The sequence below is a fragment of the Triticum urartu genome, chromosome 7A (assembly GCF_056163025.1).
Source record: "Triticum urartu cultivar PI428250 chromosome 7A, HENAU_Tu73, whole genome shotgun sequence".
In the NCBI taxonomy this organism is placed as follows: domain Eukaryota; kingdom Viridiplantae; phylum Streptophyta; class Magnoliopsida; order Poales; family Poaceae; genus Triticum; species Triticum urartu.
The window spans coordinates 158488548-158558688 of NC_141879.1; the positions used below are offsets into that span (position 1 = coordinate 158488548).

The 70141-nt window shown below is 46.2% G+C and overlaps 5 protein-coding genes across 14 annotated transcripts; 2 read left to right on the forward strand and 3 right to left on the reverse strand.

Annotated features, from left to right (window-relative positions):
* Window positions 1-17694: 17694 nt before the first annotated feature.
* LOC125522156 (protein PHLOEM UNLOADING MODULATOR-like) lies at window positions 17695-23158 on the reverse strand. 2 transcript variants are annotated; one of them, XM_087533363.1, is made up of 5 exons: window positions 21875-23158; window positions 19123-19517; window positions 18838-19031; window positions 18659-18751; window positions 17695-18343 (listed from the first exon to the last, which is right to left on the reverse strand). In XM_087533363.1, exons 1-5 carry the CDS (start codon window positions 22204-22206, stop codon window positions 17948-17950), a joined length of 1410 nt encoding a protein of 469 aa, XP_087389489.1. In that variant the 5' UTR covers window positions 22207-23158; the 3' UTR covers window positions 17695-17947. The 2 variants fall into 2 exon arrangements, with proteins under 2 accessions (XP_087389489.1, XP_087389488.1); XM_087533362.1 differs by lacking the exon at window positions 18659-18751.
* Window positions 23159-23291: 133 nt separating this feature from the next.
* LOC125523163 (shikimate kinase 2, chloroplastic) lies at window positions 23292-26255 on the reverse strand. The gene is made up of 9 exons (XM_048688217.2): window positions 25951-26255; window positions 25060-25106; window positions 24916-24970; window positions 24666-24826; window positions 24458-24540; window positions 24214-24343; window positions 23913-23991; window positions 23732-23796; window positions 23292-23586 (listed from the first exon to the last, which is right to left on the reverse strand). Exons 1-9 carry the CDS (start codon window positions 26138-26140, stop codon window positions 23518-23520), a joined length of 879 nt encoding a protein of 292 aa, XP_048544174.2. The 5' UTR covers window positions 26141-26255; the 3' UTR covers window positions 23292-23517.
* A 4363-nt stretch (window positions 26256-30618) lies between these two features.
* Window positions 30619-43076, forward strand: LOC125521136 (uncharacterized). 9 transcript variants are annotated; one of them, XR_015612325.1, is made up of 6 exons: window positions 30619-30926; window positions 38925-39079; window positions 39614-39762; window positions 41732-41813; window positions 42399-42503; window positions 42587-43076. XR_015612325.1 is itself a non-coding variant. In XM_048686179.2 (6 exons), exons 1-6 carry the CDS (start codon window positions 30729-30731, stop codon window positions 42624-42626), a joined length of 666 nt encoding a protein of 221 aa, XP_048542136.2. In that variant the 5' UTR covers window positions 30619-30728; the 3' UTR covers window positions 42627-43076. The 9 variants fall into 9 exon arrangements, 3 of the variants coding, with proteins under 3 accessions (XP_048542136.2, XP_048542138.2, XP_048542140.2); XM_048686179.2 differs by having other exon boundaries at window positions 38942-39079; window positions 42445-42503; XM_048686181.2 differs by having other exon boundaries at window positions 38942-39079; window positions 39617-39762; window positions 42445-42503.
* A 2225-nt stretch (window positions 43077-45301) lies between these two features.
* LOC125521135 (uncharacterized) lies at window positions 45302-59699 on the reverse strand. The gene is made up of 24 exons (XM_048686177.2): window positions 59014-59699; window positions 58787-58911; window positions 58609-58703; window positions 58340-58534; window positions 57854-57941; window positions 56875-56926; window positions 56252-56317; window positions 55478-55632; window positions 55322-55392; window positions 54924-55115; window positions 54790-54831; window positions 53515-53622; window positions 53269-53358; window positions 53049-53124; window positions 51688-51784; window positions 51537-51606; window positions 51256-51432; window positions 47483-47605; window positions 46843-46926; window positions 46536-46720; window positions 46302-46440; window positions 46135-46194; window positions 45960-46031; window positions 45302-45867 (listed from the first exon to the last, which is right to left on the reverse strand). The coding sequence occupies exons 1-24, from the start codon at window positions 59451-59453 to the stop codon at window positions 45754-45756; spliced, it is 2916 nt and encodes a 971-aa protein (XP_048542134.2). The 5' UTR covers window positions 59454-59699; the 3' UTR covers window positions 45302-45753.
* Window positions 59566-63830, forward strand: LOC147958733 (uncharacterized). Its single transcript, XM_087532268.1, has 3 exons — window positions 59566-59692; window positions 62544-63693; window positions 63806-63830. Exons 1-3 carry the CDS (start codon window positions 59566-59568, stop codon window positions 63828-63830), a joined length of 1302 nt encoding a protein of 433 aa, XP_087388394.1.
* The last annotated feature ends 6311 nt before the right edge of the window (window positions 63831-70141 follow it).

Below are 70141 nucleotides of genomic sequence, written 5' to 3' on the forward strand. Positions count from 1 at the left end.
TCATCTTTATTGGTTCTTGTTTGGTTCTTCTCTTTGTGAGTTTTGGAGCTTATGATCATCTTGATGACAAGCTCGAGTTCATCGAAAACGGAGTTCACTCGCATCTTCTATGATGTTTTCGACGTTGGAGGTTATGTCGGTTCTTCTCTGTTGGAGGTTTCACTCCTCTATTTGTTAGGCATACCTCATCATCTTGTTTCCAACAAGCTTGAGCTTGCTCGATTCAGAGCTCATTTGCAGAAGTTATGGCAGTTCTGGTTTTCCTTGGAGTATACTTGTTTTCATGGAAGTGGCATATGTTTGGTGCCAGCGGTACTACCGCGGGGCCAGAGCGGCAGTACCGCGTATCGCCACAAGCGGTAGTACCACTGTCTCACAATGGTACTACCGCCCATGGCCATAAGCGGTAGTACGACTCTGACTCCATGCTGGTACCGCCTCGACTCAAGACGTGGTTTTCTCATGTCGGGTTCAGCAGCAATAGTAGAGGCAGTAGGAGCGGTTGTGCCGCTCGTGTGTAGTAGTACCGTTGGGCCAAGCGGCAGTACCGCCGCTTCCAACGGTAGTACCGCTGGCCCCAGCGGTAGTGCCGCTCATACGGCTCTGCCTCGCCCTCTGCTTTGCTCCGCTCTCTATGTTCTACCGCCCGGGCGGTAGTACCGCTCGTGCGCGGACTGAGCACATAACGGTTGGATTCGGGAGCTCCTATAAAGGGGGTCTTCTTCCCCATTAAGCCTTATCTCTCGAGATCGTGTTCTTCCCCCATTGTTGACCTTCTTCGAGCTTGCTAACTCTCAATCCCTCCATGGATTCTTGCTAATTTTGGGGGGAAAGGAGAGAGGAGATCTAGATCCACATTTCCATCAATCACTTTCTCCTCTATGTGAGGGGAACCCCTTGGATCTAGATCTTGGAGTTCTTGGTGTTCTCCTTTTTGTTCTTCCTCTCATTTTCCTCCATAGCATTAGTTGCTTTGGTGGGATTTGGGGGAGAAGGACTTGGGCACTCCATGTGCCCTTGCCATTGCATTTGGTGCATCGGTTTGAGTTCTCCACGGTGATACGTGGAAGTTACAAGTTGAGAAGCTTATTACTCTTGGGTGCTTGGTACCCTTGAGCTTGTTCCTCTTGGGTGCTTGGGCGCCCTAGACGGTTGGTGGTGTTCGGAGCTCAATCATTGTGGTGTAAAGCTCCGAGCAAGCGTCGGGATCTCCAATTAGGTTGTGGAGATCGCCCCGAGCAATTTGACGGGTTCCGATGACCGCCCCCAAGGGTTGCCAAAGTGTACGGGTTCGGTGACCGCCACCAAGGGTTGCCATTTGTACGGGTTCGGTGACCGCCCTCAAGGGTCCCTTAGTGGAATCACGGCATCTTGCATTGTGCGAGGGCGTGAGGAGATTACGGTGGCCCTAGTGGCTTCTTGGGGAGCATTGTGCCTCCACACCGCTCCAAACGGATATTAGCATCCGCAAGGGTGTGAACTTCGGGATACATCATCGTCTCTGCGTGCCTCGGTTATCTCTTACCCGAGCCCTTTACTTATGCACTTTACTTTGTGATAGCCATATTGTTTCCTGTCATATATCTTGCTATCACCTAGTAGTTAAATATTGCTTAGCATAAGTGTTGGTGCACATAGGTGAGCCTAGTTGTTGTAGGTTTGGTGCTTGACAAATTAACCGCTGGGTTTATTCCGCATTTGTTCAATCCTAAACCGTAATTATTTTAAAGCGCCTATTCACCCCCCCCCTCTAGGCGACATCCACGATCTTTCACACCTGTGTGCGAAGCACGTCGGTAGAACCAGTCTCGCGTAAGCATACGCGCAATGTCGGTCTAAGCCGCTTCATCCAACAATACTGCTAAATCAAGAATCAACTAGTGACGGCAAGCAATATGTATATACTCACGCCCACAACTCCTTTGTGTTCTACTCGTGCATATAACATCTACGCACAGCACTGGCTCGGATGCCATTGTTGGGGAACGCAGTAATTTCAAAAAAATTCCTACGCACACGCAAGATCCATCTAGGTGATGCATAGCAATGAGAGGGGAGAGTTTTGTCCATGTACCCTCATAGACCATAAGCGGAAGCATTATGAAAATGCGGTTGATGTAGTCGTATGTCTTCACGATCCGACCGATCCTAGCACCGAAGGTACGGCACCTCCGCGATCTGCACACGTTCAACTCGGTGACGTCCCACGAACTCTAGATCCAGCTGAGGTCGAGGGAGAGTTTCGTCAGCACGATGGCGTGATGACGGAGTTACCGACGCAGGGCTTCTTCTAAGCTCTACAACGATATGACCGAGGTGGAAATCTGTGGAGGGGGCACCGCACACGGCTAAACAATCAACTTGTTTGTCTATGGGGTGCCCCCTCCCCCCCTATATAAAGGAGTGGAGGAGGGGAGAGTCGGCCCTCTCATGGCGCGTACAAGGGGGGAGTCCTACTCCCGGTGGGAGTAGGATTCCCCCTTTCCCTAGTTGGAGTAGGAGAAGAGGGAAGGAGGATAGAGGAAGAAGGAAAAGGGGCGCCCCCCCCCCTTCCCTAGTCCAATTCGGACCCAAGGGGGAGGGGGCGCGCAGCCTGCCCTAGCCGCCCCTCTCTCTCTCCACTAAGGCCCATTAAGGCCCAATAACTCCCCGGGGGGTTCCGGTAACCCGCCCCCCCCCCCGGTACTCCGGTAAATGCCCGAACTCATCTGCAACCCTTCCGATGTCCAAACATAGCCTTCCAATATATCGATCTTTATGTCTCGACCATTTCGAGACTCCTCATCATGTCTGCGATCACATCCGGGACTCCTAACTACCTTCGGTGCATCGAAACACATAAACTCATAATACCGATCGTCATCGAACGTTAAGCGTGCGGACCCTACGGGTTTGAGAACTATGTAGACATGACCGAGACTCACTTCCAGTCAATAACTAATAGTGGAACCTAGATGCTCATATTGGTTCCTACATATTCTACGAAGATCTTTATTGGTCAAACCGCATAACAACATACATTGTTCCCTTCGTCATCAGTATGTTACTTGCCCGAGATTCGATCATCGGTATCTCAATACCTAGTTCAATCTCGTTACCGGCAAGTCCCTTTACTCGTTCCGTAATGCATCATCCCGCAACTAACTCATTAGTCACATTGCTTTCAAGGCTTATAGTGATGAGCACTATCGAGAGAGCCCAGAGATACCTCTCCGACAATCGGAGTGACAAATCCTAATCTCGATCTATGCCAACTCAACAAACACCATCGGAGACACCTGTAGAGCATCTTTATAATCACCTAGTTATGTTGTGACGTTTGATAGCACACTAAGTGTTCCTTCGATATTCGGGAGTTGCATAATCTCATAGTCATAGGAATACGTATAAGTTATGAAGAAAGCAATAGCAACAAACTAAACGATCATCGTGCTAAGCTAACGGATGGGTCAAGTCAATCACATCATTCTCTAATGATGTGATCTCGTTAATCAAATGACAACTCATGTCTATGGTTAGGAAACTTAACCATCTTTGATTAACGAGCTAGTCAAGTAGAGGCATACTAGTGACACTCAGTTTGTCTATGTATTCACACATGTACTAAGTTTCCGGTTAATACAATTCTAGCATGAATAATAAACATTTATCATGATATGAGGAAATATAAATAACAACTTTATTATTGCCTCTAGGGCATATTTCCTTCATTGTTCCCATAAGTTGTTTGCTCACAAAATCCCTATGCATAGGAACTGGGTTATGCTTAAATGTGTTAGTCATATTCTTCATGATGCTCTCTTTATGTGTCAATTCTTATCTTTTATGTGAGCATCATTGAAATTATCATGCCTAGCTAGAAAGGCATTAAAGAAAAGCGCTTGTTGGGAGACAACCCAACACCTTTACCTAATGTTTTTGTGTTCACATGACTATGCTACTGTAGTAATCATGTTTTATTGCTTTTGTTTCAATAAAGAGCCAAGTAAGACCTTTGGGATGATCTATGGTGATAGTTGATTTGATCTTGCTGAAAAACAGAAACTTTTGCGCTCGGGAAAACAATTCTATTTTTTAGCAGAAGCATGATAAAATACTGATTACTTTTTCAGAACATTAATGAACAAATTGCTCATGTTGTCCTAATTTTTCAGAATTTTTGAAGTTATATAAGTATTCGAGAGCTATAGATTACTACAGAGTGTCCTGTTTTTGACAGATTCTGCTTTCGATGCATAGTTTGCTTGTTTTCTAGTTTCTATGGCTTATATTGCTTAATATAAATTGTAGAAATGATAGGGTACAGTAGGCATCATGTGAGAAAAATTGTGAATCTTGTCTTGACAGTACCTAAGTGGTGATTTGCTTTCTTATACTAACGGAGCTTATGAGTTTTCTGTTAAGTTTTGTGTTGTGAAGTTTTCATGTTTTGGGTAAAGATTCGACGGACTACGGAATAAGGAGTGGCAAGAGCCTAAGCTTGGGGATGCCCAAGGCATCCCAAGGTAATATTCAAGGACAACCAAGCATCTAAGCTTGGGGATGCCCCGGATGGCATCCCCTCTTTCGTCTTTATTTATTGGTAACTTTACTTGAGGCTATATTTTTATTCACCACATGATATGAGTTTTGCTTGGAGCGTCATTTTTTTTATTAGGATTTTTTTGCTGTTATTTAGAGTAATGTTTTTCGTCTTTTAGTTCAATAAAAAGGTCAAGTCTAGCCTTTACCATGCTTATTTTTCAAGTCTATATGTTGATGTTTTAAAAACAGAAAGTTTGCTGTTATGTTTTGAATATTTGTGAATAGTTAGAACATGATAAAATCTTGAATCTTTTACACAATGATTAACAACAAATTATCTAAAGTGTGGTAATTTTTCAGAATTTTTGGAGTTAAAGAAGTATGATTCTTCTTGCATTCTTTACAGACTATCCTGTTTAGACAGATTGCTGATATGATTGCATTGTTTGCATATGTTTGCTTATTTAATGATTCTATTTGATGATATGAGTATTAAATATGCAGATTCATTTAGTATGCAATGTCAAGTTATAATTTTAGTGATTTTCTATAGTAGAGAATGATAAGGATTAGCATGGATTTATACTAACTTATCTCACGAGTTCTTGTTGAGTTTGGTGTGGATGAAGTTTTTAAGATTTAGGGAAACCGCGATATGCATGAAAGGAATTAAGGAGACATAAAAGCTCAAGATTGGGGATGCCCAAGGCATCCCTAATTAATAATTCAAGAAGTCTCAAGCATCTAAGCTTGGGGATGCCCCGGTAGGCATCCCACCTTTCTTCTTCAACAACTATCAGTCAGTTTTGGTTGAGCCTAAGTTTTTGCTTCTTTACATGATATGTGCTATCCTTGCAATGTCATTTTATTTTGTTTTGATTTCTGTTTGACTAAAGTACTTAAGATATGAAATTTTATTTATGAGGATTCTTCACATAGTTACATGATTATTCAACTACTCATTGATCTTCACTTATATCTTTCGGAGTAGTTTGTCATTTGCTCTAGTGCTTCACTTGTATCTTTTTAGAGAACGACGGTGGTTTTATTTTGAAGAAATTTTTGAACTCATGCTTCACTTATATTATTTTGAGAGTCTTAAACAACATGGTAATTTGCTTAGGTTATGAATTTAGTCCTAATATGATAGGCATCCAAGAGGGATATAATAAAAACTTTCATATAAAGTGCATTGAATACTATGAGAAGTTTGATTCTTTATGATTGTTTTGAGATATGAAGATGGTGATATTAGAGTCATGCTAGTGGAGTAGTTGTGAATTTGAGAGATACTTGTGTTAAAGTTTGTGATTCCCGTAGCATGCACGTATGGTGAACCGTTATGTGATGAAGTTGGAGCATGATTTATTTATTGATTGTCTTCCTTATGAGTGGCGGTCGGGGACGAGCGATGGTCCTTTCCTACCAATCTATCATCCTAGGGGCATGCGCGTAGTACTTTGTTTCGATGACTAATAGATTTTTGCAATAAGTATGTGAGTTCTTTATGACTAATGTTGAGTCCATGGATTATACGCACTCTCACCCTTCCACCATTGCTAGCCTCTCTTGTGCCGCGCAACTTTCGCCGGTACCATACACCCACCATTACCTTCCTCAAAACAGCCACCATACCTACCTATTATGGCATTTCCATAGCCATTCCGAGATATATTGCCATGCAACTCTCCACCGTTCTGTTTATTATGACACACTCCATCATTCTCATATTGCTTTGCATGATCATGTAGTTGACATCGTATTTGTGGCAAAGCCACCATTCATAATTCTTTCATACATGTCACTCTTGATTCATTGCAAATCCCGGTACACCGCCGGAGGCATTCATATAGAGTCATATTTTTTTCTAAGTATCGAGTTGTAATTCTTGAGTTGTAAGTAAATAAAAGTGTGATGATCTTCATTATTAGAGGATTGTCCCATGTGAGGAAATAAAAAAATAAAAAAAGAGAAAGGCCAAAAAAAGAGAAGGCCCAAAAAGCAAAAAAAAATGAGAGAAAAAGAGAGAAGGGGCAATGCTACTATCCTTTTACCACCCTTGTGCTCCAAAGTAGCACCATGATCTTCATGATAGAGAGTCTCCTATGTTGTCGCTTTCATATACTAGTGGGAAACTTTCATTATAGAACCTGACTTGTATATTCCAATGATGGGCTTCCTCAAAATGCCCTAGGTCTTCGTGAGCAAGCGAGTTGGATGCACACCCACTTAGTTTCTTTTTGAGCTTTCATACACTTATAGCTCTAGTGCATCTGTTGCATGGCAATCCCTACTCACTCACATTGATATCTATTGATGGGCATCTCCATAGCCATCGATACGCCTAGTTGATGTGAGACTATCTTCTCCTTTTTGTCTTCTCCACAACCACCGTTCTATTCCACCTATAGTGCTATGTACATGGCTCACACTCATGTATTGCGTCAAGATTAAAAAAGTTTGAGAACATCAAAAGTATGAAACAATTGCTTGACTTGTCATCAGGGTTGTGCATGATTCAAATATTTTGTGTGATGAAGATAGAGCATAGACAGACTATATGATTTTATAGGGATAACTTTCTTTGGCCATGTTATTTTGAGAAGACATAATTGCTTTGTTAGTGTGCTTGAAGTATTATTATTTTTATGTCAATATTAAACTTTTGTTTTGAATCTTATGGATCTGAATATTCTTGCCACAATAAAGAGAATTACATGGATAAATATGTTAGGAAGCATTCCACATCAAAAATTCTGTTTTTATCATTTACCTACTCGAGGGCGAGCAGGAATTAAGCTTGGGGATGCTTGATACGTCTCCAACGTATCTATAATTTTTGATTGTTCCATGCTATTATATTATCAATCTTGGGTGTTTTATATGCATTTATATGATTTTTGGCACTAACCTATTAACCTAGAGCCCTGTGTCAGTTTCTGTTTTTTTCCTTGTTTTTGAGTACTACAGAAAAGGAATACCAAACGGAGTCCAATTGACGTGCCAATTTTTGATGATTTTTTATGGACCAAAAGAAACCACCGGAGTAAAAGAGTTGGGACAGAAGAGTCCCGAGCCATCCACGAGGGTGGAGGGCGCGCCCTACCCCCTGGGCGCGTCCCCCTATCTCGTGGTCAACTCGGATACCCCCCTGACGTGAGACCGACGCCAAAATTTCCTATAAATACAGAAACCTCCAGAAAATAACCTAAATCGGGAGTTCCGCCACCGCAAGCCTCTGTAGCCACCAAAAACCAATCGGGACCCTGTTCCGGCACCCTGCCGGAGGGGGATCCATCATCGGTGGCCATCTTCATCATCCCGACGCTCTCCATGACGAGGAGGGAGTAGTTCACCCTCGGGGCTGAGGGTATGTACCGGTAGCTATGTGTTTGATCTCTCTCTCTCTCTCTCTCTCTGGTGTTCTTGATTTGGCACGATCTTGATGTACCGCGAGCTTTGCTATTATAGTTGGATCTTATGATGTTTCTCCCCCTCTATCTCCTTGTGATGAATTGAGTTTTCCCTTTGAAGTTATCTTATCGGATTGAGTCTTTAAGGATTTGAGAACACTTGATGTATGTCTTGCATGTGCTTGTCTGTGGTGACAATGGGATATTCATGTGATCCACTTGATGTATGTTTTGGTGATCAACTTGCGAGTTATGTGACCTTTTGAACTTATGCATAGGGGTTGGTACATGTTTTCGCCTTGACTCCTCGGTAGAAAGGCACTCTTTGAAGTTCTTTGTGTTGGTTGAATAGATGAATCCGAGATTGTGTGGTGCATATCGTATAATCATACTCGCGGATACTTGAGGTGATATTAGAGTATCTAGGTGACATTAGGGTTTTGGTTGATTTGTGTCTTAAGGTGTTATTTTACTACGAACTCTGGGGCTGTTTGTGACACTTATAGGAATAGCCCAATGGATTGATCGGAAAGAATAACTTTGACGTGGTTTCGTACCCTACAATAATCTCTTCGTTTGTTCTCCGCTATTAGTGACTTTGGAGTGACTCTTTGTTGCATGTTGAGGGATAGTTATATGATCTAATTATGTTATCCTTGTTGAGAGAATTTGCACTAGTGAAAGTATGAGCCCTAAGCCTTGTTTCGAAGCATCGCAATATAGTTTGTGCTCACTTTTATCATTAGTTACCTTGCTTTTTTATATTTTCAGATTACAAAAACCTATATCTACCATCCATATTGCACTTGTATCACCATCTCTTCGCCTAACTAGTGCACCTATACAATTTACCATTGTATTGGGTGTGTTGGGGACACAAGAGACTCTTTGCTATTTGGTTGCAGGGTTGTTTGAGAGAGACCATCTTCATCCTACGCCTCCCATGGATTGATAAACCTTAGGTCATCCACTTGAGGGAAATTTGCTACAGTCCTACAAACCTCTACACTTGGAGGCCCAACAACTCCCACTCCTCCAAGTCCGCCACCGCATCAGCAGACTCCTGCTCCTCCAAGTCCGCCACCGCGTCAGCCCACTCCTCCTCCTCCAAGTCCGGCACCGCATCAGCCGACTCCTCCTCCTCCAAGTCTGGCACCACGTCAGCCGACTCCTCCTCGTCCAAGTCCTCCACCGCGTCAGCCGACTCCTCCTCCTCCAAGTTCGGCACCGTGTCAACCGACTCCTCCTCCTCCAAGTCAGGCACCACGTCAGTCAACTCCTCCTCCAAGTCAGGCACCGCCTCAGCGGGCTCTGCTGCCTCTGTAGGGTAATGTAGTATTTCAAAAAAATTCCTACGATCACCCAAGATCTATCTAGGAGAAGCATAGCAACGAGTGGGGAGAGTGTGTCTACGTACCCTCGTAGACCGAAAGTGGAAGTGTTTAGTAACGCGGTTGATGTAGCGGAACGTCTTCGCGATCCAACCGATCTAGTACCGAATGCACGGCACCTCCGCGATCTGCACACGTTCAGGTCGGTGACGTCCCTATAACTCTAGATCTAGCTGAGGCTGAGGGAGAGTTTCGTCAGCACGACGGCGTGTTGACGGTGATGATGAAGTTACCGACGCAGGGCTTCACTTAAGCACTACAACAATATGACCGAGGTGGAAAACTGTGGAGGGGGCACCACACGCGGCTAAAGATCAACTTGTGTGTCTATGGGGTGCCCCTGGCCATGTATATAAAGGAGGGAGGAAGAGGAGGCGGGCCTAGGAGGGGCGCGCCTATAGGGGGAGTTCAACTAGGATTCCTAATCCTAGTTGGAGTCCCCTTCCTTTTCCAAGAGGAGAGAAAGGGAAGGAGTAGGAGAGGGAGAAGGAAAGAGAGGGGGCGCTGCCCCCTCTCTAGTCCAATTCGGCCACCCCTTGAGGGCCTTGCCAATGGGGGTGCGCGGTCACCCCTTGAGGCCCTTCTCTCCTTTCCCGTATGGGCCATTAAGGCCCACTACTTCCCCTGGCGAATTCCCGTAACTCTCCGGTACTCCGAAAAATACCTGAATCACTCGGAACCTTTATGATGTCTGAATATAGCCTTCCAATATATCGATCTTTACGTCTCGACCATTTCGAGACTCCTCATCATGTCCATGATCTCATCCTGGACTCCGAACAACCTTCGGTACATCAAATCACATAACTCATAACACAAACCGTCATCGAACGTTAAGCATGCGGACCCTAAGGGTTCGAGAACTATGTAGACATGACCGAGACACATCTCCGGTCAATAACCAATAGTGGAACCTGGATGCTCATATTGGCTCCTACATATTCTACGAAGATCTTTATCGGTCAAACCACATAACAACATACGTTGTTCCCTTTGTCATTGGTATGTTACTTGCCCGAGATTCGATCGTCGGTATCATCATACCTAGTTCAATCTCGTTACCGGCAAGTCTCTTTACTCGTTTCGTAATGCATCATCCCGCAACTAACTCATTAGTCACATTGCTTGCAAGGCTTATAGTGATGTGCATTACCGAGAGGGCCCGGAGATACCTCTCCGACAATTGGAGTGATAAATCCTAATCTCGATCTATGCCAACTCAACAAACACCATCGGAGACACCTGTAGAGCATCTTTATAATCACCCAGTTACGTTGTGACGTTTGATAGCACACTAAGTGTTCCTCCGATATTCAGGAGTTGCATAATCTCATAGTCATAGGAACATGTATAAGTCATGAAGAAAGCAATAGCAATAAACTAAACGATCATAGTGCTAAGCTAACGGATGGGTCTTGTCCATCACATCATTCTCTAATGATGTGATCCCGTTCATTAAATGACAACACATGTCTATGGCTAGGAAACTTAACCATCTTTGATTAACGAGCTAGTCTAGTAGAGGCATACTAGGGACACTCTGTTTGTCTATGTATTCACACATGTACTAAGTTTCCGGTTAATACAATTCTAGCATGAATAATAAAAAATTATCATGATATAAGTAAATATAAATAACAACTTTATTATTGCCTATAGGGCATATTTCCTTCAGCCTCAGCAACAGCGAAAGAGAGGCGCCGCAGCTACGTCGGCTAGCGGTATAACAGGGGGCAAGAAATACAAATTTGGTCCAAGCCTCAAGCCTCTTCCAAAGTTTCCTTACCACATGACTGACGAGGAAACCGACGCCCAATTGAAGGCCCATTTTGGACTGAAACCGCCCCCGCTGCCAGAGGAGAAAGTACCTAAGAAAGTGGTAAAACACTTTATTGATAATGCTCAACCGGCTGTGAAGCATAGGGACTTAGACTATGAGCGCGTAAACAAGAAGTCCTATCGTGCACAAAACTCGAAGCTTCGAGCTCGAGCTCGAGCCAAGGAGCTGTTAAAAAAGGGGGGAAATTGTTCCCCAGCTGGGAGAACAGGCGATGCCATCGATCCCCTCGGCCCGCTCATTGTACAAACACATGCGAGTACCGGCGCTGATCAGCTGGTAATAACCGATGATCATCGCAGGCGGGCTAAAGAGGCAGGTGTCACTGTAAAACAACTCCTGGGCATCGAGGCCTTCGAAACGTTTAAACAGGGGGAACTAAAACGAAAATCTGTCTGCGGCGAACCTCTGGTCAAGCCCGAGGAGATCCTGCGTCTACCAACGAGAATGTATGAATTGCATCAATGGTACTTGAGAGAAGCAAAGACTACCGATTGAGAGTCCTTCATGGTGGGAATCAAGGAAGAGCACTACTACCATGCAAAAGATTTGTGGGTTGAGTTTCAAGAAATGTTTCAGTTATTCAATCAAGACGCACTTGACAAATTTATCGTCAGTTGCTATTGTATGTAAGTGGTTTGTTTTTGTAATTTAAGTCTCTAGCTACCAGTAGTGCTCGTTCATTACCTGTAATTATCCTCACTATATTCTTTTCTGTGGTATTATGCAGAATGAAGATGTATGAAATGAAAAGAGTTGGACCTATGGCATTGGGTTCATTGACCCAAATACCATTAATCAAGAGACATAGTCACGTGAATATGATCGACCATATACATAGAAAAGTTTGCTAGAGTTCTTGAAGCACCTAAATACCCAACCAGAAATACTATTTCCTCACAACTTCGAGTGAGTGACATCGTCTTGTCTACAAATTCCGTTTTTGCTTACTAGATGTTAATAAGTGTAGTTGATGAGTATGCACATGCCCGCTTAATTATACATGCAAACGTGTGCGCATGCAGTTTTCGCTGGATCTTGTTAATCATTGAAGTTGACGAGGAAAAAGTTTAAGTACTAGACTCACTATATAAAGATACTAATGAATACACAATCGTGAAGTGGGTGGTCAACAGGTAATTTCAATCATTATCGCACTATGTTGGCCTCTTTAGTTCATTTCCTGATACCAACTAATTAATAACTCCTTTATTCATTTTCGTTGCCGGCGGGCAGGGCTTGGCAAAAGTTCATCAAAGATGTTCTAGGCCCATGGAAACAACAGCTGAAATGGATGTGACCCAAGGTAATTAAGTAGTACTAGCCTCTTTAATTCTAATTTCAATACCATTATCATGCTTGATTAATTATTATCTGATTGAATTTTATTCTCGTAAAGACCATGAGGCAGGCACCGGGGAATGATTTATGCGCATACTACGTTTGCGAGAACATTCGCATTATAACATCCGAAAGGACCAAAGATGCTAGACAAACTTGGGTACGTGTTTGCCAGAACACTATTCATAATTTTTATATCATTACCTAATATATATATATACACATGACAACTAATGCATTCATATTGATCTCCTTCTTTAAAGATGTCGGAGATGCGGGATCAACTCCTACCAACGGATCGCGTACGAGTAATCCAAGAGGAAATAGCGGGATTTTGCTCGACCAGGTCATAGATCACAAAAGGAGAATACCATTACAAATTGTAATGCCTCCATGTAATGATCTGCAAATTGTAGGAGAAATTGTACCAAATTGTATATATATATGTGTGTGTGTGTGTGTGTGTGTGAATGGTCGTGCGAGAAATCCGATGATATATATATATATGATCGGTTCTACGAGAAATTCTATTTATATATATGCATAACGTGTACAATATGTAGTAGCGTAAAATATGTTTGAAATGAAAAAAATTAATGGAAAACACAAAATTAAAAGGAAAATAAAGCATAGACCCATAAACCCCATAACCTTACCAACCGGGACTAAAGGCCCCCAGCCCCCGGGCGCTAGATCGTGCCACGTGGTGAGCCTTTGGTCCCAGTTTGTGACAAACCGGCACTAAAGGGGGGAGGCTTTAGTTCCCACCCTTTAGTGCCGGTTGCAGAACCGACACTAAAGGTCCTTACGAACCGGAACAATAGCTTGATTCTGCACTAGTGAGAACATTCAATATGCTTTTTAGTTGTTGAATATCGCTTTCCTGGTATGAACTTTCCAAAATTTTACGCTAACGCCAAGAGAGCTTTTTCTGATCTTGGTCTTGGTTATAAGACGATTCATGTTTGTAAGCATGGACCCATAGAGGTATGTGTTCTCGTAGAGACAATTATTCATGTCTGGTGAGTTTATGTTAGTGTGTCATGTTGCTTTTGTTGGTTTGATTTTTTGTAGAGTTGGAATCTTTCCTCGACATTATGGTGAAGATTTTGTGGTTCGATGACCTGCACTTCTAGGGTATCATCCCCAATCTAAGTCCATTAATCGCTCATGGCTTCTCATCTTTTCGGATTTCTGCCTCAAGGGGGTTTCAGAATCTTTTACCAGTAATCAAGTTTGTGAGCATGAATGAGTAGCGGTATCATAGTTCCGGTCCAATTGCAGTCCTTGACTGTCTTGGTGGTTTTTTCGGCTTGCAAAGGTAGGTACCATGAAGATGTTTTCAAGAGACTTCCTTGTAATTACGAGTTAGATTGTAACACCTTGGATTTTGAATCAAATGTTGTACCTATAACGGTTTTGACTATGAATAAAGTTGCATGTGTTTAGAAAAATAGTCGCCCGAATCCATCCTAGACACGCATTTCGCGTGCAAGATTAGACAAAAAAGAGCAAGAACCATCTACATAATTGTTATAATCACATTGTTTTTATACCCTACCAATGAACTGTGTAAATATCATATCATTGAAAGGCTTCGTTAGTCCAACTAGGATTTGAGACCACATATATGATTGAACTACTATGTGCTCTCACAAGATTCACACAAACACGAATACAAGGAACTAGTATACAAGTATGTAGGTCTATCTGCAGCTCGATCAAATCAGACTTTGCTTCTTACTACTGATAGCTATTTTTGTGTTGGTTGTTGCATTTTGCCGGCATGCAAGCCTGATGCATAGCTAGCTAATTTTGCATGACATTATACAACATCCACATAACTAATCATGATCTCATTATTTTATCTCAATGTATTATATTTGCAGGAGGATATGAAACAATTTCGACGGAAATTAGCTATCATATTAGTCGAATCAAACCCGAATAAGCTAAAAGGAAGTCCAATATACTACCAATCTGACGATGAATCTAATTCTGAAGTTGAGTTCTTGTATAATTCACCCGACGGAGTCAAAGACAAACTACCTACCTCAATACCCATCATGCTCACATATCCACATAATTACTTGTTGGGTTGTGCACTACATCATATCGATCGATGATGCGATTGTTTGTAATAAGCAACATTTAGAAGTATATAATGCAGCAGTATACATTATTATGATTCTTACCATCCATTTTTCAGGAATGAATGGATACAAAGCTCGACACCTCATCCAATGGGTTGAAGTATCAAAAAATAAAGTTAATAGTGTATGGACAATGATTGTTTCAACATGGCCGTGTGCATACTGGCATGTGATGAGGCATTATTATTCATAGATCCTCTTGAACACTTCATTGATCTACAATTTTTTTTGGAAGTTATCAGAATTAGTCATTCAAAATTATTTGTATCAACATGTTTCTAAATACTTTTTCTTACTCTGTTCATGATGTTAAATTCGGCTTGAAGCCAAATATTCAGATGTTGGCAACATTGTTTGGTAACTGCGTGAGGTAGACAACAAAACCTCATCGTGCAACTTGGTAACTAACATCTCTTGCCCGTTCTTGTCATGATTTATAATTTCTAATATCTCTTGATATATCTAGATGGCAAAGAAAGTATGTTAAACTGTGTTAAACTGTGTAAAACAGTCCAACAACATTGGCTACGGTAATGAGTTGGGCTTGTGCGTAGTCCAGCCCATTAGGCCCATTTGGCTCCTTTTCTTCCTCTCGGTACAAGGCCGCCGCCGCCGCAACCTCCCAATCCAGATCTAGCGCGATGAAGAGGCGTGAGATGAGGCCGGCCAGACAGACGGAGTTGTTGGGTCCGGTGACGAAGAAGAGCAGGCCCGATGAGAAGGAGGAGGTGGTAGAGGATGCTAGATCCAAGGAGGAGCTGCGGACGAGGAATAAGAAGACTTGTCCAATTTGTTACTGTTCGCTCAGGCTATTCAGAGTCGAAAATAGGATTCATCGCTTGTTTCTCTCATGCAAGCCCAACTGGAGGAAGGCGATGGGGGCGGCCGCCGCGTCGAGGATGCTGATGAAGAAGAGGCCGACAAGCTCCAAAGTCAGCGAGGTTAGCGAGGTGAAGGCGGCGAGCCCCAAGCCTAGCGAGGCGAAGGAGGTGTTGGCGGACGCCGAACTGATTGAGAAAGGCAGCAAGAACATGGCGTGGGGCGGAGAGAGAATGAGGAAGATTGTGGCCGACGCCGAATCGAAAAAGGAGGGCAGCGGTTACTTTACGTGGGGTGAAGAGGCAACGAGGAAGTGGAGCGGAGAGAGGGTTGCGAGGACAGAGACGTGGAAGTTCAGCGCGAATTACCTGGTGTTCATGAGGAACACTCTCCCTCCCCTGCCCGTCGAAGACTTTTCCACTAGCAATCCCTTCCTCCGCATGAACCAAGAAATAGCGGCCGCCCAATACAAGGCTAGGCATGAATTCTGCGACTACGTCTTCAGCCGGCACGATGTCAGAAAAGGGTACTCGGAGTTCCAAGTGGAGGTCACGTACGACGGGGAAGTAATGGTCCCGGCCAAGTTCCGCGACAACAACAAAGACAACGTTGCCTAGAACCGGTTTCTGTTCATCAGGAAGCATGGATGGTTGCCGTGGTAATGAGATAGGGCCAGTTTCATAACAGCAATACAAGTTAACTTGTGTGTGAGGGAGATTGAGCTTCAAAGTTGTACTGCGTACTGGTGACAATATTAATGCTAACGATCTCCCCTTGATATTGTCAATGTCAATCTCAGGTACGGATCGTCTTCGCTCTAGCATATCTTGGATGGGACCCTTATATTGCATTATCACATATGCAGAGTTTCTTGTGGACACAAGAAATATATTGTCTTATAGACACATCTATTACATGACCGTATTTTCTGGCGACGTAACTAACTTGAGAATTCGAATTCATGGACCCAACAAACAGCAGAAGTATACTGTACTTTGGACATAACTAATACAAGATTTTCATCACACGCGTATTTTATGAGAACATCTAGCACAATAACTCACATAACCACGTACTCGTGGACGCAACTTAGAGAAGAACATAGAACTTTTGCCACCGGTGACAAACTTTTTTAGAACGAAGCTGGTGACACAACTTGCTGCCAACATTAACTCCTCGTTGGGAATGCGACTTACCAAGCAGACATGCAGCATTTTCTTGCTCAATCAGAACAAGCTTGGTTCATCTTCAGCACATTTTTTTTTCGCACGACATTCCTTTGGGAAATTCCCATAGTCATCACAATTATAGCAATGGGCCATTGCCTTATTGAACTTACAATTTTTTCTTCTACTGGAGCCATTGCCGTCTCCTTCCTCTTGAACTGGACTCCCACTCAGCCGGGGTCAACAGCAAGTGCTTGAGTGTTTTTTTTTTTTTGAGCATCCAGCAAGTGCTCAAGTAGCTCCTCATGTGGCGTCGGGCCGAGTAATATATACAAGGAGCTCGAGACCATTCGGCGCTTAACGGGCCACTTGCTATTATTTTCGCTAGCGAGCGCCCACAAAAAGGGATCGCTGTGTTTGATGGGCCTGCCCATCTTGCTTCACTTTGCACGGTTTTAGGAAGCTTCCAGCAGCTTCCGAACATTTTTTAAAGTGTGAACCTTTTTTAAGTGTTGTAAAAATATAGAAGGAACTGTGATACTTTTCTAAATTCCCGCAAAAAATTACATTTTCATGAAAGTTTTTTTTAAAAGAGTCATGAACATATTTTGAAACATGTGGACTTTTTAAATGTCATGAACCTTTTTTACAAATTACAAGTACATTTTTTAATATATTTTCATGATCTTTTTTAAATGGCATGAACATGTTTTTAAACATGTTATAAATATTAAATGTTTAAATCCAAAAATATATATTAAATATCACAAACATTTTTTTTGGACAAACATTAATTTTAAAGCTGCGCAAACAAACTTTTACATTCCACGAACATCTTCTAATGTGTCGTGAACATTTTTAAAAACTAAGTAAGGTATTTTTAAAAATATGCTTCAAAAAAATCTTCACATGTTTAAAATAAAGTTTTCATCTATCTCTAAAATATATCGTGTCTTTTCTCTAAAAAATAGAGAAAGAAAAGAGCCCAAAGCACATAAAGAAAAAACAGATGCACACAACAGGAACGCATGATACATTACAGAGCCACATTCTCGTATTCAGTTCATGCTCTGCACCTTGTTAATTCTTGTCACATCAAAAATAAGTACTGAAAGGCAAGAAATAATCATTCCTTTATCAGCAAAACCTGCATGCTTTTATCAACAAGTAGGTTCCCTGCTCTAAAACTACCTGTTAGTATCAATTCCCAAGTTCTCAGCCCATATAAGCATCGACAAGTTCAGGAGCACTGACTAAAATATACTTCTGGCAAAAAATAAATGGAAGTCAGGATGCCAATCAATCATCCATTGCTAGTAAGTGAGAATGCAAGGAGAACAAACAGGAGGGTGAATGTAATCATAAAAGCAGCAAAGGATAAGATGACACCCTGTGAGAAGGTCCTCTTTGACTGTCCAGCCATCTCAACTTCATTTAGCAGCCCCCTTATTTCGTCGATGTCCGAGTCCTTTGCAGCATGAAATAATCTGTTGTGAACCTCATCGAGTTTGGCGAGTCTTCTAGCTTGATCTGAATCCCTGATGGACCAGATGAATCCAGTGACCCGCCACAAGAGGATTCCAACGTAAATTGCTACAATGCAGTCGGCACTATAATGGTAACGCTCCCGTATCTCCCTCTGGGCACTGTGCAGGACTAGAAACCATATCCCACCTGATATCCATCCCCCGTACGCTTCCTGCGAGGTGCCACATGGACATATATAGTATTAAGCTGGACATCTGTCCCTTTAGAACAAATGGATATTTGTACAGGGATTAATTGACAACACAAAAATTAAGCATAAAAACTGTCCGAATGTAGCGTGGCGTTCATATTGAAGAGAGGAAGATAGATAACACCAAGCTGAAGTCTTCACCACAACAAAGTTTTTACACTACAGGAAAGACAATGAATGGTATAAATGCAACAATGGCATACGAAAGACCAACGGGAACTGGTCGATGGCCTCTTTTACATGGACTTAACTGCAAGACCCATATTGAGAAATCACCTCTAAGGCTAATGCAGAACCACATATTAGCAAGGGTGCGCGTATCACACTTCCTTGGTTGTGACATAAGAATGTTTGAACATAGGGGTGATCCTGGTGAGTCAATTTCATATCATTTGTAGCATGACATGCAAAGATTAAAAAGAAGTCAGTTCTGTGAAGATGACAACACAACATACCGTCCATGCCATAGCAGTCAGGACAGCAACAAACATGTGCCCACTATATATAAGATCATTGCAACCACCACCGGCTTTATTCACCAAATGATACCATGAAGGGCCCTCTCCGGCAGATGGCCTCAATATGTCTATTAGGAAGCTCATATGTGCCCAATCAGGTCTATAGTGATCAGTATAATTTTGAACACTGGCTGCAATAAAAAAATGATCCTAAACAGTTACTAGAAGTCAACCAAATTAAAGCAGCTACACCAGGAAGTTTCATAAGTTAAATGCTCTAACCATATGGCATATCCACTAGTATGATCCTGCGGATTGCACGCGGATCAGAAGCATACGGAACATAATACTTCTGTGCCCAAGCATGAGGATGGTCAGGTATTTTATATCGAGCAGCAGCACACCAAGGCCTTGCAGATGGAAGAATCGTAGAAACAAATGTTATGGTCCGAAGAAAACGCCCGACCGCCATAGCGAACATATACCTTGTGCCTATTCCAAGGCCAGGACCTTTGATGCAGTCAAAAAATGCCGAGAATCCCAACATGATAAACAACATCAAGTAACTATGTAGAGTGATGATGTGGGCTCTCAATAGATAAACCACAGTTTGAGGAAGCCTCTCGTTTAGTGCTAGAAGAAGCCACTGACCAGTGTCGGGAAGAGGAGCAGTAGATCTGTTAATGTTATTGAACATGTCTTAGTTCAGGTCTTTGAAGGCTGCAGAGTATGTGCATGTCCCTAAAAGCGCAGTATGCAGTATGATGTATTGCACTTGCACTAAACACTCGAATACATGAAAAATGAACCTTTTGAAGAGTGTACCAAGAGTGTTGATGTTGCCAAGGACCAAGGTAGCATCCCTATATCTTATAGGCAATAAAAGTAAGAGAAAAGTATATTTTTTGTCCCTCAACTTTGGGCAGAGTCTAGATTTGGTCCCTCAACTTCAAAACCGGACAAGTTGCACCCTTAATTCTTCAAACCAGTCAAGTTTCGTCCCTTGATCTGAAAGAAGCGATATCCATGCTGAGTCAACATGGTTTTGACCAGTAGATGTCCTTCGTCCTTCGTCCTTCTCATCCTATCTCTTGTAGGCATTTTGACGAGCACTTGCAGCGAGCCTGCACTTCCACCACCTCGTTGGCTGCACTTGCAGCCCTTCCGTCGGAGCCCAGCCACAGCGCCTCCGCAGCAGCACGGTGTGTTGGATTTGAGCCTGCTAGATCAAAGAAGCTATGCGTACGTGCAAGCTAACAAGTACGCTAGCAAGCTGCTTAATTGATCTACAGGACCAATACGTGTAGCCGCTGCCTGAACCTGGCGAGCTAGCTACCGGTGCACGTACGTGGGATCCGGCAGGACCAGCTGCGTCCGCCCGAGATGAGCCTTACCTTTGTAGGGACCATGGCACCATGGTGAACCGCTCGCCCCGGCGAGTCGCGTGAAGTAGGCAGTGAAGACCCGCGCCACGCTGGCTTCGTCTGCGGAGGCGGCGGAGAGACTCATTGCGGGCGTGGAGATGGGCATGTCGCTGCCGCCCGTTAGCATGGAGGTGTTCCGGAGGTCCATGCTGCCACAGGTACCTCGTGCTGCTGCCGAAGAGCTCCACTCTAGCCCTGCCAGTATGCCGGTTGCTCGTGGCGCTCTGCGCAGCTCCTGCCCTGCAGGTATGCCTCCGTGTCGTCTCTGGTGCCGGTGGCGCTGCAGGCGCATGCCAATTGCTCGACGAAATTTTGACCGGAGATAGGATGATAGAGGGGGGAAGATTGCCACATGCGCACCGACCGGTCAAAACCACGCTGATTTAGCCTGAAAACTGCTTTCGTTGAGTCAAGGGACGAAACATGTCCGATTTAAAGAGTTAAGGGTGCAACTTATTCGGTTTCAGAGTTAAGGGACCAAATTTAGACTTTGCCAAGAATTGAGAAACGAAAAATATACTTTTCTCTAAAAGTAAAGACGCAGGAAATTCTTTACATGAAAGTTATAAACCACAGAACCATATACAGCTTATGTGAGTCTGACAATGGAACCTGACCCTAAGGTAAAATAGATCACATGTACAAACAAAGTGGATAGAAGGAACAAAAGCAGACTCACATAAGCTTTATAAGGTTCCGCTAGTGTCAAATTACAATTCTCATGTCTTGGTTTCCATTAAAACTAAATTGCCTCTTGTTTTCATGCATGTGCATTCACTACAATGAACAGACTATTGCGTTCACTGTTTTATGAAGCATGAGCTAACAATTGCAGTTTATAACTCCCTTTTTTAAAAATCATCCTATTTCCTATCCAAACCAAAGCACCATTAATTCTATCCAATATGCAGTGAATACATAGTGTCTTGAGCCAATCGTCCTAATTTGTATTGGGATAAGTCATAAGTTGATGTGTAATCCAAAAGTGACGAACTTGAAGCAACAACCATTGCACAAGCTCCAAAGTGCAGCGAGAGTGCAAACTTAAATGCTACGCCCTTCATTGCTAAATATAAGTCTTGTTGGAAATAGACTACATACGGATGTATATAGACATATTTCAGAGTGTAAATTCACTCATTTTGCTTCCTATGTAGTACATATTGAAATCTCTAAAAAGACTTATATTTAGGAACGAAGGGAGTATCTTGTTTTTCCTGGACAGCTTAGAATCTTAGATATGCTCGTACTGAAGTAGAGTAGTTGTATGATAACTTATTGGATCGATGACATGGACAATTTTACCAAGAAAACAACAAACACGCTATTGGAGATACTCTCAACGACTAGAACAGAGCAATTGCAAAACAGTTTTGCTAAGTCTCAGTCGACTGAGAGACTTTGTTATGTCTCAGTCGATACTATCTTCCTTTGATTTTGCATGGAGATTCATGAAAAAAAATCAGTTTTTTCTTTTTTTTTTTCTTACGTACTATATCATTTGGCTGAGACTTGGTTAAGTCTTAGTCGACTGAGACCTAGCCACACAAATTGCAAAAGATAACTGTAGAATTAATCTGGAAGAGGATAACTAGAATTTGTTCAGAGACCTATGCCACCGGAGGCCGAGCACGCTGGAGACGAACCGGACGGAGATGGCCTCGCAGAGCAGCGCGGCGAGCATGAGGACCATGGCGGCGAGGAACCACGGGGCGGCGCGGATCTCGGCGTCCCAGCGGCGGTAGAAGGGCGCCCGCGCGGCGGTGGCGAACGCCAGCGCCGCCCAGATGGCCGGCTGCAGCCGCCCGTGCAGCGAGGGGGACGCGCGGCTGAGGTAGTCGACGCCCACGTACGCCGCGGCCGCCAGGCCCAGCCCGCCCGCCGCGAGGGGCCGGCGGGGGGCCGGCGGCGGCACGGGCCTCTCTGCTTTGGGTCTCGGCATGGCCGGGAGGTTTTGGGTCGAGATCCTGGCCTGACCATACTGGAGTGCTCATGCGATTAGAAGGTCGGCGTCGCATTTCCCCGAGCGTCCCGGCCGGCCAACCACCAACGGGCTGCATGCAGAGTAATCCTCGATCGAGCAGGCTTGCCCACAGGTTCATGCATACGACTGTCAGTTAACAGTTCGCGATAAGAGTAGAATACACGAAATGGTGATGACGGGAGTCGTATCGTTGCAAAGGTGTTCGATTGCCCAAAATTCTGTTGCAGAGGTGGTGATCTTTTCTCAATAAAAGTGTCGTCCCAAAGAGCTGAAAATTTATGTGGCAGCATTACTAGCCTTAATTTTCAAAAAAAGAAAAAACATGCCCAAACTGCTATCAACACTTAAAGTACCGAGATGATGAGGTCAAATTCTCACTGGTTCCGAGTTACTGAAAGGTATGATTTGAATTTCAGATGCACATCGTCGAATGGAATGGGAAACTACAATTTTCCGACGTAAAGAGACCCATATTGGTATGTTGTATGAAAAGACAAACAGGAGGGACTTAAAATACTCCCTCTGTTCACTTTTATAAGACGTTTTAGATCGTTCAGACAGTGTCCAAAACAGTTCAAGCTCGGCTGTCTATAGCATCTTATAAAAAAGAACTCGGAAGGAGTATCAAATTATATATACACGTAATTTGTAGTACCTCTTTTGTACATCTCACAAATCAATGTTATTTTGGTCCAAAAACTTGCGCTGGAAATTTCCTCTCATGCGGTTCCTATAGGATTTTTCTTTTCAAACAGAAAATCACTATCATAATTTTAACCCATGTCTTTTCTTTTCTTAAAATATACTGTCTTGGATATTGGACTGTGGTCATGGTCAAAACTATTGATTCCTGTCATGATCTCAAAATGAACCTATAGTGATACTTCGCTTTCAAGTGGTGCGTTAGAAAAATGGCGAAAAGCTGCTGAACTGATTTCATTCAGTGGTACTTTTAACAATTACTCTGTTTGCAATGGTATTTTGACAACTGAACACTAATGTACTGTTACTTTGACAATTGTCTGTTTGAAAGAACAGCTGAGTGAAAAATGTAAGTGTGATGATCTCATAACCGTGGAGCTCTTAACATTAGCTCCATCGGCTATTCTTTTATTTTTATCAGAGCATACTTCAGCACAACTCCTTTTTCACTATAAAGAATGAATCAATGATGTTGAGCGATACAAAAATGAAGATACACGGACACGGTACAAACAAATTGGGGCTGAAATTCTACAAGGATTGCATCGTTCGTCTCCTGGCACCAATTTATAAGTCGTCGAATGGGCCACTGGCCATGGAATGCTCAGTGACAAAATTCTTAATCTTTTGTAGGGCCTGAAACACAACAGGTAAGTTACATCAGGGGAAAATTGTTTTCAAGGGGGTGGTGCATTGGAGAAAGCGTGATATGCCACTTGCACATGAATAATTCTTTGCAAAAATAGAAGCACAGGAACAGTTGACTTGAGAAGTACAATACCTCGACAGCAATATCAGTTGGGGTTAGCTGAGAGACATCATCATGACCCTTTTTAGCTGCAAGCTCTGCAAAGGTAAATACTAGTTGTGTTATTCTCTGTTTGGGCATTACAACTTCGCTCGGGAGAGGCTGGAGTCTCGAGACCCATCTATGACCATGAAGCTAGGGGCATCTAACATACCTTCAAGAGAAACCCTCACATCGGCGTTTGCGTAAGCATCCCCTCTTTGCTCAGCGAGCAGGCTGAGTTTCGTGAAAGCCTGAGGCACCAAATCAACGAGTCATGCATTTTCACTAGTGCAATGCAAACATAGAGAAAGACATATGTGTGCAACCAATCAAGATGCAAACGACTTGAGAAATTGCAGGGATGTTTACTGTAAATTTTTTGGTGTCCCATTTAGTGTTTCATAATACAGCTATTGATTTTTATCTGATGGGCATGCTAAGACAGCTTTATTTCAAAAATTTAGAGTAGGTACCGCTGTGTATGGATCAGCAGATGGCTGATCTAGAAGGGGCCGAGAAGCAGTCCCAACTTGTGCAATTCGCTTCGCAAGCGCATCCAAAGGCACATCCAACATGATAGACAGACCTTTCTTCATATATCTCCTGAGAGTAAGGAAAATTGACAGAGATCAGTACCATTATTCATCTAAAGGAGAAAACGTGATAATGTAACATATTACAAGTGAGATGTTGGCGAGAACAGAGTAATTCCCATACCAGTTAACTGGCCGAATAACAGCACCACCTCCAGTAGCAACAACTAGCCGATGCATTGAGGATAAATCTCTCAAGACACTACTCTGCAAAACAAGTAGGTAAAAAAATCACAGAAATCGTTAGTCCACAAGTCTTTCCATTCTAATTACTACAAACACATGATATCTATAGAAGATCAAATTTTTAACAGAATTCATGGATTATTTACCTCACTGTCTCTGAAAAATGCTTCACTGTGAACCTTGAATATTTGAGCAACGGAAGGCATTCCGACTGCCTGTTCTACCAAACTATCACTGTCAAAGTATGAATAACCCAAGACTTCGGCTAATATCTTGCCCACCGTGCTCTTTCCGGAGCCCATCATTCCTGCAGTATGAACCCATTATTATTAGTTTGAGAGGCAATAAGATAAATTAACTGTATGCAACAGCAAACAGGCAGGTGCAAGAACTAACCAACTAGGTAAATACACCGCCCATTCAATTCAAACTGAACTTCTTCTGCTTTCCTCTGAAAGGTAATACAATTTTGTCAAAAAGATGCCCAGAAGCAGCATCTTATTTTATTCATGTCAGGAATTTTTCAGTATAAGTATGTACCTTTAGCAAGAGGGCTTCGTCGACTGAGTTATGCAAGCTCTGATGACCTGTATTACATACAAAAAGGTCACAAAGAAAAGTCAGTTTGACTAATCAGCCTGCGCGTCTCGTCAGGAAACCGCCCAAGAGAAAATATTAAAGATGTTCATATCATTAAAATATGCAGTGTGGTACTAAGCTCTGTAACATGTGCATAATTGACTACACCAAACAACTTAGCCAAATCTAAAACGAAGTGTAAATGTGTGCTGAATAAACTTGGTCAAAGTTATTAAACTTTGGCTTCAGACAAAACTTATACGCCTTATATTTTTGAACAGGGGGAGCCGTACACTGTTGCCGCACACAATTAGACAATTTCACATGTACTTACCTATACTAGAACAAATTCGACAACAAGATTTATCGCGCGTTGATTTGAACTCCATCAGTTTATTCTTCTAGGACACAAGTTAAATTCCACCAGTTAGGATGCAAGAATATTCCCATACATCGCAATCAGACAAGAGAATAGTTGCTTTCTGTCCGTCCCCCACCATCACCAGTAACACCTACTCGACCAAGCAAAACCAATAAAGCATTAGCTACCTACCCTGAAACTACATTGCTTTGTTTAGCCCACGCGTAACCACGTTTACGGTTTACCCCAAATCGACATCAGAGCAGCCATTCATTCCCCCCAAATCAACAAATTTTGCCACCAACCCTCCAGCCTTGATACGAAATCGTCGATACTCCCGTCTCAGTATTACGAGACCCCACGATTACAGGCAGGCAGAATCATATTAGCGTCGGCCCAGTCCGTCCCCAAAGTCTCGTCGATCCAACTCAGCTGAAAACTAATTAATTAATAAAAAATGCCGAGCAATGGAAAGAATCGGAGAGACAGACCTCTGGATGTCTGGACGCAGCAGAGCGGGGCGACGGGCCTGGCCCCGCGAACCCGCAGCGCCGGCGCGGCGGCCGGGCCTCCGACGCGCAGGGTCGCCGCCCGCGCCGGCCTGTCCCCGCCGAGAGCCCCGCTCCGGCGCCCGGCCCCGACCGCCCGCGACTGCATCGCGAGTCCCGCGGCCGCCTCCATCGCTGCTGCTACCCCCGGCCCGGTCGTCGCGGGTAGTAGGTGGCCGTGGCGTGCGACGTTGGAGGCGGAAGGAACGACAAGGGAAGGCGCGCGGGGGGTGGGGGAGCTGGTGGCCGCGCGGTCCCGGTCTTAAGTAGCGCCCGCGAGTGACGGGTCGCTGCGTCGATCCGAGTAGAGGAGTACCAAGTACGACGGTACGACCGTGGAGTTTTACCGTTTCGCCCTCGCTGTGCTAAAATATTTTATCCACTTTGATCCAACCGAGAAGCAGCAAGGTCCTGGAAACGCCGTGTATTTTCCACGTTTTTGTTGTGTGTTGAGGCTAGTGATGCGCATATCGGTGGTTACTTTTAGAAACAAATAAAGGAGCTTCAAAATTGGAAATGCGATTAAGCGATTTAAATTCTTTCCTCTCTAGAGTCACAAGCTTTTCTGCCAAAGGGACAGAAAAAAGAGGGAGAAAATGTTCAGTATACTCTCCGTTTATTTTTATTTCACATATAAGATTTGTCTGGAGTCGAATTTCATAAAGCTTGACCAACTTTACAGGAAAAAAATATCACATTCACAATATTAAACCAACATCATTAGATGCATCATGAAATTATTTTTCATTGTATAATTTTAGTATTGTGACGTTGATAGCTTTTCTTAAATATAAATTGAGAAGTGCTACGCGTCGGCCGGTGGATCTTCTCAGAAGATCCGCCGCCCCACGAGCCGTCCGATCTAGGTTGCTCACCGTACGATCGCTCTTTACAACAAGAGTATTGACTATTGCAACGAGACATTTGTTTCAGAAACACGTCGGTGACTATTGCAACAAGAGCTTTGTTTCAGTTGGTGACTATTGAAACAAGAGCTTTGTTTCGGAAACATATTGATGACTATTGCAGCAAGAGCTTTGTTTCGGAAACATTGGTGACGTTGCAAATCTCTCCGTGCATGATCCCTCCTTCCAACAAAAGCTTTGTTTTAGAAACATTGTTGACTATCGCAACAAGACCTATGTTTCAGAAACATTTGATGACGTTGCAAAAGCATCTACGAACAGTGCTTAACCCCCAAATGCCTCATCGCGGATGGCAATAGCCTGCCGACGGCTCGTAAACACGCCATGTTGAGCTGGGAGGGATCCATCAGTAAGGGTTCCACCGACATCAACAACGCCGACTAAGAGGCCGTGCGCTGCGCCGCAACACCAGGAGAGCTCGCGCCCGAAGCTTCTGTGCTGCCCGGTGATCCCGCTGCCCACCTGCGAGCCCTTTCTCCGGCGCCTCGTTCCTCCTTTTCTCTGCTCCACCTCGCCGTGCCTCTCCTCTCCATGACCCACCTCTCTCTCTCTCCCCCTCCCTCTCTCCCCCCTCTCTCTCCCTCCCTCCCTCACTCTCTCCCTCTCTCTCTCTCTCCAGGAACCCTGTAGCCGTCGTCAAGTCCTTCTCCTCCGGCTCCTTTCTCGGCGAGCTCGGGCCAGATCCGGCGCCCAGGGCAGGAGAGATCTGAGCGGCGGGGCGACTGGTTGGCTGGTGTGAGCGGCAGCGGCGCCCAGCTTCCAACGCCCCGTCCAATCTGCACCATGAGAGAAGAGATGCGAGAGAATAGACTGGGGAAGAGCAGTTGGGCGTTGGTTTAGAAATCAGGGGAAGGTGGAGACGTGTATCAGGCCCACATGGACACGTGTTGCACAGCGAAGGGGACGGACGCGAAGTTTCTTTTTAGCCGGTTGACGTTGAGCGTTTTCCATATAAATTTGGTCAAACTTTACAAAGTTTGACTTTAGATAAATTTTATATGTGGAGTAAAAAGAAAGAAATGTAGGGAGTACTAACGTGTTGCAAGCAAAATAATCCTACTATACTATGCATGCATACTACATACTACCAGGTACTATGGGAGTATTCGCGTGGTGAAACTCACGCCAACATCCATTGTATGAAAGCATCCACTGTGCATACGTATGCAAAGAAAACAAAATCTTACGGGTGCTCTTGGGGCAGGACCTGGTAGGAGCATGTTCTTTGTTTAGCAATAGTTAGAGCATGTTCAACCAAACCAAGTCAAAAGAAAAATGTTCAACCAAAACTACACATGGTTGGTGGTATTCACCTAAATAGAACCCCAAGTTGTACTAAACAGCTCTAGTTATTTTCTTTCCAATCCAACATATTGTAGTTGTTGGTCTTTTTTTTTGCTGGGATAGTTGTTGGTCTTATGTCAATAGTTTCAGCTTCATTCTCACTTCCACCTTTACCCACTCTCTCCATCTTTTACATTTTTATTATGGGCAATTGATTTTCATCTCTCTTTCCATTTGCCTTCCTTTTTCCCAAGACACCAACTCTTTAGTCAAGATTCAATAGCACACTTCAAGCTTCATCCGAACCTCCTTCCTGACTCTTCAGCCTAGGGCATGTTTGGTTGGTGGCTAACTTTGTTATAGTTTGCCACACTATGTTTGTCAAACTTGTCTAACGAAATACTCAAATTCTTGGTCATATTTTGGCTTGCCTCAGGGCATCTATTCACACCGTTTTGTGTATATGATATGCGAGACTTATTTATCACATAAAGAATCTTGCCTTGAGGCATGGTTAGAACCAAACATTCACCTAACTTGATCAAACGTATACTAATACATTTTCAACGTATCTAATTTTTATTATTTAATGCTATTATATTATCAATCTTAAATACTTTATATGTAATTTTATATCATTTTTGATATTAACCTATTAAGCAGTGTCTAGTGTCAGTTGTTGTTTTCTATTTATTTTTGGCTTTATAGAAAATCTATACCAAACGGATTTCAAATGCTATGAATTTTTTTTATAATTTCTTTTCTCGGCCGTAGAAGTTTCGGGCGAGTGACGGGTCGCCGTGTCGATCCGAGTGCAGTATATATCTATACCGTATTTGATGCGGGATCCTGAAAATGCTCCGATTCAAACGCGGGATGGTGTCAGCTTACGTGTGTGCGTTTTTAAAAAAGGAAGGCTGATCACGTATCCACGCTTATCTTCCGTTGACGCTTTCTTTCCCGCGAACAGAGCACCCAGCCGAATCGATCATTCTCAGCTGGCTCCATATCCGCTCTTTGCTGCTCCGCCGACCCCACCTGCAGAGACCGACTCGGGATCGACCAACCCACCCGTGCCTACATATAAATATACGATACGAATATACGAAGAGATCCCAAGCTTGACCGAGAACGCTGTCGATGCAAAAAAAAAAAAAGCAACAGAACGCTGTACGCAGAACTGGGAGAAAACCAGCCGTCGTGCGCGCCCCACCAACTGAGAACGCTGGAGGCAGGTGCGGGCGAGCGACGCACGACGGATTTCGTATATTTGTGAAAATCAGCAGATGGAGATCTGTTCGTGCTGGTGTGGCGTGTGTGATCTTTCAACAGCAAATCAATCAAGCCGGCAGCAAGGATCGCATAGACTAATGCGTAGGGTCGCAGAGAATCGGAGCAAATAAACAGGCAATGCAATATACTATACGTGACCACAAAGTTTTCCTAAAACCTAAAAAGTGCTCGCGGGCTCTATTGTCTTACGGAGCACACACCCTTCCGCGTCGTCCGATCGAAATCGCGGCCTCAGGTGCTGGGCGGTCTGGGCCGAAAACAAACTATTCACTCACCTCGTTTCTCTGCCCCCGTGCGGCCGTGCCCCACGACCCATTCCTCTCCCTCATCCATGAACTCATCTTCTCCCTCCCCGTGCACACCTTCCTCCGCGCCCCGGCGAGATCCGTTGCGCCCCGCCTCCATCGACCTGGCCACGCCGGAGCTCCTCCTTCCCCAGCCTTCTTCTCCGCCGACGCACCCCACACCCCAGACCGGCAACGAAGCATCCCGCACCGGTGGACGCGCTCCCCCGCCTCTGACCGGCGCCGACGTGGCCCCGCGCCCCGCTTCTCCCTTCCGGCGTCGTCCTGCGCCCCGCCGCATCGATCCCTCGCCAATTTGATGCATCCCGCGGCTGGGACCTTCGATCCCCGTCGGATCCGGGCCCTTCTTGTCCAACGACGACAACAAAAGCAGGCAGCGGCTGCTCCGGCCGCCCCACCGCAGATTCCAACCAGCGCCCCCCTGCTCGCTGTGGACTTGTGAATCCATATGTCAACATGCAGTGGCGGTGCATGGGCTGCGTCGGCAAGGTCGACAAGGCAATGGCCTCCGTGAGAACCTTCTTAGGTACGCATGCATTGCGCAGCCTACCTGGCCTGACCACTCTTACTTGGTTTGCAGGAACATCCAATTTGCTTGATTTTTTGGTTTGACAGGGGTTGAAACGTCGGTGGGAGCCACGTCGGCACTGGAGTCGTGGCCGTGGCGGGCAAGGTGAACCCGGCGGAGCTCTGCCAGTTGCTCAAGAGGAAGACAAGGAAGGATGCCAAGATTGTCCACCTGCTGAAGAATCATAATAAGCAGGTTTGGAAAGGTTGGAGGTGGAACTTGCCGGACATATACTAGGAGTTGACAGATTTTGTTGTACGAGTTTCCAGATCTGCTGTTTTGAGTGTGGGGTTTCCCCCTTTTTCACAAAACTTGCATGGCGATTGATAAGTGCCCAATGTACTGATGCTAGGCTTAACATGGAGACTGCTTACATTTTTATTTTGCTACTCAATGCTAGGCTTAACAGTTAACATGAACTTTTTGCTTACGTGGTTGTTTTACATTCACACTCAATGTATTGATGCAAGCGCAAGCGATCGTCCCGGCGATCTCATGTTTTTTCGCCGATGTACTGATGCAAGATCCTCTACTATCCAGGAGGTACGGATTTGGTTTCATTTTTTTTTTTGTGCCACTACCATCCAACATCACTCAAACTGAAAACTGGGAGTAGAGGAGTATGTTCTGTTTTCTATGTGTAGAGTTGCCAGATATTCAGGTGTGGGTGTGTTTTGTGATTACGAATTGTTGCTAAAACCTCTGGGTAGTGGGTGTGATTTGTGATTATGAACTGTTGTTGCCACGTGGTGTGTCTCTTTGTGTGTGTACTGTTTTCTTGCCACCCACTCGTCAATAGCCATGCCATCATATGGGTCCATGTCACTTCTGCTATTGCCAAGCATGGCATGGCCATTTTATTCTGTTTTTGATGGAGCTTGGTGTGTGTTGTTTCATAGTACTAGGTAACCTGTTGTTATGACCGGCTTGGTCTATTCTAGGAAGAGGCCCACCGGGCATTAGTATTAGGGGCTTAGCCCACAAGTTATCTTAGGCAAGTTATCTTAGGAAAGTTATCTTAGGCTAAAGTTATAAATACTCATGTAAGACATCGTTTGGAGGCAAGCAATAAAGAATATTATTATCTTTTGTTGCCCGGCTCCTAGAGGAGCCGGAAACCCTAGCCGCCGCAGCCAAGCCGCCGCCGCCCTCAACCCTAGCCGCGACGGCGCCCTGCCGCCAGCGCGCCCGTTCCTCGCCGCGTCCACTCCCTCCTTGCCCCTACAACCTACGCAGTAGAGCCGGTAGGAACCCTATTCCTACCAATTTAGTATCCAGAGACACCAGGCCGATCATGTCCCAATCTCCATCACCGCCGCCGCTACCATCCACCTCCATCCGCCCTCGCTGCCGCCGGCCACTTCCACCGCGATGGCGGAGATCGCATCCGGCACCACCATCACCACCGCATCCGGCACCACCATCACCACTGCGCCCATCACCATCGCGGCGGACCCGCCTCCGCTCCTCTCGCCCGAGGAGGTGTCGGGCACCCTGCGGGAGCTTGTCCAGGCGGTCAGGGGTATTACCCTCTACCTCGCCGGGAACCAGCCCCCGCCACCAAGCGCCGGCACCACCACCTACGGGCCGCCGCCGCTACAGTGGCCCGCCCCGGCCTTCCAGGCGCCCTACGGAGGGGCGTCCCAGCCGCCGCTGCTGTTGGTGCACTACTCGGCTGCGGGACAGCCGTGGCCAGCATGGCCGGCCTCCACCGCGCCGCTGGGGGGGCCGCCCCAGCAGCTTCTCCCGGCGGCACCGCCGGTCCCCACGCCGCAGGCGCCGGCGCAACAGCTCCACTAGGCGCTGCCGCCATCGACAGTACCACCACCCGCGCGTAGGGCTACGGGTCGGCCCCTGCACCAGGTGCAGTTTCCACCGTCGCCATCGCCGATCCCCGCTTGGGCGACCGGCTCGTCTCCGGGCCGGTCTACTCCACGGCGCCGGAACACCCGACGCCCTCCCTGCGGTTTGATCACCCCTCCAGCTCGGCGAACTACGCCCCGGCGCTTCCCGACCCAGCATACGCGCCGGCGGCGACTGCGGCCGCCCCCGGGCACGGCGGGCCGACACCCCCTCGCTTCGCCAAACTGGACTTCGCCACCTAAGAGGGCACGGAGGACCCCCTCAACTGGCTCAACCAGTGCGAGCAGTTCTTTCGAGGGCAGCGGACGCTCGCTTCGGATCGTACCTGGCTCGCGTCCTATCATCTTCGAGGCGCAGCGCAGACCTGGTACTACGCCCTCGAGCAGGACGAGGGCGGCATGCCACCGCGGGAGCGCTTCCGGGAGCTCTGTCTCCTCCGTTTTGGGCCTCCTATCCGCGGGAGCCGACTGGCGGCCCTCGGCCGTTTGCCGTTCACATCTACGGTGCAGGACTACGCCGACCGCTTCCAGGCCCTGGCGTGCCACGCGCCGGGCGTCTCCGCGACCCAGTGCCCCGAGCTCTTTGTGGGCGGTCTGCCGGACCATATCCGCGTGGACGTCGAGCTCCGGGATCCCCCCGACCTCCAAACGGCCATGTACTACGCCCGGGCCTTCGAGCAGCGGGCCCAGGCACTGCAGCAGCCACTCGGACGGAGCGGCCGCCAGCCCAGTCGGCCAGCACCGACTTCCTCAGCCCCGGGTCGGCCTCTCCCAGCCGCGACGGCCACACCCCCGGCTGCCACATGGCCCTTTCGTCGGCTGTCACCGGCCGAGCAGCAGGAGCGTCGCCGTCAGGGTCTCTGCTTCAACTGCGATGAGCCCTATACATCGACCCATGTCTGCCCCCGCCTCTTTTATTTAGAGACGGTCGACTACACCGAGGAGGACGACTCGCCCGAACCGTTACATCCGCCTGCGGCGCCCGAGGACGCGGCCGCGGATTCCGCAGCGACGGCGTGCGTCGTCTCCCTTCACGCCCTGGCCGGCATCCGGGACGAGCGGACCATGCTGCTGCCCGTGACGATCCATGGCGAGCGACTGGTGGCCCTGCTGGATATGGGCTCCACACACAACTTTCTGCCCGAGTCAACCATGCGTCGGCTAGCCCTTCCGACGACGGGCGGGGAGCGCCTGCGGATCACAGTGGCGAACGGCGATCGCCTCCGGTGCCATGGGCTAGCCCGCGACGTTCCCATCTCCATCGGCGGCGAACACTTCTCCATCACCTGTGCAGGGATCGATCTGGGCTGCTTCGACTTCATCCTCGGGGTGGACTTTCTCCGGACCCTAGGCCCCATCCTGTGGGATTTCGACGCACTCACAATGACATTCTGGCGGCAGGGCCGCTGCATCCGGTGGGAGGGCATTGGGGGCGCCGCGCCTGCCGTGCCACACCTCCAGCTGGCTGCCGCGTCCTCGGAGGCCGAGCACCCCCTGCTGGATTCTCTTCTGCAGCAGCACAGCGACCTCTTCGACGATCCGCGGGGTCTTCCGCCTGCCCGGGTGTACGACCATCATATTCACCTCGTACCAGGCTCCACTCCGGTGGCGGTGCGGCCCTACCGCTACCCCCAGCTGCAGAAGGATGAGTTGGAGCGCCAGTGTGCCCTGATGCTCGCCGCAGGCATCATCCAGATCTCCACGTCGCCCTTCACGACGCCGGTGCTTCTCGTCCGTAAGTCAGACGGCACATGGCGCTTCTGCATCGACTACCGCGCCCTCAACGCACTCACGCTCAAGGACAAGTTCCCTATACCGGTGGTCGACGAGCTCTTGGATGAGCTCCATGGGGCACGCTTATTCACCAAGCTCAATCTCCGGTCGGGTTATCATCAGGTGCGCATGCATCCGGACGACATCGCCAAGACGGCGTTTCGCACCCACCATGGCCACTTTGAGTTCTTGGTGATGCCTTTCGGCCTGGCCAACGCCCCGGCAACATTCCAGGCCCTGATGAACGACGTCCTTCGACCCTACTTACGGCGGTTTGTGCTTGTTTTCTTTGATGACATTCTTATCTACAGCGCCACCTGGGCCGAACATCTCCAGCACGTCGCCATCATCTTCAACGAGCTTCGGGCGCACCACCTCCACCTTAAGCGCTCGAAGTGCTCGTTCGGGACGCCTACCGTCGCCTACCTCGGCCATGTCATCTCGGCCGACGGGGTGGCTATGGATGCCGATAAGGTGGCGGCCGTCTCCGCTTGGCCGACGCCTCACTCGCCGCGGGCTCTCCGCGGGTTCCTCGGACTCGCCGGCTACTACCGAAAATTTATCCGGGAGTTCGGACTCATCGCGGCGCCCCTCACGCGGTTGCTTCGCCGCGACGCCTTCGCCTGGGACGACGAGGCGACGATGGCGTTCGAGGCCCTCAAGGGGGCCCCGTCCTCCAAATGCCCGACTTCGACCGTCCGTTCGTGGTGGACTGTGACGCCTCGGGCGCCGGGTTCGGCGCCGTACTGTTGGAAATATGCCCTAGAGGCAATAATAAATTAGTTATTATTATATTTCCTTGTTCATGATAATCGTTTATTATCCATGCTAGAATTGTATTGATAGGAAACTCAGATACATGTGTGGATACATAGACAACACCATGTCCCTAGTAAGCCTCTAGTTGACTAGCTCGTTGATCAATAGATGGTTACGGTTTCCTGACCATGGACATTGGATGTCGTTGATAACGGGATCACATCATTAGGAGAATGATGTGATGGACAAGACCCAATCCTAAGCATAGCACTAGATCGTGTAGTTCGTATGCTAAAGCTTTTCTAATGTCAAGTATCATTTCCTTAGACCATGAGATTGTGCAACTCCCGGATACCGTAGGAGTGCTTTGGGTGTGCCAAACGTCACAACGTAACTAGGTGGCTATAAAGGTACACTACGGGTATCTCCGAAAGTGTCTGTTGGGTTGGCACGAATCAAGACTGGGATTTGTCACTCCGTGTGACGGAGAGGTATCTCTGGGCCCACTCGGTAGGACATCATCATAATGTGCACAATGTGATCAAGGAGTTGATCACGGGATGATGTGTTACGGAACGAGTAAAGAGACTTGCCGGTAACGAGATTGAACAAGGTATCGGGATACCGACGATCGAATCTCGGGCAAGTGTCGTACCGATAGACAAAGGGAATTGTATACGGGATTGATTAAGTCCTTGACATTGTGGTTCATCCGATGAGATCATCGTGGAACATGTGGGAGCCAACATGGGTATCCAGATCCCGCTGTTGGTTATTGACCGGAGAGTCATCTCGGTCATGTCTACATGTCTCCCGAACCCGTAGGGTCTACACACTTAAGGTTCGGCGACGCTAGGGTTATAGAGATATTAGTATGCGGTAACCCGAAAGTTGTTCGGAGTCCCGGATGAGATCCCGGACGTCACGAGGAGTTCCGGAATGGTCCGGAGGTAAAGAATTATATATAGGAAGTGCTATTTCGGCCATCAGGACAAGTTTCGGGGTCTCCGGTATTGTACCGGGACCACCGGAAGGGTCCCGGGGGTCCACCGGGTGGGGCCACCTGCCCCGGGGGGCCACATGGGCTGTAGGGGGTGCGCCTTGGCCTACATGGGCCAAGGGCACCAGCCCCAAGAGGCCCATGCGCCAAGAATCAAGGGAGAGGAAGAGTCCTAAAGGGGGAAGGCACCTCCGAGGTGCCTTGGGGAGGAGGGACTCCTCCCCTGGCCGCACCCTTCCTTGGAGGAAGGGCCAAGGCTGCGCCTCCCCCCTCTCTCTTGGCCCTATATATAGTGGGGGGAAGGGAGGGCAACCAACCCAAGCCCTGACGCCTCCCTCTCCCTCCCATGACACATCTCCCTCCTCCCGCAGCGCTTGGCGAAGCCCTGTTGGAATCCCGCTACTTCCACCACCACACCGTCGTGCTGCTGGATCTCCATCAACCTCTCCTTCCCCCTTGCTGGATCAAGGAGGAGACGTCGCTGCTCCGTACGTGTGTTGAACGTGGAGGTGCCGTCCGTTCGGCGCTAGGATCATCGGTGATTTGGATCACGACGAGTACGACTCCATCAACCCCGTTCTCTTGAACGCTTCCGTGCGCGATCTACAAGGGTATGTAGATCCACTCCTCCCTCGTTGCTAGATGACTCCATAGATAGATCTTGGTGACACGTAGGAAAATTTTGAATTTATGCTACGTTCCCCAACACGTACTTCATCAGGGCGATGGGCCCCTCGCCTTCTTCAGCCGGCCTTTCGCTCCGCGCCATCTTAAGTTGGCCGCTTACGAGCGGGAGGTCATTGGCCTCGTCCAGGCCGTGCGTCATTGGCGGCCATACTTGTGGGGGCGGACCTTCCACATTCGCACGGACCACTACAGCCTGAAGTTCTTGCTGGATCAACGGCTGTCGACCGTTCCGCAGCACCAGTGGATCAGCAAGCTCTTCGGCTTCGACTTCTCCGTCGAGTATCGGCCGGGCCTTCTTAACACCGTGGCCGACGCGCTGTCCCGTCGCGATTCCGACCTCGCGCCACCCGCCGACGCGTCCGTCGGGACGGCCCTGTGCATCCGCTTCGGGCCATCGTTCGGTCTCTTCACCGACATTCGACGCGCCACTGCGACGGCCGATGACGCCGCAATTCTTCAGCAGCAGCTCGCGGCCGGCGACTTGGAGGAGCCCTGGCGCTTCTCTGACAGACTGCTCCTCCATGGGCGCCGGATCTTTGTTCCGGCGCATGATGATCTCCGTCACCAGGTGTTACAGCTCGCTCACTCGGCGGACCATGAGGGTGTGCAGAAAACCCTCCATCATCTTCGCGCCGACTTCTACATCCCTGGCGATCGTGCCCTGGTCCGCGACTGGGTTCGGTCCTGTCAGACTTGCCAGCGCAACAAGACAGAGACCCTGAGGCCGGCGGGGCTCCTTCAGCCCTTGGAGGTGCCGTCTCAGGTTTGGGCGGATATCTCCTTGGACTTCATCGAGGGCCTTCCCAAGGTGGGGGGCAAGTCCGTCATCCTCACGGTGGTCGATCGCTTCTCTAAGTACGCCCACTTCATCGCGCTGGGCCATCCGTACACGGCGGCGTCCGTGGCCCGGGCCTTCTTCGACGGCATAGTCCGTCTACACGGGTTCCCGACGTCGATCGTCAGTGATCGGGACCCAGTCTTCACGGGCCATGTCTGGCGCGACCTCTTCAGGATGGCGGGTGTCCAGCTCCGCCTGAGTACGGCGTTCCATCCTCAGACAGACGATCAGTCTGAGGTGGTTAACAGGGTCATTGCCATGTATTTGCGTTGTGTGACAGGTGATCGGCCTCGCGCTTGGGTGGACTGGCTCTCTTGGGCGGAGTACTGCTACAACACTTCTTATCACTCCGCCCTGCGCGCGACGCCATTTGAGGTGGTCTATGGTCGACCACCCCCGCCTATACTTCTGGTCGACCCGGCGACGGCTCGGACGGCGGTTGCGGGTGACCTTATCCTCACCCGTGATGAGATGTTGGCTGAGGTCCGTCAGCGTCTCCTTCAGGCCCAGCAGACGGCCAAGCACTACTACGACGATCATCATCGCGAGGCGGAGTTCGCAGTAGGTGACTGGGTGTGGCTGCGTCTTCTCCACCGCTCTACGCAGTCACTGGACCCGCGCGCAAAGCGCAAGCTTGGTCCTAGCTACGTCGGGCCCTTCCCTGTCGTGGAGCGCATTGGGAAGGTGGCCTATCGTCTTCAGCTTCCAGCCCGCGCCCGCATCCACGACGTGTTCCATGTGGGGCTGCTCAAGCCTTTCCGTGGCGAGCCACCGGCGGCTCCCCGGGCGCTTCCTCCAACCGCCGATGGTCGCATTCTTCCAGAGCCAGCAAAGGTGTTGCAGACTCAGCTCTGTCGTGGCGTCTGGTTCGTCCTAATTCAGTGGGCGGGCCTTCCGGAGGAGGAGGCTACTTGGGAGCAGCGTGAGGATTTCCGTCAACACTATCCAGACTTTCAGCTCGAGGACGAGCTGTTTGCGCAGGCAGGGAGAGATGTTATGACCGGCTTGGTCTATTCTAGGAAGAGGCCCACCGGGCATTAGTATTAGGGGCTTAGCCCACAAGTTATCTTAGGCAAGTTATCTTAGGAAAGTTATCTTAGGCTAAAGTTATAAATACTCATGTAAGACATCGTTTGGAGGTAAGCAATAAAGAATATTATTATCTTTTGTTGCCCGGCTCCTAGAGGAGCCGGAAACCCTAGCCTCCGCAGCCAAGCCGCCGCCGCCCTCAACCCTAGCCGCGACGGCGCCCTGCCGCCGGCGCGCCCGTTCCTCGCCGCGTCCACTCCCTCCTTGCCCCTACAACCTACGCAGTAGAGCCGGTAGGAACCCTAGTCCTACCACCTGTTTTGAAGTGAGTAATCAGCATGGGCGGTGATAGATGTTAGATTCTTAGCGTTAATGAGAGATGAAAATGTCACATATATATGGTCTATTGCTTGCATACAGGGAAGACCGGTTAGGAACCGGTTAATTTTGCCCTGCTGTTTATGTTCCTTCCTCACCACAGTTCTTCTCTGTCCACCCATATGTGAAGAATAAAAAACTTCCGTACACTGGAATATGAACTCCACTCAATGGATTTCGAAGATGCAGTTTTAAATCCTTTTTGATTTTTCCAGTGCTTGCCGATTTAAAGGAGGGCGACGGTGAGGACTGCACGGACAAGCAGTGGCGAGTGGGACATGCACGAGGACCTATTTGCTGCTCCGAGAGGGACATTGAAGGAACTAGAAGTGGATGGTACAGTGACACCACGTTCGTTCGTCTCCATGAGGTAAATCCTTTCTCTTTCTCCATGACGTCTGAACTATTTTTTGTGGTGCGGCAAACCATTACTCTGCCTCGAAGTCGGCATTATATTGGTGATGTTTAAGAGGGGTGCAGGGTGGGCAGTTGCCAGGCAGAGGCTACGAGTTGCCAGATATGCGGGCGTGGGTACCTAGATATGCAGTTGCCAGATATGTGGGCGTGTGCCCCCCCTTTTGAGAAAACTTGCATAACAATTGATAAGTAGTTGCTTGTTTTTGCTTTTCAACTTGCCTAATGTTTGTTACTTAGTTTCCTGACATGGTTCATAATTTGCTTTTAATGGTTTTGTTACTTAGGTGGCTTTGAGTTTTGCCAAAATTTGCCCAGCACTCTATAGGTAGTTGCCTCAGTTAACACACAAACTTTGCTCATGTGCTATTTTTCCTTCACATTTTCGTCATATGGTTCATAACTTGCTAGTTCTTTGTAGTTAGTGTCCTGGAAGTTTCATGCAAGCCACCTAAATATGCATTTCATGGTGTTGTTTTCTCCTTTTTAGCAGGAAAAATGGCTGGGACGAGCAAAAAACGCAATTGGGAAGAACATCCTGCGGCTTCTCCTGATCCTGACCATGATTCATTTGCTGACAATGATTCATCTTCTTCCATTGGAGAGCAACACACAGAGGGGGAATATGACAAGCTGCGGGTAAGCTCCCCCCGTTTAACCATACACATACTTTTTTTTCAAGCACCTCACACACATATATCGAAGTTCACAAACACAACACACACATAATCATTTAGGGGTTAGGCAAGTCCACACTACTAGACCAGGCTTGACACACAGAACAAAGCAAGTTAAATACACATTATAGATCACATAATGTTAGGCACAAATCTAGGGGGAGGGATAGGGGTTGTGTGTCAAGCAAATCACACATGTCAAACAGGCAAGTCACATTCAAATGTCAAGCAAGTAACATACTCAACACTAGCAAGTCACATTTAAATGCCAAGCAAGTTACATACTCAACACTAGATGCAATGCAAGTAAGCTCCTTTTCTTTCCCCTTTGTTTGACATTTGAGTAGGGTGTAGGACTTGCTTTACATTTGAATGTGACTTGCTAGTGTTAAGTGTGTGACTTGCCTATTATTTTTTGGCAAACTCTGTGACTTTGCATGTTTCTGAACGTGTGATTCACCTGAGACACCATCCTGTTCTGGAGCTTAGTTCCTTACTATCTAAGGGGGGTCAAGTGTTCTCGATTACCCGATTTTGCATTTGAACTTGCCTAAAAAACCTTAGTATGCTTAAAGAGCCCAGTAGGCCGGTTAATGACAACATATCACAAATTGCTTAATGACAACATATCACAATTATTTTTCCAATTGATTACAGTAAAATTGAATATAAAGAGCCCAGTAGGTCGGTTAATGACAACATATCACAAATTGCTTAATGGTAGCGCCGGATTTGCTTAAACAAGCAGATAGAAGCCGCTGCCCTTTTTTCGGCCAGAACCATTTTTGTACAGAAGCAAACTAAGAATGGCAGGCTTCTGTGATTTTAATTTCTCCCACCCGTTACATTTTCTCTTAAAAGCGCCCCAATAGTTGCTCACACTTCACTCCTTCACATCAAGTTCTAGCACGCACGAGCACATATGAGTTGCTTACTGGCAACACTGATTTTGTTTAACCAAACCTTAGAAATTGCTGCTCTTTTTTTTCAACACACTTCTAGTACAACAGGCAACCTAGGAAAAATATCAAGGGGTTTCTCTGCATTTACAACAGCCAGTAGTTGGACAAAGAAAATCGAAACAGTTATCATGTACTGACAGGACTTGTTTATTGTCAATTTTTGATTTGCTTAAAAGACCGCTATAGTTGCTCACACTTTCCCCCTACACATCAAATTCTAGCATGCGCGAACACACAAGAGTTGCTTACTGCCAACACCGATTTTGCTTAAACAAGCCCTAGAACTTGGCTGCTCTATTTTTGTTTTCTCAACACATTCCTAGTACAAAAAGTAACCTAAGAAAAGCATTAAGGGGTTTCTCTGGTTGTACAACAACCAGTAGTTGGAGAAAGAAAAATGGAACAGTTTTCATGCACCTTCAGACTTTCTTTTTGTCAATACTTGATTTGCTTGAAAAACCGATATAGTTGCTCACTAATTTGCCTTAACAACACAAAGTTGCGTTGAACATGAACTAGGACTTCCAATTTAGCATGGCATTTTCTTCTTCCCACAAAGTAACTTGTGTACTTAATTTGTAGGCAAGTCCGGGTTCATGTTTAAGCAACTTGTGTGTCATTTCGGCTCACACTCATGAGCCTCATGCCTTCATGCATATATATGATCTATTTTGCTGCCTTCCAGAAATCTGGCTAATTTTTGTCTTGGGAAGGAAATAGCCATTTGCGATTTGCCTTAACTAGTAGAAATTGCTTCCTACTGATTTACAAGCATGTACTTAGTATTGGCTAGCTTATGGCTATGGCCAGCAAAACTTGATTTGCTGCATGGTGATGCACGCAAAGGAAGATGTTGTTGACAATTAATTCATGCGATGGATTTAGTCATTGGACATCATAAGTACTTGCAAGTAGAACTGTAGAAGAAAATTTAATTACATGCATTTTTCTGGTCGTGCTTGATTGCAGGCAAGTCCTGGTCCATGTTCAAGCAACTTGTGTGTATTTAGACATGGCTGGGAAACTTGTAGGCAAATTGCCTACAAACCAGGTAGCAGTTGCTCTTGACTTCTACTTTTTTTCTTTTCTTCGGCAAAGCTAATGAGTTGGCTGTAGAATCTATGGAAATTGCCTACCAACCCAGTACGAGTTGCTACCTTTTTCAATCTCATATTTTGAAAAGAAAAACCTAGAGTTTGCCTGGATATACCATGCAAATTGCTTAGATCATGCCTACAACTACAAATGCATTTGGCCAAGGGGACACCAACTTGATGTTCTACAGAATATAGGGCAACATTTCCCCTGGAATTTGTAGGCAATTGCCTTCTATCTACTAGTAGTTGCTCCTTACTTCCACTTTCTTTTATCTTTTTTTTTCAAGGCAAGCAAGCTAACCAGTTTGCTGCAGAATCTATGGAAATTGCCTACAAAACCAGTGTGAGTTGCTATCTCTTTAAATCCCTCTTTATAAACAAAAACCTGGAGTTTGCCTGGATATACTACACGGTTTGCTTTGTTCGGAGCACATTTTTGCCTAAACCTAGGAATGATATGGGAGTTACACAAACCTCTGAGCAAAAGAGATGCCCCACAACTTTTATTGCTAGATCATGTTTTTCTTCCTCTATGGCAGGAACAGTTTTTTTGACTTTTTTCATCGAATTAAACTCCTAAACCAGGGGGATGGGGGTGTCCTGAAGGAGGGGGAGGAGGTTAGCCATGAGTGCGCCGGGTACCTGTAAGTCAGAGTTTGATGAGAGTTCTTTTTGTTTTTTTTCTGCAGCTATTTATGTGCTAATGGCATTGAAGCTATGGAACTAGATCTGGGAGGAAGAAGATGACCAAGAACGTATGCGGCTAGGGAGCTCTTTGTGTGCTAATGGAGTTGGAGCTATGCAACTAGATCTGGGAGGAAGAAGACGAGCAAGAAACAAGATAGGCTCTGGTAGGCAGTGTGGGATAGGCTCTGGTAGACAGTGAGGGGGCGTGAGAGGCTTTTTTGTGCGATCGGTGTTGGGCACCTTGGGGGACCAGACATGTGCGCTTACCTTTTTGATGGGAGGGGGACAAAAACTTTCCTAAAACAGGTGTGTGCCACGGGATGCTAGGGAGCACACGTTTGCTCCCTAGACACGTCCCAAAGTTTTTCATGAGGGCACTCGCAAGTTCCTTCCGGCGTCCTTCTACGGACACCGAACAGGAGGACCAGTCCACGGACACGGATGCGAGGATGGTCATCCAATGCTATTTTGTATATGTCTATTAGTAAAGGACAATTTAAAATTTAAACATAGATAAAAACGGCGCGCCAGATCACACTAGCGTCAGAGCGCATGCCCGATCACAATCAAAAAGAGGCAATGCTTAGTTTTTACATGTCCGAATCCAAAAGAACATCAGTCCGGCAGTCCGTGCAATTTTCTGCCCTAGGGAGCCTCCGCCTCCATCACGTTCTCATTGTCCGCCACCATCAACTCATCTTTTTGTTGATGGAACATCTGGTAGCGGGTGGATTGCACGATCATTCTTGTGTTGGCATTCAAAGATGCCACATTCAAGGACAATATCTTGGCGACTTCCGCATTGGCGGCAATTTCATCTTCTTTTCCTCGAGTGCGGCCTTCCTCTCTTTGATCATGGTCCTCCTCCGTTGCCTCCATCAACAATTTGAACTTATACGCCTTTTTCTCCTCCTTGAGGTCCGAGCGCCTCAGAATGCCTCCTCCTTCGCCAATATGTTCTCAAACCTCTTTGTCAATTTGGCCGGCATACCTTCTCGCTTCGCCCTCTCCTCCTCCCACTTCTTTCTCCGTAAATATCTTCTAACCTTCGGCAGTTCTTAGGTTAGGTTGGTAGGGTCGCTGGTTTCTTCCTCGGTGGCTTGGGCGTCGGTCTTGCCTATGAAAAGGTTGCACTTCGGTTGCCCATTCAATTTCAACTAATAATGCATGACGGTGAAGTTTTTCTTCTCCAACTTTTTGTAAAAAAAAAACAAGCACGAGAAGGCTACAAAGTGAAACATTGTCAACAATGCATATCCGGCTAGTGAGCAACAAAACAAAGCATATCCGGCCAGTGAGCAACAAAACAAAGCATATCCGGCTAGTGATCAACTTACTTGCTCGGTGATTTGTGCACCGCTAGGCCACCATGTGATGAGATGCTTCAAGTGTTCGTTCTACCATGGAAATAATCACCACCGTCCGAAAATACTTGTCGGAGAAATGGATCCAGGCAGAGGGAGTACTATACGATGCATGTTGCTACGTACTCCCTCCGTTCCGAATTACTTGTCACAGGTATGGATGTATGTAGATGTATTTTAGTTCTAGATACATTCATTTCTACGACAAGTAATTTGGAATGGAGGGAGTAGTAGGTATCGTTCTACCGTGGAAATATTCACCATGGTGAAACCCACGCTAAATCCGCTGTGTGAAAGCATTCAGGTGCATATGTGAGCAGAGAAAATGAAATCTTACGACTACTCTTGGGCCAAGACCTAGTATGAGCATGTTCTTTGTTTAGCAATAGTTGGAGCATGTTCAACCACATCAAGTCAGAAGAAAAATGTTCAACCAAAACTGCACATGGTTGGTGGTCTTCACCTAAAATAAAACCCCAAGTTGTACTAAACATAGTTATTTTCTTCCAATCCAACATATCGTAGTTGTTGGTCTTATGTGAATAGTTTCAGCTTTATTCTCACTTCCACCTTCCTGTTTCATCTCTCTTTCCACTTCCTTCCTGTTTCCCAAGACACCAACTCTTTAGTCAACACTCGATGGCACACCTCAAGCTTCATCTGAACCTGCTTCATGGCACTTGAGCGGGCATGTTTGGTTGGTGGCTAACTTTGTCATAGCTCGCCACATTATGTCTGTCAAACTTGTTTAACCTAACGCTCAAATTCTTAGCCAGATTTTGACTTGCCTCAAGGAATCATGTCACACCTAACTTATCCCTTGCTTATTTCTCACAAAAAAAACTTGCTTTGGGTATGGTAGAACCAAACATCCGCCTAACTTGATGTGTCAAAGTATGGCTAGATACCAAACAGCCCATGGTACGGTGAGAGGGGGGTGGGGGGGGGCAAAAAGTTGCGATCCCTTCTCATATGTTGTGTTGTTTTCTGTTGTATAAGTTCGTACCGTGCCAGCAGAGAAGAGATTTTGGTTCGATCTGATGACGCCCATCAGCGCTTGTATACGAGGTGCATGCTGCCATGCACGCCCATGCACAAAAAGGTGTCCGCTGCAGAAAATAAATTGCTAGTAGAACGTGCCGACTTAGGTCAAGTTAGCGTACTACGACGAAAATTTTGAAAAATATAGGAGGAGCCACACTATTTGCCGGTTAAAGACAGGAACCAGGAAGGGACAAACGTACCAAGCGCCATCTCTTGCCCGGCGTAGAACCGAGCCGAAACAACGTACCCAGGCGGTTAAGAAGCGACAGCAGCAGCAGAGGCAATATAAATGTGGAACACAAGAAATAAAAGCACGTTTGGCTTACCCTTAAGCAGACACTTGTGCAGAAATCATTATCCAGTCAGGAAAAAAATAAACAGTTGAAACGAAGCAACAGAATATGTGGTTTATTTTACAGACGTACACCGTCAGCTGTTCTGGGTGCAAAAATTTCTGGATCTATTTACATTTTGATCAGGCCTCGGCGGCAACGGTGTACAACACAAATAAATGGGCGACCCCGTGTATCACTACCATCACAGGCTCAGGAAACTTCCGTGTTCGTCAGGCGTGTTTCTCAACGAAACAGGGCCACCGTAGTACCGCTCAAATAGGGCTCTAGGTGAGTACCGAAAAGTGGAGAAAGGAGCAGAGTGGACGCTACAGGCAAAACCGCAAAAAGTGGACATCAGAGTTTCAAAGGAATAGCGCTATCGCTGATCTGACTCCCTATGGCTAAATCGGAGCACATTGGTACTACAAGTGATACAGTGTGGCAAAATTGCTACCGGAATCATGTTAGCTGCCGAACCCGAATGGCGATTTGCTCCTGCTGCCGCCTTCTCCGTACTGTTCGTTCCATTTTCTTAGCTCGTTCATGGTTGTGGCATCGAAGGCAACAGATGGGCTCACCTGCACAGCAAAAATGAAAACAATCAAACATGAAACGTTAAATATCCTCGGGAGTGCACAGCACAGTCAACAGACAGTTGGTTTCTGTTTACCTTGGCTTTCGCTTGGACAAAGTCATCCAACTTTAAGGACCTCAAAGAAGTTTTCGTACTGCCCACAGCCCCCTAAGAGAAGGTGGCAACCAGGTGAGCAAAGACATCAAGAGGAAGATCCATGGTGAATAAACTTAGAATGCAACAAGTAATACTAAAAGCAAGGAAATGCCACCTTCTTTTCTTCTTCTAGCAGTTCATGAACTGGCCTGTATGCTGCTGCTACGCATAGGTTCTGCAGAAAATGCACCAAACGAGTTACACATAGGTGAAGTGGACAGCAGACAATTTGGTACGCGAGGGAGAAGAATAGAACAGCTGTGGATGGCTTGAGCATGATACCTTCAAGTCACTCCCAGAGTAACCTTCTGTTGCATCGGCTAGTTCGTCAAATCCAAATTCAGATTCTATGTTTTCTTTGGCAAGTAATATCTTGAGAATTTTCATCCTATTCTGCGCATCCGGAAGGTCCACGTATATCCTGCAGGTCATGTTGACATATCATCACATTTAAGTCACTCGAGCCAAAATAATATTTTCCCATGCACAGCACAAGCACATCAATGCAGATTTTACCTCCTAGGCAAACGACGTATTACAGCGTCATCTAGATCAAATGGACGGTTTGTTGCACCAAGAATAAGGATCCTTTGACTGTCTTTGGACCTTAGACCATCCCAAGCTGCCATAAATTCATTGCGCATCCTTCTCGTTGCTTCATGCTCCATTGCACCACCCCTTGCACCAAGTAAGCTGTCAACCTACCATTAGCAAATCAAAATTGTATGGGTCAGGAGATTCCGCATGACCTGTCAAAATGATAAGGATGCCGTCCTGAATATAAAACACCTACTTCAGTATGTTTGATCAAATGAAAACTCACCTCATCCACAAATATGATAACAGGAGCTAGCCGACTTGCAAACGAGAAAAGGGCTTTGGTGAGCTTCTCACCGTCTCCAAACCACTGTTGACAGAAAATGATGGAAGTGAATTAAAGTTGTCAAATAATGGATACATTCCAGGAAAAGAAAATTCACACAAGAGATGAACTTCGATATTTGGCTTCATTGTTTCATGTAAAGCAGCAGGCCGCACTCGCAGCGGGGAGAAACTGTAGATCAATGCAGTGCTGAATAGAGAGATTTGACTATCACTATAGTACCAGCATATTACATGGAAAGGTGGCAGACTAGTGCAATCTGACAAAACCATAAATGGTTACTGCCAGTCTTTGTTTACAAAGATAATGTCCAGTATTGCTGTATTACACATCCAACGAAGTGTTCTGGTTGCTTCAGGTATGCTGCTATCAGTCCGCAACTAACAGTACATTCGATACAGGAGGGGCCGAGGGAGCTAACCACGCAATTTTTTGTGAACTGAAAAAACATAAAATTGGTGCAGGATATGGTCGAATAGGAGAACGGACTCTTCAGGTAATATAGAAGCGATTCATCATTAACATTCCATTCAGTTGTCACATAATATAACTCCTATACGCCGAATTCAAATAAATTTACCTTCGACGTGAGACTAGAACCAGTTATGCTGATAAAATTTGCTCCAGCTTCTGTCGCAAGTGCCTTTGCCAAAAGAGTTTTTCCAGTTCCAGGAGGCCCAAAAAGCAATATTCCTTTGCAAGGCTGAACAAAGGTCCATACAGATACATCATGTTAAACATACAACTATGAAAAACATAAAGATATGCATACAGAAGTACACATCTAAGAAAGCAAACTAAGATTTAGACGTTTCTTCAGAGATATTCTTATTTTATAGGAAGTGCTGTAAGAATTCTAGCAGTGTTTTTGCATGGAGGAGCTTGATTTATGAAGTTGAGTTGTGTTGTATGGCATAAAATGGCATCACATTAGTACAGCTACAGCAATTTATCCTGAATCCCTAAAGCATGAAGTTATAAGCATGTAATATTTACTGTTAATGGTATTGGATATCAGGCGAAGGAGGTGGAGGATACCGGCTTCAAGCTGTGGTACACAGGGACGGCTGCAAACAGAAATGGCGTAGGCATCTTGATCAACAAGAGCCTCAAGTATGGAGTGGTAGACGTCAAGAGACGTGGGGACCGGATTATCCTGGTCAAGCTGGTAGTTGAGGACTTGGTTCTCAATGTTATCAGCGCGTATGCCCCGCAAGTAGGCCACAATGAGAACACCAAGAGGGAGTTCTGGGAAGGCCTGGAAGACATGGTTAGGAGTGTACCGATTGGTGAGAAGCTCTTCATAGGAGGAGACCTCAATGGCCACGTGGGTACATCTAACACAGGTTTTGAAGGGGCGCACGGGGGCTTTGGCTATGGCATCAGGAATCAAGAAGGAGAAGATGTCTTAAGCTTTGCTCTAGCCTACAACATGATTGTAGCTAACACCCTCTTTAGAAAGAGAGAATCACATCTGGTGACTTTTAGTAGTGGCCAACACTCTAGCCAGATTGATTTCATCCTCTCGAGAAGAGAAGATAGGCGTGCGTGCCTAGACTGTAAGGTGATACCTGGAGAGAGTGTTGTACCCCAGCATAAGCTGGTGGTTGCTGACTTCCGCTTTCGGATTCGTGTCCAGCGGGATAAGCGTGCCAAAGTTGCTAGAACGAAGTGGTGGAAGCTCAAGGGGGAGGTAGCTCTAGCGTTCAAGGAGAGGGTCATTAAGGAGGGCCCTTGGGAGGAAGGAGGAGATGCGAACAATGTGTGGACGAAGATGGCGACTTGCATTCGTAAGGTGGCCTCGGAGGAGCTTGGAGTGTCCAGGGGAAGGAGAAGCGAAGATAAGGATACCTGGTGGTGGAATGATGATGTCCAGAAGGCGATTAAAGAGAAGAAAGATTGCTTCAAACGCCTATACCTGGATAGGAGTGCAGACAACATAGAGAAGTACAAGATGGCGAAGAAGGCCGCAAAGCGAGCTGTTGGTGAAGCAAGGGGTCGGGCATATGAGGACCTCTACCAACGGTTAGGCACGAAGGAAGGTGAAAGGGACATCTATAAGATGGCCAAGATCCGAGAGAGGAAGACGAGGGATATTGGCCAAGTCAAATGCATCAAGGACAAAGCAGGCCAACTCTTGGTGAAGGACGAGGAGATTAAGCATAGATGGCGGGAGTACTTCGACAAGCTGTTCAATGGGGAGAATGAGAGTTCTACCATTAAACTGGACGACTCCTTTGATGAGACCAGCATGCGTTTTGTGCGGCGAATCCAGGAGTCTGAGGTCAAGGAGGCTTTAAAAAGGATGAAAGGAGGCAAGGCGATGGGCCCTGATTGTATCCCCATTGAGGTGTGGAAAGGTCTCGGGGACATAGCGATAGTATGGCTAACCAAGCTTTTCAACCTCATTTTTCGGGCAAACAAGATGCCAGAAGAACGGAGACGGAGTATATTAGTACCAATCTTCAAGAACAAGGGGGATGTTCAGAGTTGTACTAATTACCGTGGAATTAAGCTTATGAGCCATACAATGAAGCTATGGGAGAGTCATTGAGCACCGCTTAAGAAGAATGACAAGCGTGACCAAAAATCAGTTTGGTTTCATGCCTGGAGGTCGACCATGGAAGCCATTTTCTTGGTACGACAACTTATGGAGAGATATAGGGAGCAAAAGAAGGACTTGCATATGGTGTTCATTGACTTGGAGAAGGCCTATGATAAGATACCGCGGAATGTCATGTGGTGGGCCTTGGAGAAACACAAAGTCCCAGCAAAGTACATTACCCTCATCAAGGACATGTACGATAATGTTGTGACAAGTGTTCGAACAAGTGATGTCGACATTGATGACTTCCCGATCAAGATAGGACTGCATCAGGGGTCAGCTTTGAGCCCTTATCTTTTTGCATTGGTGATGGATGAGGTCACAAGGGATATACAAGGAGATATCCCATGGTGTATGCTCTTTGCGGATGATGTGGTGCTAGTTGACGATAGTCGGACGGGGGTAAACAGGAAGTTGAGTTATGGAGACAAACCTTGGAATCGAAAGGGTTTAGGCTTAGTAGAACTAAAACCGAGTACATGATGTGCGGTTTCAGTACTACTAGGTGTGAGGAGGTTAGCCTTGATGGCCAGGTGGTACCTCGGAAGGACACCTTTCGGTATTTGGGGTCAATGCTGCAGGAGGATGGGGGTATTGATGAAGATGTGAACCATCGAATCAAAGCCGGATGGATGAAGTGGCGCCAAGCTTCTGGCATTCTCTGTGACAAGAGAGTGCCACAAAAGCTAAAAGGCAAGTTCTACAGGACGGCAGTCCGACCCGCAATGTTGTATGGCGCTGAGTGTTGGCCGACTAAAAGGCGACATGCTCAACAGTTAGGTGTGGCGGAGATGCATATGTTGAGATGGATGTGTGGCCACACGAGGGAGGATCAAGTCCGGAATGATGATATACGAGATAGAGTTGGGGTAGCACCAATTGAAGAGAAGCTTGTCCAACATCGTCGGAGATGGTTTGGGCATATTCAGCGCAGGCCTCCAGAAGCTCCGGTGCATAGTGGACGGCTAAAGCGTGCGGAGAATGTCAAGAGAGGGCGGGGTAGACCGAATTTGACATGGGAGGAGTCCGTTAAGAGAGACCTGAAGGATTGGAGTATCACCAAAGAGCTAGCTATGGACAGGGGTGCGTGGAAGCTTGCTATCCATGTGCCAGAGCCATGAGTTGGTTGCGAGATCTTATGGGTTTCACCTCTAGCCTACCCCAACTTGTTTGGGACTAAAGGCTTTGTTGTTGTTGTTTGTTGTTGTTGGTATTGGATATCAGGAATGAAATTACTGTAGGAAAAAGGAAAACTCTCTAGCCTGAGGCTTGGTTAAGGATAGCAACCCGATCCATTGTTTCATCTACTGCAGACTTGCAATGCTAGTGCTGGCTCACTAAAAAAATTCCAACTCACTAGACTAGAGGACCAATTATGTACGTTTAGGATTTTCTTTTCTCTGCTTTAGTAGACATCCACAGGAAAACCTCTGCTAAAATCTCCGTAATCATTAACTATAAAACAACATCGGGTAACATTGAGTATTAGCTGAGCACTAAACAAACTTCCAGCGGCATAGCACCAAACACCCCATGAAAATCACAAGTACCTTTTTTATTTAGAAGTTAGGAATTAAAGATAAAACTAAGGTTCTTTCTGTGTTGGGATACTAATTCAATGTTGCCTGGCTATAAATTGGCAGTCACAGTAGTTTGTAAGCCCATATGGAACAAGGGGTCAAATTCGGTATTATGAAGCCCAAAATGCTACAGGTACATATGAAAATGCAAACGGAAAGCATTATTACCCTTAGCAAGTTCCCACGCGAGAAAAGCTCTGGTCTCCTCATTGGAAGAGTAACAAGTTCATCCAGTGTCTTCTTGACATCCTCAAGAGCGCCAATATCTTCAAATTTAACTCCAATTTCATGGGGAGGTACAACTGCTGATATGAAATTGCGCTCAAATTCATCTTTTGCCAACATCTGCAGCAAGACACTCTTTGAGGTTGGACATCATCACAGCATAATCTTGCTACATAAGAACAGGCATGGTTAACTCCAAGGAACAACCAAACAACTTAAATTACCTTCATGTTTTCAGAAAGTGACTTAGTTGAAGCCTCCAGCTCCCTTAGCCTCTCGATTGCTAGGTCCAGACTTCAATCAAAGAAGAAAAGATATCAACAGTCAGTGCCCAGCCATAGATACAACTGAATGCCCAGACAACTGAGGGAACACCTCTCACGGGGAATGACTAGCTTGTCACCCTTTATGGAAGGATTAATCGCTGACGACAAATAGTGACTTCTAGCCCATCCAATGACCTTCTCCGCTCCTGCATCCACATACAAAATTACAAATGCGTGCAGCAAGTAACTGTCCTGCTCCAACTTAAGACGCTTTAAGTTCTTTGATGGTGTGATGAAAGTTCATCATCATGCAGTCATACACCCACAAGCACCTGCAGCAACGAGAAAACAAATACAAACATATTTCGAGGATACATCTGGCAAGGGATGGCTGTTGCAGCTTGTTGACCACGATATTGTGGTTGGATCTAGCAACTGCAGCATTTCAGCAAGTAAGGATTGAGAAATGAGGAGAGGGTCTCCTTGGCCCGATTGCCATTTAGGACTGATGGAGGAACTTTGGTGATCGCCAACGACAAGTCGTGTAAACAAGGTGGCATGCCATGCAGCTGCATCCTACACCATTGTATACCGATGATGTTGGGGACTCCAACCACAGTGACCAGAGATTGATGATTGAAGATGGTAAGGAGCATCCAGTGTAAACCCTAGGTAGTTCAGATCTAGAATTCAACTAAAGAACGAAGGAAGGAGAAACAGACAGAGAAGTTGACGCCTGTGGATTATTAACCCATGTCGCTGCCCAGATCCAAAGGTGCCGAGCTATGATGATAAACACTAAAATCAACAAGGGAAAAACAACTCCACACTGGGAGGAGTAACCTCGAACACAAAAACCAGTAGCCTAAAAACTAGATCAACTAGTAAAACTGTATACAAAGTAGACCCATTGCCGTTAGCTATGCCAGCGGTCAGCTGGAGAGGAACGGGGGATATGGTAGGAATATGGGGGATTCGTAGGGAAAAGGAAGGCAGAGAAAGAGAAAGTCCAGAGCAGACTAGAGGAATCTATAAGCTGAAATAAAAGGTTGTACTTAAGACAGGTGAGAGGTGTTACATTCATTACGAGGGAGTATTAATTTTATTTAGCTTATAATGCCAATCATAAGGTGATGCAACTTCAAAATTTTGGGCCCATGCGCACGGACTGAGCACTGGTCATGTACTCCAGTTGCAGTTCAACTGGGATCAATATGCACAGTGCAAACAAATGTTCCTTAACAAGAATAGCAATGTTGAGTTAGAACTACCGTAGGATCAATAAATGAAAATGCATGCTAGTATACCACCCAAACACCAGAACAATAATCATGTGCACCAATAAACTTGAAGCCGGGCATTGTTTAATCCAAACTTTGATATGATCTATTCGCACATAAGCAGCACTGGCAACCATGATTCAGGAAAAAGGGATATGCATCATAATATGGGTCCGGTTAGCAGACTTACTTTGCTTCGTCAGAATAATGCTCTCTAACTTCACATGCAACAGATTTTCACATGATAGCCCATGATCTTCAAGCACCTGCATTTACATGTCAGAACTTACACGCAAGCACTTGGGGAAGCGAATCAGTCGTTGTCATATGTAGGTCAACTGGTCAAGTAATGGAAATGAAAAGCAATTGACTAAATCTACTGATTAGAGCTCAAATAGTTCTTCCAATACCTTGTGCAATTCTACAAGGTTATGCCTTGAAACGATTATTTTTTTGTCCTCTGCAATCTGGTTATTGAAAACTCTCAGTTGCTCATCATCCTGAACATAAAAAGAAGTATCACACAGCTGTAAAGATAACAGCATCGTCCAAACTAGGAGGGCTTGTAGTTTGTACGTTTTCAGATCAGCAGGAGAGTGCAATCAACACTGAATAACATAATAGTACTTTTGGAGACTAAAATAGTGTAAACTTACCTTTGGTAAAGGAATATAGAATTTATTTCCGAAGAGTTTCGTTATGCCATTGGACTTTGAAGGCTTCCGCCCTTGTAGTCCCCCTACCAGCCTCTTCAAGGATGATGTCTGAAAAATACAAATTTCAACCAAGTACAAATTTTTAGCCATTGCTATGGCAATCCCACCATAAATGAAACCAACTCTCCAAGACATTATTGCAAAGAAAAGTAGCTCACAGGAACAATGTAAATTCGACTGCAGAACATCATGCAACAAGGCAGAGAATGACCCAATTATGTTTTCTACCTACTTCGCTAAGGTAGAGCATTTGTTAGGTTAACAATGAAAAGCATTGCCGATTTTGGAGGGTGCATTTAAATCGTGGTGGCTTCATAAAAGCACTTCCATTATGCTAGTTTTTGACATATAAACTTACGGCAAGACTCTTCTGATAGTTGTGACAGCAATATTTTACTAGATTTGATAATTATTCTCTGCAACCAACTAGATTTGATAACAATTCTCTGCAACCAACTGTAGATTTGTTAATCGTTCTATGCAACTATCTACAGTTTAGTGCAGTGCAGTACAATAACAGCAACCTGCCACCAGGCAGTCTTTGCCAGACCTGTCTGGAGTTGGGCACCTGGTAAGGCCGGCCAACCTGGATCAGCTAAGACAAACATTGTTTCGACCAGGTCTGGCCAGGCCTTGCTTGCTAGCAGGCTTATAATGTTGCACTTACTCTCACCTTGATCTGGCACAGGGACTAAGCATATATGGGATTGCTTTTGAATTTTCTTCAAAAATAAAAATGATGTGAGGTCACGCAAGCTAGCATACCAAGCGGTCAACTGCTAACTTATCCAGCTATATCAAACCTATCCCTTACTCTATGCTAATAATGTGGGATGAGCACAATGAACAGAGCCCATGGGAATATTTAGCAGGTTAGGTTAAGCAATGCATACATGTTATCAATGCTAAAGTTTCTTTCACTCCCAGAGTTACCCACCACTGGTAACACAAAACAAATGAGGGAACGGCCAAATGAGGATACAAAAGAGCAAGGGAAAATAGCATGATACTTTTGCAGGTCTCTTCAGTTTGAAGACCTCATAGATGCAATAAACTAGCCACATACTGTGCCATAACTAATACCTAGATGGCTAGATGAGCACAAGAGACAATTAAAAAGCTAGATGGGAGAATGAGGATGTTTTCTCAATCAGTTATAACAGAGAGAAACTACGAAACAAACACATATTCTTGAATAGATTAGCAAGAAATTACCAGTGGAGACAGGCGAGAGAGATTGTGAAACATCAGCGCCTTCTGTATTTATTCATAACAAAAGTAAGAAAAGAAATATATATAATAGAATGCAAGAAGGTGAGAATGCGACTAGATGAGTTTCTATTGCTTACTGGATCTTTATCCTTGGGTGCTGCCTCGAGTATGTTCTGCCCACATATCAACACTAAAGGTCCATTAAGCTGGTCAAACATTTCCTCTACCTTTTCGATAAACTCTCTGCGATTTGATTTTGGAACTGCCCTAGAAAGCCATTGTGAACTGTCCGGAAAGTAAACAATGGCTGGTTGAAGAGATGGCAGTGCCTATTTGTACAAGCAAAGGGAATCCAGAAGAGGTAAGTTTACTGAGCAGACCAGATGGAATGGACACTGCAATTGCAGCACACAAGCATAACACCAAGTGTACCCAGCATAGAATGGTGGTCAAAGCTATTCAAATGTATGCATGCACAAAGACAAGAAATGTCAAGAAAAAAATGTTCCATACAAAAGATATTGTGTGAAATTACCTCACAAAATGCTTCCATCGCGATATGCCAATCTTCCGCCTCAGTGTCATGGTCAAGCACAATATCCTGAGCTAAAATTACAAAACAAGATCATTGTTAAAATTGCAGAGTATCCAAGCTGAATGTAGATATGGATGCTTCAGAATAGAAACATACTGTCAACCCAGCAAACTGATGGTTTAGCATCTTGCTCTTTGTTAGCTTCATCATTTTTACCATCATCCAGCTTCTCCTCAGGAGGGTCAAATAAAACAGCCACTTGATCACCATTGATCTCGTATATCTCTCCACGCTGTCCATTTGATAAAGTTCTGCGATTTTAACAGTTCAAAGAATGTTGAATTATAAAAAAAATCATAAGGAAATAGTGAATTTTAAGAATGTTCAGCGATAAGCTTACAATATCGTAAGACATAAAAATGTGAAACCAAATCATTATACATCAGAAACAATGCCGACGTGGACTACTGAGATGAACAGAAGCATAGTAAAAATCAAACTAAAGACGCATAAATTATATGTATAAGCACAGCAAAGCATTCAACAGAACTTGCAGAAGTTTCCGAATATGCCCACGAACAACATATGGTTCCAACACAAGATTTTTCTTGACCCATATTGTTGAAATGAGAAACTTCAAAAATTAGATCTACCCATATACTCCCTCCGTTCCTAAATATAAGTCTTTTTAGAGATTCCAACAAGTGACTACATGTGAAGCAAAATGAGTGAATCTACGTTCTAAAATATGTCTACATACATCGGTATGTTGTAGTCCATTTGAAATGTCTAAAAAGACTTAGATTTAGGAACGGAGGGAGTAGATAACAACTATCCAAAGGCATGAAAAGCTAAAGATGCAGACAGACATGAAATAAGGCATGCAGACAAGCCTTCTTAATCTATTCAAGAAAAGATTTATCCACCCACCTGCCGCTAATAAAGGTAAAGGCTTCTGCTGCTCCCTCTTGAGTTGGTATTTTCCCCAAAATGACCCTGTGATATGAGAGATGATATGCATCATGATAAGTGAAAGAAGCTCAATTAGTAAGACGGTCCGTAGCTACGTTAGATGACAGAGAATGAACACTGCAAACATGTGCTACATGCCCTCCCGACACCAGGCACCAACCTCGCCAGCATTACTAATGCAAAAGCATGCATGCAGAGAGAACTAACAACACGCACACAAGAACTCAAATGAACAAACATGCAACTATGCATACACCTGGATCAGCAAGTACCCAGGTGGCCAGTCCTACCGTGAGACAACCAACAACATGAACGGACTAACAATATGTGAACTTCATGGTGAAACTCATCACATCATACAACACATAGCAGTCATGTGATGGTCTGTGCATGGATGCATCAATCCATGCATGATGCCATGGTCAGCTAAAAGGCACATGTATTGCTTAGCCTTAAAAGTAGCAAATCAAGTGAGGTACAATACATGAGTCTAATAAGTTGAAAGAAGTTCAATGGAAAGGAAGAAATATCATGATAAAAGTGGCTTAAACCAAAAGGAGAGCAGAACTACCAACAAGTACCTGTGATCTGCTTCAGCAAGCACTGACTCTCCAACATACTTCACCCTATCACCTGAAACAGTGATGAGGAAAGTAGGTGATGTCTTCATACAGAGTACGGTACGTATTAAAATGGTCCAGCCTGAATTTCATATTCACCAATAGGTACAATCCTATGAAACTTAAGCAAGTGGTATAGCTGAATTATATTGACCTCATTCTCATAAAATAGCTGGAGTACTGAACTTCTTGTCAATACAAAGAGCTAAAGGCGTGTTTGGTTGGCATACTAAGGCTGCCACAACACAAGTTAGGCAAGTTTGACTGAGTTAGTCCCCTGTTTAGTTTGCTGCCACACTTGTGGCAAGATTCTTTTCATGCAATCTAGACCCCACGTGTCATTGACTCAGAAAAATGTGGCAAGATTGCCTAAAGTGTAGCGTCAATTTTGATTGCCAAACCTTAGCCATGTATGGCAAGAAAGTGTAGCAAATATTGGCAAATTTAGTCTCTGAACCAAACATGTCTTAAACTTTGGAGGAAAGTTGTTTGCGTAGAGAAGTTGATGATTCAAGTGTTTTGTGGCTAGTGAAGCTTCGGTTTACCTTGACAAAGAATAAGTGAATAACACTAGAATGCAACTGGCTACTGGCTATATACATTGTTCACGATCTGGCTGACAACCATTTATCTAATGCAGAACATTGTACACACAAAAAACAGAATGTGATAATTCAAGATGAAGGGATTGAATATTATCAGATGGGCATGTACTTAACAAGCAATTAGACCTGAGTTAATTCCCATAACATGACATATTAACCTACGGCAGAGCTTAGCCTGTAACTTCCACAGGCAATAGGTAGGTTCGTTCCACCAAGCGGGGAAGTGGCTACTTACTAAAATAAGACCAATTATCAGTGTCATGATTAACAATGTTATCTAATCTGCAGCCAACATTGGGGAAACCACTCAAGAAAAAAAAAACTTAGTTATGTACCTTTTTGGAGAGGCCTTTTCTCTTCTTCAGGCGACTCAGCGGTGGATTCTTCTGCTGCTGAAGAATTTTCTTGCGCACTAACAACTCCCTAAGACAAGAACTCAAGGTATAAGTTGTAAGCCAGAATGAGAAGCAAACACAAGAAAGGAGGAAAACGGGTTCAACATTAATTAGCATGTCAGTAGAAAAGATGGAAACAAGACCATCACATGAGACTGACACTATTAGACGCAAAATCGCTAATCAGAAATTTACTACAAGACACTAATATCAACATTAAGCCTTTTATACTATTTACTATTTTGCAGCAAAAAACTCTTTGTTTGTAGGTCTTCCACCCCTGATTTTTTAAATAGATTGTTATAGATACAAAGTAAAGGTACATCGCTCAGTAAAATCAAATAAAATAAAAGAGCAAGATGGCAGGCATTATCAAATGTCATGTTTTAATACTATATGATTTGGCAGCATAACAGAAATAAACACCTTGGCAAATTCCTCAAGAGTGCGCGGAACTAACTTCTTGAGGTTCTCCACTGATTTGCCAACTTCGTCGTCGTCACTTTCACCAGACTTAGCTTCATTATAATCTTCATCTTCCCCTTCTGATTCTGAGCCTTCATCTTCTGACTCCGGTTGACCATTCTCTTCCTCACTCTCTGAACAATCTTCACCATTATCCTACAAGGTGAGCCATTAGGTTTGCCCACAAAACTGCAGTCTTAAGCTTTTAAAATAGGCAAAGATTAACTTACATATGGAGCTAGAACACTGCTGTCCAGAACCAACAATGGTACGCGTAACTCGTGAGCAATCGCTCTTACCAATCTCTCCCGGTAAAGCTCAGTTCCTTCAATAAATGTAAAATCTCATCATCCATGCAAGCAGAATGGCACACATTTGGAAGAAATTGTCATCCTTCCTGCACAACACCTGACAAGCTCTGGAGCAATATCCTCCCACCGGACGACTGCAGCCGAGAACCGTACTCCAAAGTAGCATCCTTGTTCCGCAGGTGTGATGCCACACACTCGGTCAGCAGCTGCTTCGCATTCTTACTTGCAACACAAAGGAGAGGTGGTGAAATGCAACTGAGTTAGTCCACGCTAGGGAGGAAAAACACCAAGCAGGTGGTGTGCGTTGCGTTCCATAGTGCTTACTCGACGTAGTACGGGAAGTTGCTCCACGTGAGGCTGCTCTTGTCCCAAGGCACGGCGCGGCGCAGAAACTCGTTGCGGAAGCGCTCCCGTTTGGTGAGGAACGGCGACTCCCGCCTCTTGCAGCCGGTGACGAACCGCTCGCCGTTAAGCCACTCCTGTTGGTCCTTCTCCCCGAGCCGCGCGTGCTCCTGCTGGTTGCTGCCGCCGCCGCCACTCCCCGCAGCCGTCTCCGCGCTCCCGACACCCTCCTTCGAGCTGTAGAACCGGCAGAGCCGCCCCCCTTCGCCGAAGGGCAGGCGCGGCGCACCCAGCCTCCGTGCCCCGTCGGGCGCGCCAAATCTCCCGGCGCCACCGCCGACGGTCGCGGGGGTGGCGAGGGGCACGGTACCGCAAGACGGCGGAGGGCGCAGGAGGCAGCGCAGCCGCATGGCGCGATGCATCGCGGGTCGCGTCGGGCGAAGCGACGAGGGATCCGCGAGCAGGCTAGGTCCCGGGCTAGCGCATGCGGCGGCGGGATGGTGAATTCTAGGGTGTGCTGTGACTGTCGGCGCAATGGCTGATAGGGTTGCCCTGGTTGCGCTGGCGGCGGCGGCGGTGGTGCACGGCAGCGGCGGCCACAGGAGAGGAGGGCCACGGCGGCTGCACGGGACCGCGATTTGCGTGACTGGCTTTGCTGCGGGTTTGGGTCGGCGAGTTCCGCGTCGCTGGTGGGCCGTAGTGTGGGCTTGGGTTAGGTGGGCTTACGATGATGTACATTTCCGCTCGGCCGCTGGTACTTTCACAGACCTAGCCCACTAGATGGGTTAGGTCGGTGGGTTTACACATTTAACATTTTTGCAAATGTTTGGTAAACATTTTTCAAGTACAAGATTAACATTGTTTGAATACATGGTCAAGACTTTTTATCACATTTTAAAAATGATTTATAAATATTTTTAAATATAATATTAACATTTTTCGAATATATGGTCAAAAAAATATGTACACACTTAACATTTTAAAAATTCTTGATTAATATTTTTCAAATACTTGTTTAACATTTTTTTCTTAAAATGCTTGGTTAATATTTTATAAATACATGATCAACCTTTTTAGCACATTGTATATTTTTTGTATACATTTTTTCTTACACATGAGAAACATTTTCTCTATAGCGAATCAACCTGTGGTTGGATGGTTAAGAAGGACTGTGGTATCCTCAGCCCACCAGGGTTCAAGTCCTGATGCTCGCATTTATTCCTAGATTTATTTCATGATTTTCCGGCGATGCGCATTCAGTGTGAAGAGATGTTTCCGTCGATGACGAGGTGTCTATGGTGACTTCGTAAATTTCAAGATGATATGCTGGCTCAGTCTTTCGAAGGTGCTCATAGGGATAGGGTGTGCGTATGTGTGCGTGTGTGCGTTCATATGGATGAGTGTATGAGCGTGTATATGAGTGTTTGCATTTGTACTGTGTTCAAAAAAATATTTTCTCTATACACATTTAACTTTTTTCAAACGCTTGGTTAACATTTTTTTCAAATGTTTTATGTAAAGTGTTTTTAATATATTTATTTAGAGCATTTGGAAGTATAAACAAAAGTAGAAGAAAAGAAAGCAAAAAACAACAACATAAAACATGCAAAAAAAACACAACAACAATTAGGTTGTGCCTCCCGCATGCCTCGACCAGATCATCTTGTGATTGCCTTCACACGAGAGTTCCCTGTGCCTCACGTTAAGCGAGACATAGGGGCGCCCGTGCTAAATCTATGTACATTTTCTACGTAATTCATCTTACGGGCTGATGTGGAACAAATCAATTGGGGCGGGATTAGCGGCAGAGGCCCATCCCGGTTGAATTCATAGGTGGGGAGGAGAGAATTTATGAAAGGTTTCATAAATCAATCATTCGTGGGTGTCGGATTTTCACAAGTAAAATGTGCACCTAATCAATGGATAGCCCCACGAGGGGCCTGGCCTCTAGGCTAGGGATGAAAATGAAGTGGAAACTTTCCGTTTTTCCGGAGGAAAAATGGAAACAGAGAGAAAATATGAAAACAGAAATGGAAATTTGCAAAACGGAAGTGGAAATGGAATTTTTTATGCGGAAACGGAAAAAAAATTGAACGGTGTTTTCCGGTGAAATATGCATGGAAATGGAACTTTCCGTTTCCGTGAATATGGAATTTCTGTTTTTACTATAGACCTATAGCTGCTTTGTAGCCCAACCACTAAAGAGAACACAATGACACAATTAGTAGAATGCATGTAAGGCCCAACTTCTAGTACCACACATGTACTTAACTTGACCCTATACGCAATTGTCCGGTACTACTACAATACTACGCTAAGTTGCTAACATAATGATATTATTTTGTAGCCATGTTAACAACTCATTAAATTTGTTTATTTTTGTGTGCATTTCTCTATGATTCAAGGGGTTTTTAAGTTCCGATCAATGCCTATTTCTGTTTCCGTATCCGCATTGTATTCGCTCCGTGTCCGTTTTCGGTAGTATCTGTTTCCGTATTCATTTCCGGGGATTCTGTATTCGTTTCCGCTTCTGCAAAAAAAATATGAAAACAAATATGATAGCACTCAGTTCCGTCCGTTTCCGCTCCGTTTTCATCCCTACTCTAGGCGAGTCTATATCTAGGTTGCTGCGAGACACAAGACCGTGTCGCTACAGAGAGTCGGTAGTGAGCCGGCACCATAACCATGTGTTTCGCCATGTTGACGTCATGCTGCCATCATGTGTGTATTTTTTCCTTTTACTTTTGTTTATATCTTAGAAAAACTAAATACATATGTTACACCAAATAATTTTGTTAATATGTTGCTGAAATCTGAGATGGGCTCTAGGCCCATATTGCAATTTCTGAAAAATTTCTAAGAGCCCATGTGGGTTATATGGCACTAGGTGTGGTGGGAAGTTTAGTCCCACCCCGGAAGTGGAAGGAGAGTTGGAGTGGTTTATAAGGGTTTCTCTTCTACATGCTATTGGAGCTTGAGAAGAGAAGAGGCCCTCGCGCACTCCTCCTCCGCCGCCCGCCTCGTCACGACGCGCCGCGCCGCGCCGCGGGTTGCGGGATTGAGCCGAGCCGAGCTCACACCTACGCGCTTATTTTTGCCAGTCACTAACGGAGAGTTTTCTGACAGCTGGGCCACGATCTGAGACGTCGGATCATGGGCTGTCACGGACTCGGACGTGGGTCGAGCCCACGTCTCTCCACGCGGCTGCGCCTATAAGTATGCGGTGTCTCCTAACCCTAGCCGCCACGAACAGATCACATCTGCTCACGCGCACGCCCACCGTCGTTCCTTTGCTGCTGCTGCCGGTGACTCCATCCCGTCCGCCGCGTACACGGTCGACGGGAGAGCAGGTCTCCGAAACCACGCCCTTCTGGTTCCTGTACGGGGTGAGGGAAAGGTTTTTGGGCAGCGATTACGCGACTGCTCGCTTCCGATCGTCTACTTCCTCTACGTCCGCGTCGCCTTCATCATCACCATGTCCACCGACGCCGACCGTGCCGCCGCCGAGAAAGCTGAAGCCGACAAGAAGGTCGCCGAGGACGCCGCTGCTGCCACCAAAGCCGCGGCCTCTGCGTGGCCTACTGGAGGGTATAACTCATTTATCCCGCTCCTGATTATTTTCATATTAGCAATACTAGCAGTATGTGTAGATTTGTCTACTGTTTGCTTAGTACGTGCATGTTTAGATCAGAGTCAGTACGTCATCAACTTAGTCAATGCCATGCTAGTGATTTACTCATGGATTAATTTAATCGAGAAACTGCCTATTTACTCAACAATCCAAAAACCTATTATGTGTAGGAATTTCTCGGCAAGTGGCTTTGCCGCTGCACTGAAACCGGATAAGTTTACCGGTACATACTTCAAGCGTTGGCAGACTAAGACCACATTATGGCTCACGGCTATGAACGTGTTCTGGGTCACCGGTGTCTCCACGGGAACGATTGCTCCTGAACAGGAGAAGGCGTTCAAGGAGGCTACCGTTGTGTTTCTCGGAGCAGTTCTTAGCGTGATCGGAGATAAACTGGTCGACGCATATTTACATGTGCATGTCGCCAAGGACTTGTGGGAGGCGCTCGAATCTAAATTCGGGGCCGCCGATGCAGGGAGCGAGATGTATATTATAGAGCAGTTCCACGATTACAAGATGGTTGAAAACCGTCCTGTATTGGAGCAGGCTCATGAGATAATATGCATTGTTAAGGAACTTGAGCTTCTCAAGTGCGAGTTACCGGGCAAGTTTGTCGCGGGCTGCATAATCGCTAAGCTCCCTAATTCCTGGAGGAACTTTGCCACCACTCTGAAACATCAGAGGCGTGAATTCTCTGTGGAGGATGTCATTGGCCATCTGAGTGTTGAGCAGAATTCGAGGGCAAAAGACTCGCACGGAAAAGGGGCCGAAGGGACTTCTGTTGCCAACATGGTGAACCAGAAGAACATCAACTCCCACAAGCCCAAGGGAAAGAACGGTGTCCAACACAATACCGACTTTAAGAAGAAGGGTAAGAAGACCTTCAAGAAGAACAAGAAGGACGAGGGCTGCTTTACTTGTTGTTCGGTTGAACATTGGGCCAACAAGTGCCCAAACAAATACAAGAAGTCAGGACAGGACTCCAAGTCTGTCAACATGATTGTGGGCAACAATGAGAATGGTGCATCTGGGTACGGTAATTTATTTACTGTTTTTTCAGTGTTTCAACCCAACGATTGGTGGGTGGACACAGGTGCAGGTGTTCATGTGTGTGCTGACATTTCATTGTTCACTTCTTACCAGGTCACAGGTCACGGGTCCGTATTGATGGGGAATGGCGCGAGTGCTTCTGTTCATGGTGTTGGCACGGTCGATCTGAAGTTTACTTCGGGAAGGATCGTGCAGCTGAAGAACGTGCAGCATGTCCCCGCCATCAAGAAGAACCTCGTTAGTGGCTCCCTTCTATGTAGAGAAGGGTTTAAGTTGGTTTTCAAGTCTAATAAATTAGTTGTTACAAAATATGGACTCTTTGTTGGAAAAGGTTATGAGAGCGGAGGGATGTTCCGCCTTTTCCTCACAGATTTTTGTAATAAAGTCGTGAACCATATTCATTCGAATGTTAATGAATCTGAAGTTTGGCATTCACGTCTTTGTCACATTAGTTTTGGTGTTATGACGCGGCTAGCCAAGTTGGATTTAATCCCGAGTTTCACTTTAGCCAAAGGTTCTAAGTGCCTTTCATGTGTGCAAGCTAAGCAACCTCGCAAGCCTCATAAGGCCGCGGAGGAGAGACACCTGGCACCATTAGAACTCATACATTCTGATCTTTACGAGATGAATGGTGTGTTGACTAAAGGTGGAAAGAGATACTTCATGACATTGATAGATGATTCCACTAGATATTGCTATGTGTATCTGTTAAATACTAAAGATGAGGCTCTACACTACTTTAAAATCTATAAGGCAGAAGTTGAAAATCAACTTGAAAAGAAAATTAAACGAGTTCAGTCAGATCGTGGTGGAGAGTACTTCTCGAGTGAGTTTGATTCCTTCTGTGCGGAACACGGCATTATTCATGAGAGGACGCCTCCCTATTCACCCCAGTCAAACGGGGTTGCCGAGCGGAAAAACCGTACTCTAACTGATTTGGTTAACGCCATGTTAGATACATCGCGTTTATCCAAGGCATGGTGGGGGGAGGCTATATTGACGGCATGTCATGTCCTGAATAAAGTTCCGACAAAGGATAGTGAGATCACTCCCTATGAGAAATGGGCAAAGAGAAGGACGACACTCTCGTACTTGCGCACTTGGGGCTGTTTGGCGAAAGTCAACGTGCCGATCCCCAAAAAGCGTAAGCTTGGACATAAGACCGTGGACTGCATTAATTTGGGCTACGCTAAGAACAGCGTTGGCTATAGATTTCTAGTAATGAAATCTGAGGTACCTGACCAGAAGATCGGTACAATTATGGAGTCTAAGGATGCTACATTCTTTGAGGATATTTTTTCTATGAGAGATATGCAAAGCACTTCTAGACAGGAATCTGAGGAGACTCCTGAACCTGCCATCCCTATGGAATATTATGAACAAACACATGATGAAAATCCTGAGGAGGATGACGAGGAAACCCTTGGTAGGGGCAAGAGACAAAGGACTGCAAAGACCTTTGGTGATGATTTCTTCGTGTACCTCATGGATGATACTCCCACTTCTATTTCAGAAGCGTATGCCTCTCCAGAAGCTGACTACTGGAAGGATGCGGTCCGTAGCGAGATGGATTCCATCATGGCTAACGGGACATGGGAGATCACTGACCGTCCCTATGGTTGCAAACCACTGGGATGTAAGTGGGTGTTCAAAAAGAAGCTTAGGCCCGATGGTACGATTGAAAAGTACAAGGCTAGGCTTGTGGCCAAGGGCTATGACCAGCAAGAAGAGGAAGATTTCTTTGATACTTATTCACCTGTGGCTAGACTGACCACCATTCGAGTATTACTCTCGTTGGCGGCCTCACATGGTCTTCTCGTCCATCAGATGGATGTTAAGACGGCTTTTCTAAATGGAGAGCTAAAGGAGGAAATCTACATGCAACAGCCTGATGGCTTTGTGATAGATGGTCAGGAAAGAAAGGTGTGTAGGTTGATAAAATCTTTATATGGCCTGAAACAAGCACCTAAGCAATGGCATGATAAGTTTAATACAACTCTGACATCTGTTGGTTTCGTTGTTAATGAGGCTGACAAATGTGTATACTATCGCCATGGTGGGGACGAAGGAGTTATACTGTGCTTGTATGTTGATGACATACTGATATTCGGAACAAACCTCAAAGTCATTGAGGAGGTCAAATCGTTTCTATCTCAGAACTTTGAGATGAAAGACCTTGGTGTGGCTGATGTTATCTTGAACATCAAGCTACTGAGAGATAATGAGGGTGGGATCACACTTCTGCAATCCCATTACGTTGAGAAGGTGTTGAGTCGTTTTGGATATTCGGACTGCACACCATCTCAAACACCATATGATCCTAGCGTATTGATTCGAAAGTCCAAAGGCATGGCTAAAGATCAATTGAGATACTCTCAAATCATTGGTTCACTGATGTACCTAGCGAGCGCAATGAGGCCTGACATCGCGTTTGCTGTGAGCAAACTAAGCCGATTTGTTTCCAAACCGGGTGATGTACATTGGCATGCTGTTGAGAGAGTTATGCGCTATCTGAAAGGTACTATGAACTATGGACTTCACTATACCGGATACCCGTCGGTACTTGAAGGGTATAGTGATGCGAATTGGATCTCTGATGCTGATGAGATGAAGGCCACAACTGGGTATATGTTTACTCTTGGAGGTGGCGCTGTTTCCTGGAAGTCTTGCAAGCAAACGATCTTAACGAGACCGACAATGGAAGCAGAATTAACGGCATTAGACACATCTGGTGTTGAAGCGAGATGGCTTCAAGATCTTTTGATGGACTTGCCATTGGTTGATAAACCGGTTCCGGCTATCCTTATGAACTGTGACAATCAGACTGTCATCACCAAGGTGAAGAGTTCAAAGGACAACATGAAGTCCACCAAACACATAAGAATGAGATTAAAAGCTGTCAGAAAATTAAGAAACTCTGGAGTGATAGCATTGGACTATGTCCATACGGCTAAGAATCTGGCAGATCCCTTTACAAAAGGACTATCACGTGTTATGATAGATAATGCATCGAGGGAGATGGGTATGAGACCCACATGAGTTCCCATGGTGGTAACCCAACCTATGTGATCGGAGATCCCGTGAACTAGGACCTGGGAAAACAAGCCAGTGGTGAACTAAGGAGAGTAACTATACTAACCCACTCCGTTGGAGATGCAATACTCTTAATACTGTATGGTAGGATGACTACGGTCTCAATGTGTTCCAAAGCTTATAGAAGCAAGATGCTATCCTACAGAGCGATCTTTGGAGGAACACACCTATATGAGCCCGACTGCTGGTCACAGTCTATGAGATTGGGGTGATCTCTAGTAAGCTCATGAATAGGCCAGGAGTGTGACTTATATGCTCCACCCGAGGGGTCAGCCTTCGGCAGCCTAGTACTAGTAAGACATGTAGTGAAACTTCTTTACGCCAAACTGACAATTCAAGGCATAGTCCATTGTTCAGTTGTGAAGGAGTGTAGCCACTTGTTCTAGGTGAAGTTCAACCTTAACAGGTCTTTACTGAAACACTGGTATATCGAAACAGCAATCGGAACAGAGGACACAATGGGCCCTCGAGATCTGGTGGGGGATTGCTGAAATCTGAGATGGGCTCTAGGCCCATATTGCAATTTCTAAAAAATCTCTAAGGGCCCATGTGGGTTATATGGCACTAGGTGTGGTGGGAAGTTTAGTCCCACCCCGGAAGTGGAAGGAGAGTTGGAGTGGTTTATAAGGGTTTCTCTTCTACATGCTATTGGAGCTTGAGAAGAGAAGAGGCCCTCGCGCACTCCTCCTCCGCCGCCCGCCTCGCCACGCCACGCCTCGCCTCGTCACGACGCGCCGCGGGTTGCGGGATTGAGCCGAGCCGAGCTCACACCTACGCACTTATTTTTGCCAGTCACTAACGGAGAGTTTTTTGACAGCTGGGCCACGATCTGAGACGTCGGATCGTGGGCTGTCACGGACTCGGACGTGGGTCGAGCCCACGTCTCTCCACGCGGCTGCGCCTATAAGTATGCGGTGTCTCCTAACCCTAGCCGCCACGAACAGATCACATCTGCTCACGCGCACGCCCACCGTCGTTTCTTTGCTGCTGCTGCCGCCGGTGACTCCATCCCGTCCGCCGCGTACACGGTTGACGGGAGAGCAGGTCTCCGAAACCACGCCCTTCTGGTTCCTGTACGGGGTGAGGGGCGAATAGGTTTTTGGGCAGCGATTACGCGACTGCTCGCTTCCGATCGTCTACTTCCTCTACGTCCGCGTCGCCTTCATCATCACCATGTCCACCGAAGCCGACCGTGCCGCCGCCGAGAAAGCTGAAGCCGACAAGAAGGCCGCCGAGGACGCCGCTGCTGCCACCAAAGCCGCGGCCTCTGCGTGGCCTACTGGAGGGTATAACTCGTTTATCCCGCTCCTGATTATTTTCATATTAGCAATACTAGCAGTATGTGTAGATTTGTCTACTGTTTGCTTAGTACGTGCATGTTTAGATCAGAGTCAGTACGTCATCAATTTAGTCAATGCCATGCTAGTGATTTACTCATGGATTAATTTAATCAAGAAATTGCCTATTTACTCAACATATGTGACATATAAAAAATTATGTATTTAAAAAAATTGATAGTTTCAAAAAAATGTTATACATTGTAAAAAAAGGCGACTGCTATAAAGATGATTTCTTAGAGAAATCATCCGGCTAGTCAGCCGTCCGATCAGCACCCTGGTAACCGTTCGATGATAACAAAGTCACGGGAGCAGTAAAGCACGCTACTGCTTCGACACAGCACCGCTGCAACCCGGCAAAAGCTGCACTGCAGCTCGTCATGGCGCACCACCGGCGTCCGGTGAAGCTCCAGCGCAGCACCGACGGTGTCCGACGAAGCTCCAACGCAGCACCGACGGCGTCCGGCGAAGCTCCATGCAACTCTGGCAGAGCTCCAATGCAGCACCGGCGGCTCCGGCGAAGCTCCAATGCAACTCCGGCAGAGCTCCGATGCAGCACCGGGGGCTCCGGTGAAGCTCCAATGCAACTCCGGCAGAGCTCCAGTGAAGCACCGGCGGCTCCGGTGAAGCTTGGCGTGGCAGCACCGGCGACGTGGTGAAGCTTCATTGCACCGGAGTTGAGGAAAGATGCCTCGTCGCAACAGCAGCTCCGCTGCCCACCGGCGTGCTGTACTGCAGCTCCGCCGTCCGTCGAGATCTAGGAGGACGCAACACCACTCGTGCTGCCTGGAAGCATCCCCGCCGCCGACGAGATCCACCAATTGCAGCACTCCTCATCAATAGCACCGGCGGCGTTGCATCCGACATGCTCGGCAACGCCGGCCACATCGACGGTCAATGACGCTCGGGGAACACTGACCGCAGCAAAGGCCGGTGCAGGTGCTGCGGGGTGCTGGGCGCGCCGCCGCCTCGCAGTATCAGTCCACCACCGGCGATGGCAGTAGCTTGCAGTGTCGCGTGGAGCTTGGGCAGCAGCGCTTTGATGCATCCATGGGCCAGGATGGGTCAACGGAGAAACACGGGCGAGAGGTGGAGGACGAAGGGAGATCGAGCTCGGGGGAATTGGGTGGCTCTCGTGATCTGTACGAGACGGGGCGAGGAGATAAGGTTGGGCGGTGCCTGGCCCCGCAGGACACGTGGCGTGCGTTGGAGACCGTTTACGCGAGCGTGAAATCAACCGGATGATCGTAAACATGTTCCTAAAAAAATCGTTTGTGTATTTTTTGAAAATGTTTCTTAGCATTCAAAACATGTTAAGAGTTGGATTTCGGTAAAACAATGGAGACGCAAATTGAAATTGTTCTGCTCTTCGGAAATGGTTCATCGAACAGCTTGCAGGCATCAGGATAGTTGTCCGTAAGGATCTTTCGCACATGCTTCCTTTGCGTCCCGATGGACTAGCCAGCCACTGGTGCGACGTTGAGGTCGAGAGCCGCCACCACGAGGAATGTCCCGATGGACTAGCCAGCCACTGGTGCGACGTTGAGGTCGAGAGCCGCCACCACGAGGAATGTCGGCGCAATTCGCATTGCCGGCGAGTTGTCCTGAGGCGACCCGAAGAAACGGGACGTGCTCGCGTGTTGAGAATGGAACCGGTACGGCGGCGGCGGCGAGGTGCGATGCGACTCCGGATATGGCAGGTGGGTAACCGACGAGCCCATGTTGGTCACAGCCGCAGCGGCAACAACGGGAATGGCTGGCTCGCCGCGAATCCCTAGCATGAGAAGGGCACGCTATGTGGCCTAGGCGACGATGAGATCAGTCTCCGCATCGAATCCCTAGCATGAGAAGGGCGCGGCCTCGACTGTGACGTGGGCGGCAACGACATCTTTTTGGTTTGCCGCCACCTTCATCCAGTCGGTCCTCTTCGCCGTTTTGACGACCCTCTACTTCGGCACGAGCTCCTTCTTCAGCTTCTTCTTTGGGCGCATGGCATGGA

Bases quoted from the DNA above. Each gene is read 5' to 3' on its own strand.
- LOC147958733 (XM_087532268.1), top strand. From the start codon at position 59,566: ATGGCTGATAGGGTTGCCCTGGTTGCGCTGGCGGCGGCGGCGGTGGTG. The intron at 59,693-62,543 runs GTTTGGGTCGGC...CCGCCGAGAAAG, and splicing joins CGTGACTGGCTTTGCTGCGG to CTGAAGCCGACAAGAAGGTC. The intron at 63,694-63,805 runs GTACGGTAATTT...ACTTCTTACCAG, and splicing joins AATGAGAATGGTGCATCTGG to GTCACAGGTCACGGGTCCGT.
- LOC125523163 (XM_048688217.2), bottom strand. From the start codon at position 26,140: ATGGAGGCGGCCGCGGGACTCGCGATGCAGTCGCGGGCGGTCGGGGCC. The intron at 25,107-25,950 runs GTCTGTCTCTCC...TATGTAATACAG, and splicing joins CTGCGTCCAGACATCCAGAG to GTCATCAGAGCTTGCATAAC. The intron at 24,541-24,665 runs GTAAATAATCCA...CTTGTTTTGCAG, and splicing joins CATTTTTCAGAGACAGTGAG to AGTAGTGTCTTGAGAGATTT.
- LOC125521135 (XM_048686177.2), bottom strand. From the start codon at position 59,453: ATGCATCGCGCCATGCGGCTGCGCTGCCTCCTGCGCCCTCCGCCGTCT. The intron at 56,318-56,874 runs GTACTTGTTGGT...CTCATATCACAG, and splicing joins CTTGCTGAAGCAGATCACAG to GGTCATTTTGGGGAAAATAC. The intron at 46,441-46,535 runs GTAAAATCTGCA...CATGACCTGCAG, and splicing joins ATACGTCGTTTGCCTAGGAG to GATATACGTGGACCTTCCGG.
- LOC125521136 (XM_048686179.2), top strand. From the start codon at position 30,729: ATGCTAGGCTTAACATGGAGACTGCTTACATTTTTATTTTGCTACTCA. The intron at 39,763-41,731 runs GTAAGCTCCCCC...GCTTGATTGCAG, and splicing joins GGGAATATGACAAGCTGCGG to GCAAGTCCTGGTCCATGTTC. The intron at 41,814-42,444 runs GTAGCAGTTGCT...CTCCTAAACCAG, and splicing joins GCAAATTGCCTACAAACCAG to GGGGATGGGGGTGTCCTGAA.
- LOC125522156 (XM_087533363.1), bottom strand. From the start codon at position 22,206: ATGCCGAGACCCAAAGCAGAGAGGCCCGTGCCGCCGCCGGCCCCCCGC. The intron at 19,518-21,874 runs GTCTCTGAACAA...TAACATTAACAG, and splicing joins CTCGGCCTCCGGTGGCATAG to ATCTACTGCTCCTCTTCCCG. The intron at 18,752-18,837 runs GTATGTTGTGTT...TTGACTCACCAG, and splicing joins TGACTGCTATGGCATGGACG to GATCACCCCTATGTTCAAAC.